At 39.4% G+C, this 62,559-nt stretch overlaps 3 protein-coding genes and 2 pseudogenes across 4 annotated transcripts; all 5 read left to right on the plus strand.

Moving 5' to 3' along the window:
- The first annotated feature begins 2,140 nt into the window (after positions 1-2,140).
- Positions 2,141-10,364, plus strand: LOC139474294 (uncharacterized). 2 transcript variants are annotated; one of them, XM_071257246.1, is made up of 6 exons: positions 2,141-2,274; positions 3,860-4,210; positions 4,699-5,061; positions 6,492-6,656; positions 7,113-7,225; positions 8,936-10,364. In XM_071257246.1, exons 1-6 carry the CDS (start codon positions 2,220-2,222, stop codon positions 9,329-9,331), a joined length of 1,443 nt encoding a protein of 480 aa, XP_071113347.1. In that variant the 5' UTR covers positions 2,141-2,219; the 3' UTR covers positions 9,332-10,364. The 2 variants fall into 2 exon arrangements, with proteins under 2 accessions (XP_071113347.1, XP_071113348.1); XM_071257247.1 differs by having other exon boundaries at positions 7,113-7,229; positions 8,936-9,016.
- A 5,665-nt stretch (positions 10,365-16,029) lies between these two features.
- Positions 16,030-21,923, plus strand: LOC139475367 (uncharacterized; annotated as a pseudogene).
- Positions 21,924-23,759: 1,836 nt separating this feature from the next.
- On the plus strand, positions 23,760-29,126 carry LOC139475368 (uncharacterized). The gene is made up of 5 exons (XM_071258589.1): positions 23,760-23,769; positions 24,899-25,249; positions 26,782-27,138; positions 28,195-28,301; positions 28,956-29,126. Exons 1-5 carry the CDS (start codon positions 23,760-23,762, stop codon positions 29,124-29,126), a joined length of 996 nt encoding a protein of 331 aa, XP_071114690.1.
- Positions 29,127-29,931: 805 nt separating this feature from the next.
- LOC139475369 (uncharacterized) lies at positions 29,932-38,708 on the plus strand (annotated as a pseudogene).
- Positions 38,709-53,996: 15,288 nt separating this feature from the next.
- Positions 53,997-60,548, plus strand: LOC139473660 (uncharacterized). The gene is made up of 7 exons (XM_071256352.1): positions 53,997-54,051; positions 54,322-54,723; positions 55,781-56,119; positions 56,509-56,763; positions 57,148-57,236; positions 57,453-57,515; positions 60,384-60,548. The coding sequence occupies exons 1-7, from the start codon at positions 53,997-53,999 to the stop codon at positions 60,546-60,548; spliced, it is 1,368 nt and encodes a 455-aa protein (XP_071112453.1).
- Positions 60,549-62,559: the final 2,011 nt, after the last annotated feature.

Genomic DNA, 62,559 nt, shown 5'->3' on the forward strand with positions numbered 1-62,559 from the left:
TGTCAATTCGTTGTACAGGTAGACCTAGCTACCGCGACAGATCGGAAGGACATTGATGGACTGCCTACTTACCTCTAAGGCCCAGAGCCTGAGGTAACTAAACAGACTGCACCAGTGCAAGGACTGCTGATATCGATATTCTCGCAATGGTCGCCCAGACAAACAGAAAATATGCGCGCTTCTTCAAATGATCGTGTTCCAAAGGATCTTTGGAGGTTCGACGATCCCAGAATACAGAATAAACCGAGTGGTGGTCGGACAACACTTCCTGCAGTTCGAGTAGCTGGACAACCAACAGTTCCTGTACTACACAGTGTGCTGCCATCATCAAGGGCAGCATCGCTTAATGGTCATGTTTTTAACGACACAGTTGCGGGAGATTTGGAACAGGGTGAACATATGCAGCCAGAAAGGAAAAGTAAAAAAAAGAAGAGGAAGAAAGACAAAATTAATGAAGATGACTGCAGTGCTACAGAAGGTGAAACTAGGAAAAAGAAGAAGAAAAAGAGCGCAACCGATCATGTTGCAGATGAAGAATTGTGAAATTGTTTTATTTTGTCAACAGAAGAAGCCAATGGTTTTGTGGTTGTGTTATGATTTTAACGACAGTTCGACAGTCCCTTTGACACTAACGGGAATTAAATGGTATTGCTCTTAATTCGTACATGTGAAGCAAAATATGTCGTTTAAACCGTGTATTATTATTGCATTTTCATTAAAAGAATGTTAAACACAAAATCCCGGACAAACTTTTTCAGTTATTTGCCTGGAAATGCAATTTAAGCTGGTACTATAATTTAAATTACATTTTAATTCAAAACTTAAATTCGAAACACATCTGAGTAAAAGCAGTGAAAAGGATTTTTAAAACAAATTTTATTCATAAAAGTGTGACAATGATAAGAGTTGCTCGAGTTTTGATAATGTTGTCGCATGCAAAATCAAGGCGTGGTCGAATAAATATTGTACATGTCATGATCAGTATTTATCTTTTTATAATATTATTATACATTTCGTCACAGAACAAACCAGTCTGCAGTAAACCCAATACACCAGTCTATGTGGGAAGGCCACTTGATGTCTGAAATAATTCTAATATGTGTTGGAATTTAAACAATAGATATATTTTGATATTCATTCAAAGGTCTTTATATATATACATATATTTTTTTTTTGTGAGAGTTTTACGGGAGTTGAAACAAATGAGCTAGGTTTTCTCCCATTTATTCAACTTCGATACATTGGAATTAATCTTTTCAAGTGAGATATGATTTATTTTCAGTTTCAAAGACCAGAGCCTGTATACAACACATCAGTACATAAACATTTTACTATATAACATAGAACACATGACATTATTATTGATGAAGGGACTTATGAAGCTTCCTTGTTTTCAATAAGTATTTTGATAGCTGTACAGTTGTAAAGTTACAATTAGAAAACATAAGATTTACAAAAACCTCAATTGAAAGTTTTATGGAATAATTAGAATGAATGTAGATTGGTCTTTTGTCAGTGAAGAATTTATATTCGTTTTTAATCCCTCTAACATTATATCGACATACAATATTTACATACTCTGTATTTTTGGTCGAGGCCTATATGGAACAACTACATGTATGGATAACTTGTGACGTATCCTATCAGGACCTTTATTTACGCATGGCATTTTTATGGTAGTATTTATTATAATACACTTTAGAGACTGACATGTAGTCATAACCCAATGTGTGCTGAACGATACGACTATATAGTCATATCTGGTGTCATGCACATTAATAAGCGCAATGCCCAATGTGGCATAAATAGTTGGCAAATAAATCTATGCAAATCATGTATTCGATATGTGAATGTAAACAACAGTTCCTTTGAATCCAGCCTTACATCATACGTTCACATGGTTGAATGCATTCGGATATCCTTTCAACTAACTATCTTGCATGCTAATTGACGAGACCAAAGTTCTCTACCAACATGCGGAGTTGCCCCCGTATATATACCTCGTTTGTTGGCTGCGTCATGCATATCTATACAACTATCAATACCGCGTATTGTGATCACATGATGTATTCAATATTGATTGTAAGACGTACGTTGATAGATCGACATTCGTGGGTAACCATGCGCTCATAAAGACGTATTCGGTCTCGCACATTTGGAGCGACAGACCTCCTCTGAAGGGTCTTCGGTTTCTGTTCCGGATAGATCTACGAATTATAATGAATACGTTTTGTCTTTGTATGGTGACCTTGTCTTCGTACTTACATTGTACAGGTATGGATTTCTTGATATTATCATATATTACACGGTGTAGTATAACGTTATCATTCGTCTTATTTGAACCGTTTGAACCATAACACATCTGTACATATATAACAAAATTTTCCAGCTGTATATGGTGTCCATGTTCCGACCTATTCCCTTACTTATTAACACATCAAACTTATACAATTGTAAAAGCAATGCCGTACTCACAACTCTCGCCCTTATCACTATGTATACCTTCGCCACAATAGCCACTCTTAAACACCACATTCACTGTATCGGCCGATATCAACACTTTCACAGTTAGTCACGATTCTTTCATTCAACATTTCTAGACTCGCTCATTTTGACTAATGAGATTTCCCATTTCGGTAAATAGTTATTTGTACTACATACTGTTACGTGTCGACCTCCAAATTGAACAATAAGTTGACCCATCAATTTATACGTAAAGGAAGTCAGTGTGAAACGAACAAGCAACAAACAAATGATACAAATCAACAATTGTAGTACCAAATTAACTATATTTACAAATCGATACAAAATACAGTACAGCAAATTACAATGGCAGTACTGAAGAGGGCGACAGTACAAAATTCAATGGCTGTATAATTACAATGGCAGTATAAGATATAATAGCTGTGGCAAAAGCAAAAATGCAAGGGATAATAATATTCACCAAGCATCAACAGTGGTCACGCTTTCGAAATAGGCCTAGGTTGAATATCCAGGGTGAAAACAATGATCTTCACACATCCGCTGGTCTTGGTGAAATGTGTGATGAGATTGAGTGAGTGAGTGAGTGAGTTGGGTTTAACGCCGCTTTTAACAGTATTTCAGTTATATCACGGCGTGTCAGCTTAATGTGGAAGGAAAGCCCGAATTGATACACAGGTCTCAGACTTTCACCCCTTCGGTGAAACCCACGAGCACAGGTATGGTGCTGACAAACCTGGAAACATAATCGGGGCGAACCCACAATCATAGGTTTCTGGCGTGCCCGAGGGACGCAACTCTGCACAGCGAATCGTGACGCCTTTGCCCCCGTGAGATGAGAGTCATGTTCATGCCCCTCACGTGTATATGGTCTAAATACCTTCTAGAAGGTTCTGTACCATACTGGAATAGTCTGGCTGTTCCAGAAGATTCCAGACCCGTGTTGGATTTATCGATAGATGTTTTAGAAGGTTCCAGATTAAACTTGACCTAAAAAGCATCAAAATCTGAACTTCCATACCACTGCTTACATTAGATAGTACTACGTTCTTGACAACTAACTATTGTCTAAACACGATGCTATGAACTTCCACAATGTAACACAATCAAAACACTTCTTTGAAAGGCATTTAGTAAGTGATACACATAAGGATCGTTTCGGGGTATATGCTTACTCCTTCATCGGGTGTCATTGTGTTCCTCATTATAAAGAAGTTGACATCCATATATTCTCTTCCTTAATCACAACACTGTATAACAATAAAGTACGCTGCTATACAACAATACTCTTCGAGGCCTCCTACAAGAAGTACATTTGCATCACTATCATGTTAGTTTGAGTTACAAATACAGCTCTAACGTTTACACTCTTTTTCAGTGTCGCTCGAGGCCGTTGGTTGTTATGGCAACACAGCGGACGATTTCCTAATCCCCAGATGTGATTCGGACAAAGTCATCGCGATAGATAACTTGTATGCTATTGCCAAGAAAGTGTCTTCCAACTGCCCCCAAGAGTATACAACCAGTGTACAGGCGAGCAGGCAAATGTGTTGCTCAAAGAACCTTGAGGACTGTGTGATGGACTACAGGGGCATCAGTGACTACCACGCCGCCTGTGCCGGTGCGTCCTCTTGTACCAAGAAGGTAGCATGGCAGGATACAACATGCAGTGGGACTGGATATCTGGAAAGATCAAATTACATGCTGATGAATTATCGTTGTATAGCAAGTAAGTTCAAATACATCAGAGCGTTTGAGTTAAACAATCCGAACATTATCAAATCTCTCTACACAAAATAAATCGAATTTGAGATGTTATCCGTCAAATTTCCAAACACGGAAAATAAATGTAAGCATATCATAATGTGTAGGTATATATTGATTGATGGATATGAATAGTTTGTTCCTCCTCTCTTCCAAACGTGTTGCCGGAATAACCGAAGTATCAAACAGTCATATGTCAATAAAAAGGTCATTGTAATGTCCCCGCCGTCATATACTGCTGAAATATAGCGAGGAGAGGCATCAACCTTGCTCATTCACTAAAATGTAATAGTTTGGTGCACATCAATCTGGTATGAGACAGGTTCACGGGCACGGTCAGCTGCAATGTGTTCAACTTTCTAAATGGTTTAACACTTAAGAATGAGATATATTGCGTACCCACTGCAGACACATACTTATACAACCATGCATTGTAAACGGCATTTATTCCAGCATCCGACATCATATCTATACCGTCAAATGCATCTAAGAACGGAAAGAATGTTACCATCCAGAATGAGGGATATCCGTCTTCAGGCATAAACCCAAACACTGACAGCACGTGCAGTGTCACATCGTCCTGTGATTCATCTATAGCTGTGACATCATTACATCTGGATTTTAAATACGACGCCGGTGGAGCCTGTCAGCAGTACATAGACATCATGGACGGTAGCTCTCGTAACAGAATAGACTGTCGCTACAACATGAACTACAGCTCTGGTACATTGTATACCAGCAGAGCACATTTCATAACAGTCAACTTAAGAAGTAACCTACCAACTAACAGTGGGCGCGTATGGATGCAATTTCATGGTAAGAAATAGAATCAGCTTAATATTTACACTAAATCTTTGATAGGGATAATCACTATTGAAATATACACTGGACATATATACCCCTGAAGATACGGGTGGGGAATAGGCCTTCGGAAACCCATGCTTTATATAAGAGGCGACTATATGCCTTTCGTAAGTAGGCGACTAACAGCATCGGATGGTCAGGCTCGGTGACTTGGTTGACGCATATCATCGTACCCCATTGCATAGATCGATGCTCATGATATCAGTCAGTGGAATGTCAGGTCCAGACTCGATTATTTACAACCCACCAGAGTTGTATGGTTCATTGCCTGTAGAATAATCAGGGTACTTGTATATGTTACCCTTGAGATAAAGTATCATTCATTTCCACTTCGACCCGCAACATATTTCAATACCACGTTAGGCCATCTGTATTATTTGACTCATCGCCCGTCGGTCCTAATTTACCATCCCGCTCACATCTTCCTGAGGAAAGAGTGTTCACCATCCTATATCAAAGGCAAGTTTCCACCCTTGCCATTTCAAGCCTACTTTTCGTGGCTCAATCTTGGCGCAACCCCTGTAGAGCATGAGTTGTGTCCCTTGTGAAGAAGACGCAATATCCTATCATATCGCTGTTCTTATGTCGAAAACGACCTGGTCGATCAGATAATGAAAAGATTCTAGATTCATTGCTGACGAACAAATACAATGACGGATTACCACCATGAGCCACTTATTACTGACGCATTTCTCTCGTTCAGTACTGGAGGCATACAAACAGTATCAAGTAACATTGCACATCGCGGTAGCATGAAAAGCTCAGCAGGTTTCACCTAAACACGCACGGCCATAAGCATTCACTCGTTCGAGTTAAAAGACAATGAAGTTAGCTCTAAAGTATATGAACGTTCTTGGGCGAGTTAATTAAAAGGTTTGAACCACTTCGAAAATATTTGACTTGACATAACTGGGGAACAATTCGGCCCCAAGTCGTCAGGCGATTGTTAAAGCCATAGCAGCCGCCACGTTATCGGAATCCGGATGTGGACTGTAAAACGTTCTCTCATTGGACAATTAATATGCGCGATACTCCTCTCAAATATTAGCACAGAAAAGTAGGCTTGAAATGGCAAGGGATAAAACTAGACTTTGATAAAGAAATTATAATCAGAGAAGTAAAATATATGCTTACTGATTGCTATTCTTTCGATTTCAAACCCTGTTTATCTTGTCTTTAAAACTCTCAGTCAATTTATCGGTTGTATTCTCAACCAAAGACATGTTTTTCTTTCATTATTTTTATTTACTTCTCAACGCCCCTCTGAAGCATGGAGCACAGACAAAACAATATTTTGGTTATTTCTGTGGGCAATTCTGTAAATTGGAAGTTGGAACGTAACTAGCAGTCAATGTCAATGTATAAATGTCAATGATATACAGCCACGCACTATCAAGCCAGCATAGAGGTGCAATGTGGGACGTCAATGCTAACAGTTGCCCCGACTGTCCCAACGTGTCCAGAAACCACTACAACTTCATCTCCGACATCAACAATTGGTAACCCCAAAAACCGTGGCAGGCACAGGGATGATGACGACCAGTCAGGTAGGTAGCAAATGTATTGCCAAGCGTTTGAATTACATAATGCGATTTGTTTAAATGTTCGTGGTTATCCTCCACCAAATTATGGCTCAGGTTTCTGTATATTAGAAAACAATCAATAAGTATTTGGAACATGTCACATTCGTCATACACTGGTATCGATCTGATTACAGGTATCGATCTGTGGAACATTTGAGAAGTTATTTGTCAAATGATGGTCATGGTTATTAATGACCGGTCACGCATTCAAAATACAACTTCAAACATGTACTTGATATTTTAATATCAGAACTACTTGTTTAATTTGGAACGAAGGAATGTTGTACTTAAGATGTTCATGTTAAACAACATGTAAGGCGTCTCTATTAACAATGTAACCTGTAAATAACATAATTGGAGATCTTTAATTATACATTATCTAATAATATTAATTACTTGATCATTGTTTCACATTTCCAGATGGCTTGAGCCCAGGGGGAACAGTCGGCCTCACCATAGGCGTTGTGCTGCTCGTCCTCCTCTTGCTGATACTTCTATGTATTTGCTGTAAAAAGAAGCAGAAGAAAAACGAGGCATGTAAATCTAAAAATTCCTTATTTACTATCGATGAGGAAATGTTGTGCAGTAATGTTTATCATCTAAACTGTTTCTTTGTGCGCTCAGGGGAACGTTATATCTGTTTCGACAGACCTTGGTAAACAAATCTATCGGAAATTCGAGCAAAACTTGTTTTGATCGTTTTATTTATTACGCTTACGATTATTTCAATTGACATTTTGCTATTTAACAGTTCTTGTGATTTCTGGATGGATCAGGGTTCCTCCATCTAATGTTCTGGCGAGGGGATTAGGGGGTGGGGGAATGGGATGGTAGATAGAGGCAGTTTTGTTCTGTCCCTGCTTCAAAACACGCAGTTGTGTCCTGAGACCGGAAACATATTTTATCAGGACATCCAGGTTATCCAGAAAACAATTCTCTATTCTAGTAAAATATTGTGATAAAATATATTTTGAATCAATTATATTTTGAAAACAACCAGAATACTAAACTAAATATGAGTTTTAAGACATTGCCACACAGGGTGGATGTATGGAGGACACTAACAGAGATGTATGCGTATGTTTACTAAGTGCAGTATACCCATTCCGGAAATAGCATGTGGATTTGCAAGTACGTGTGTTGACTGTGTGCCTGTTGTGGGTAATGCATTACACAAACACTGTCGCTCGTTACCACTCCTGACATTTCTTCACGATACATGGCCAGTAGGTTCATACTCGTAATATTTCACCAATTGAAAGTTATGACGTATATGTGTAATCAGATTCAGTAGTTCTATAAATCCATATCTCATTGCATGAGGTACAACATTCAATGTATTCGCCCATGAATCGTGATTCACGGGGAGTATGAACATTGTGTACGGATTGTGTGCGTGTTTGAAAGAAAAGACTGCCCTGCGACGCACAGTATGTCTTCTGAACATAAAGAATGAATAAATGTCTTTATTACTACCAGCCATTCAACTTACAGAAAACGTATTCTAAACCGGTCGTCAATACAACTATTATGCTGTATTGCCCAAACACTGCAGAAGGGTAGTTATATCAACAGGGTTGGTCAAATAATTATCGTGAATAGTTCACGATATCGGGGACGCTCAATAGTCGTTAACACAATATATTTGGGACGAATATAGGACGTGATTTAAGGTTCAGAAATTGGAAAAAGCAGCAAAATAGTATTGGTGATTTAATGAACCAACGCAATCTTTGGCGATCGTCTTTTAGGTAAACAAACGTCTTTTTTTCTGTACACGCTGTACATAACGTATAAAACGTGTCCACACATCTCAAGACTAGAAACGAACGTTATCATGATATCATTACATTTTATTAATCCTATTAATCAAAAAGAGGTGTTTTGTGAGTTTTGAACAATAATTCAGTAAAGTCACAGAGACACAGACCGTAGACATTTGGCATTTTTGTGACACTCGGGCGAACGATGTAAACTGCTGACATGCCTAGCATCATATTGAGGGCAAATGGTCACCTGCGCGTCCTTCGGCAATGGAGATCTGTCTAATAGAGATGTAAATGCAAGTATTTCGAAAGATATAAATCTATTTTTCAACCCTCGTTTTACTCTTATTCGAATCTCTCCGTTTTGGAGATCCTTTTATGTTATGTAGTGTAAGTTTATACATTCCAACTCTACCATCTTTTGTTTGGTTTCTTCAGGTATTTCTCGCAAGCCAAAATTCCATTTTTCCGTTACAGTTGAAAGTAGGCAAAAGCCTCGACGATTTTCCTGATTCTGAGTTTGCTGAAGCCCTCGGTATCCCAGGAACATATACCGGCAGCACAGCCCCTGCCGGCTCCTTGCTTCACACAAAGCCACGGCGACTGACGCCAATAGAGGCTCCAGGAGAAGGGCATGTGAGGACAGCATGGAGCACCATCAGCTCCATGACACCAACCCTGTCGGTGATAAAACACATGTCATCGGCTTCTGGTAAAACAGATGACAGCAAGTCAACCCAACCTTATCATATGAAGACTAATGTGTTTGAAATAACGAGAGAGATACTGGAACAAAACGGGAAGGTGCCGTCTCACGACATCAATCAAAATATGAAGAAATGGAAAGAGGCAAGCGGAGTTCATGGCAATTAATTATCAAAGCATAGAGCAATGGGATTCCTGGGCTTTGATTACAATTGCCCTCGAAATTCGTCTATGGCATTTACAGCATCCATTTTATTGATGCTGTACATTTAGGACTCCGTAGAATTATTCCAGAAAAATAACACTCATTAAACGTTAATCTCAGTGGTGTAATCACTGTGTAATTAGTGGATCCATACAGTGGATATTCATTGTGCCAAATTAATACAGAATGGACATAATACAGTGAAACTCCTGAATCTAATGCGGCACCCTAAAATCATTATAGTTTCTTTGTTAAATGATCAGTGGGTGGTCATCACATTCATAGATATATATAATGCATTCATGTCCCTTACTATCACACCCATTGACAGATAACCGGAATAGCTGACACTATCAGTAACGTTCACCCTGGTGTATGAGCAGCATATCCTTTTGCCTAAACAATGATATATCTCTTGTAATGTCCTGAAATATATCTTCCGTGATAGCAATGATATATCGGGGATGACCACGACTGCTTACATTGTAAGAGTAAACAAGTCAATAGCCGTTTGAAGAGAGGCGGTGCGATTAGCTGATCATCCGTTCCTTGTCACCAGGTTGACGTTTTGCAATCGGCAGTTAATGTTGCCCTTAATGTCTGAATATCATGATCACACTTTTAAACATGAAGTATCGCTTCCTATCTAACCATATCTTTGTCATATTATATGCACGCGTTTCCCTACAACGAATGTTGGCGAACGCGACATGTAAAGGTCTTTTGCAACATTGTAAAGTTCGTCCATATATCTTGTGAATTTTGACAGCAAAAAAATATTTAGTAGCTGAGATATATAACTGAGAGGTGAGACAGAATCTTCATGAAACTATGAAAGGCACTGACAAATTATGTCATCAACTACAGATATTCAAAAGAAAAAAATGGAAATCACTGAAACCCACTTTGTTATTTGTAAGGGTGGATTGGTGCATGGAGTATTAATGAGATTGTATTGATGAATGTTGTATATTTGTTGCTAGTTATCATCATGGTTACCTGTACATTTAATTATGTTAAATAAAGCATAGATATTATTGTGGCTTTTTAAAATTTTGAATATGAAATAATTTCAGACCCAGGAGAACATATACATATTCAACAGTACTTACTTATATCAAGCTTCGTGGATATCGATACTCTGATGTCATTCAGTAATGGTCAAACAGACAGCCAATTCCCTTCCACTACTTTACCTATCTGAAATAGAAATAAAAGAAACTTGTGAAACCACCTCATCTATTTCATATTCAGATAGTGATAATAGATTCCTCACATGAAAGTGCTATAAGAAGGTGACATCAACTGTTCAAAAGTCGACTTTCTCTTTATGTCGAGCAATATTCCAGGCACTCCAGTTTCAGCTCCATCGCACAATTGTTTTAGATACAATCGAGCATGCTCTTTCTACGAACATTTCACACTCTTGCATAAACGCTATTTGATCAGGGTTTCAACTTCCAAGGCATTAGTAAAGCTTCCAAGGTTTTATGGCAGACATATGGGGGACATTTCCAAATTTGACGCATCAGTGTTCGATGCAATGTCCTATTTAAGAATGAACTTCAACCCTGGTGAACCTGTTACCGACATAACTAGGTTCAAACCCACAACCATCCGAGAGAACGGATCCTTGGAGTACAAAACAACGCTATCAGGTTCCGGGGATTGTATCATTGTAGCACACATGATATTGCAATGTTAAATACAATTAATAGCAGAAACACATTCTTATAGATTTTTGTCATGTACTAATGTGTTTTCTGGTGCAACCCATCCCCGTGAAGATCCGGGTTAGAATTTATCTTAAGCAACCCATTAACTAACGGGATCTGGAGGTCCTGCTCGCTGACTTGGTTGGTGAATGGCATCGTATCCAAAATGCGAAGATCAATACTCATAATGTCAATCACTGGATTGTCTGGCCCAGACTCCATCATTTAAGTATGTAGCTGACATAGGTTTTTAACATATAGCTGGAATATTGCTATGTGCGGCATTAAACAAAACACGAAATCAACAATGTAATACCAGACGTTTCACTCCAGTATGGAAGACAAAAACCGGGGCATGACAGCATGAGGACGAATCACAACGTGGAGGTACGATGCCACACATACAGCCAGCACGCACACCGTAACCACGTTCATCTGCTCGCGTTCAACCGGCTCTAGTGACAATATGGTTTGGGGCGTGATAGATCAGGACTCCCAACACGTGTATTTGTAAAATTGATTGATACGAGCTACATTCAGGGAAATAATATTTAGACGTTAACTCAATCACCTATTAGCATTGTGACAAATATTAAACCAAACTGCTGTATGTTAGCGTTGTATCAGAAACCCTGGTAGCGGTGTCCTAAATGATTAGCAACAAATCCACGTGCAGCTTATCAGGTGATTTACCTTATCAATCAAAATAACATGGCAACTGCCTTGCACATTATTAATTGCAAGCTTACTAATAGATCGAGTTGACGTCTACTAGAAAGTCGTTCCACGCTCAGAGAGATTTATATCCCTTGTGAACGGTGTGAGGTTACCTCTCTGGATATATGTGGCAATGATTACACGTGTATTTTGCCTATGTGTGGCGGTGGCCTTGTCTGTATACCCACATAATACAGGTATGTGTGTCATGTTTCGTAAATCTACACATAAAAATGTTAATTATAATTGCATGCAATTGTATGTCATTTTACTTATGCGTGATATCTAATAATACAGGTGCGAAGTGTTAAATGCCAACTATTAGGTGTTTCAGATGCATGTTCGTGGACTATTGCCAGATACATACATTAAAGCGTGGTAACTAAACGCATTATGTATGACATGGGACGTGCGTGAATATTTGTTTCTTGATCCCAACACACCGAAGATTTTACCATTCAATAATTAAATCCTACCATATGCAACATGTACGGGAATTCACTGCCGTCGTGTACCCATTATACAGTACATGTACACTTGATAAAGTACATACAGGCGAAAAAAAGCGATGGTAGTACTTTCACCATAATCACGCAAAATAGTCAGCTGCCATTGAAACAAACCCTTTATTGTTACAGAGACGACTCTGGATCATTCACCGGATGTTTTTGGGCTTAATATTATGTCATTGTCGTTGGCACATCTCTCCAACCACATCGCCTATCACCGTGAAATGATTTTGGAAATTGTCCAAATTCTCAATCCTTGTCGTATACATGTAAGATGACTTGATTTGGAATCTCACCGAATGTACTATGTACATATATTTATATTTGCTATCGATATCTGGTCCAACTTACTTACTGTCACGATAATGCTGCCTGTAATTCAACTTTCACTCTCTAAATGACTCACCACATTCCCATTGGATTACACAACCATACTTAAAATGATCACACTTACTCTTCTACTCAATGGCATACTGCCACCTGTAAAGAGCAACAAATATGGCATACATCGATATAATCATTACACCACATTACTGGTATCATCATTACACCACATTCCTAGTATCATCATTACACCACATTCCTGGTATCGTCATTACACCACATTCCTGGTATCACCATTACACCACACTCCTAGTATCATCATTACGCCACATTCCTAGTATCATCATTACACCACACTCCTAGTATCGTCATTACACCACATTAGTGGTATCACCATTACACCACATTCTTAGTATCATCATTACACCACACTCCTAGTATCGTCATTACACCGCATTCCTGGTATCGTCATTACACCACATTACTGGTATCACCATTACACCACATTCCTAGTATCATCATTACACCACACTCCTAGTATCTTCATTACACCACATTCCTAGTATCACTATTACACCACATTTCTAGTGGTGTCACTATACCACATGATTATGTTACATTCCTTGAAGTGTCACTTTACCACATGATTATTCCAGATTCCTGGTATCGATATTACACAACATTCCTTGTATCGTCATTACACCACATTCCTAGTATCGTCATTACACCACATTTCTAGTATCATCATTACACCACATTTTTATTATCATCAGTACACCACATTCCTTGTATCGTCATTACACCACATTCCTAGTATCGTCATTACACCACATTCCTAGTATCGTCATTATACCACATTTTTAGTATCATCATTACACCACATTCCTAGTATCATCATTACACCACATTCCTGGTATCGTCATAACACCACATTCCTAGTATCATCATTACACCACACACCTAGTATCATTATTATACCACATTCCTAGTATCATCATTACATCACATTCCTAGTATCTTCATTACACCACATTCCTGGTATCGTCATTACACCACATTTCTAGTATCGTCATTACACCACATTCCTAGTATCGTCATTACACCACATTCCTAGTATCATCATTACGCGACATTCCTAGTATCATCATAACACCACATTCCTGGTATCGTCATAACACCACATTCCTAGTATCTTCATTACATCACATTCCTGGTATCGTCATTACACCACATTCCTGGTATCGTCATAACACCACATTCCTAGTATCTTCATAACACCACATTCCTGGTATCGTCATAACACCACTTTCCTAGTATCTTCATTACATCACATTCCTGGTATCGTCATTACACCACATTCCTTGTATCGTCATTACAGCACATTCCTAGTATCGTCATTACACAACATTCCTAGTATCCTCATTACACCACTTTTTTAGTATCATCATTACACCACATCCCTCGTACCATCATCACACAATATTTATAGTATGAAAATTATACATCCCAAATATCATAATAATACCACTATATTGTATGAAAATTACATTTCTACCTGTAGTGGTGTTGCACAACATTTTTAGGAGTGTCACTATACCACATGATTATGTCACATTTCTAGGAGGTCACTATACCACATGATTATGTCACATTTCTAGGAGTGTCACTATACCACATGATTATGTCACATTTCTAGAAATGTCATTCTACCACATTATTATGACACATTTCTAGTAGTGTCACTTTACCACATGATTATGTCACATTTCTAGGAGCGTCTCAATACCACATGGTCATGTCACATTTCTAGTAATGTCACTATACCACATAATTATGTGACATTACGAGTAGTGTGACTATAGCACATGATTATGTCACATTCCTAGTAGTGTCACTATAGCACATGATTATGTCACATTTCTAGAAGTGTCACTATACCACATGATTATGTCACGTTTCTAGTAGTGTCACTATACCAAATGATATGATTATGAAACATTTCTAGTAGTGTCACTATACCACATGATTATGTCACATTTCTAGTAGTGTCACTATACCACATGATTATGTCACATTTCTTGTAGTGTCGCTATACCCCATGACTATGTCACATTACTAGTTGTGTCACTTTACCACATGATTATGTCACAGTACTTGTAGTGGAGTTTTATTAGAATTACACCATGATCCCTGTAGTGGAATTACACCATAGTAGTAATAGTGACATTACACCACATTCCTAGTAGTGGAAGTAAACCACATTTTCCTAGTAGGAACATTAACCACAATGTCAGTAGTGGAATTACACCACATTCCTGGTCGTGGCATTACGCTACATTCCTGGTCGTGGCATTTCGCTACATTCCTGGTCGTGGCGTTACGCTACATTCCTGGTCGTGGCATTACGTTACATTCCTGGTCGTGGCATTACACCACATTCCTAGCACAGGCATAACACCACATTCCTAGCAGAGGCATTACATCACATTCCTAGCAGAGGCATAACACCATAATCCCACTATTTGCTTTACACCACATTGAGACATTTCACCACATTCCACATTAATGCCCTTTTACAATATTCCTATCAGTGGCACATCACCCCATTCCTCTTGATGTCATTTTACCACATTCGCATGCAGTAGTGGCATTACGCCACATTCCCAGCTTTGCCATTTCATCACATTGCTATTAAAGGCATTACACCACATTCATAATAATGCCATTCATGACATTCCTAGTAACGGCTTTACACTACATTCCCTGTATTGTCATTTCACCACATTCCTCGTACCGGCAGTACATCACATTAAAAAAGTGGCATTTCACCCACATTCCTTGTAGTAGCATTTCACAACATTCCCACGAGTTACAAGAATTGTGAAATTGTTATGAAAGAACTGATCACCATATTACCAAAAATATAGTACAAGACTTAGTGCAACAATGCACCGATGCAATAACTTCACCCTGTCACCGACATACCCTACCCATCACATCCACAATATGACCAGTACCCTTACACTGTCCCACACAGGCTACACTGGCACTATTGCCTGTCTCTATATACCTGCACACAATCGCCAGTACACTACATGTACATGTTTGACTACTAAGTCAAAGCCTATCTGTAAATACTTTATTCAATTTCAGTATCACTTGAGGCAATAGGAAATCAACCTGCTCAAATATGGTTTTAGGAGAATGTGGGAGGTTTCCTTTACAACTCACTTACATGACTAAAGTAATTAACTATTGGTGCAAACTCTTACATCTTCAACCCCACAAATTACCTTCCCAATGCTATTTAATGCTTAAATCTTTAGATGATGTTGGGCGGGTAACTTGGGCAACTAAAGTTAGAAATATTTTATTCCAATTTGGGTTTGCTTTTGTATGGCTCTATCAAGAGGTGGGTGACTATAAAGCTTTTATTCTCCATTTTAAGCAAAGGCTCAAAAATAATTTACAGCAATTCTGGAATGCTTCTGTAAACTCTTCTCCAAGATGTGATCTGTATAAGCATTTAAAATCCATGTTAAATGTTGAAAGGTACTTGCCATGTCCACTCCCTACCCATTTAAGAATTGTTTTTACTAAATTCAGATGTTCAAATTTTAAAATAGCTTTAGAAACTGGCAGATATAGTAAAACAGACCGTTCACTCAGATTCTGTAACTATTGTAGAAGTATGGGAGTTAATGTCATTGAGGATGAATTCCATGTACTCTTTAATTGTAATTTATATTCTGCCCTAAGACAAAAAATACCCTGTTAATCTTCCTATGCCTACTCATTACAGTAATTCTCATGTAATAAATATTCTTAGTAATTATTATGAGTAAACATTATTCCTAGTTTGTAAATTCTTATATTATGCTCACAAAATAATTAATGATAAATTCTGTGTCCTGTAAATGTCATGCTCACATGTCTGTAATTTGGGCCATTGGCCTTTTACTGAATAAACATGTCTGTCTGCATTACACAACATTCCCACGAGTTACAAGAATTGTGAAATTGTTATGAAAGAACTTATTTCCACATTACCAAAAATATAGTACAAGACTTAGTGCAATAACTTCCCCCTGTCACCGACATACCCTACCCATCACATCCACAATATGACCAGTACACTAACACTGTCCCACACAGGCTACACTGGCACTATTGCCAGTCTCTTTATACCTGCACACAATCGCCAGGACACTACATGTACATGTTTGACTACTAAGTCAAAGCCTATCTGTAAATACTTTATTCAATTTCAGTATCACTTGAGGCAATAGGATGCCGCGGCACCACAGTGACACTACGATGTGATTCAAACAGTGTAATATACATATACAACATATATGCTCTTGCCAAGAAAACGACTACAAACTGCCCAACAAGTGGCACAGTTGGCAACGGAGGGCCAAAGTGAACTCACAGTTCTGAAGACTGTAAGATGTCCTACACAGGTGAAAGTGTCACCACGTACCACGAGCGATGTTCAGGGAGGCACATATGTGAGGGCCCGATTACATCCCAAGCTACAACATGCAGTAGGAAAGATTTCTCGTCTCAATCAAACTACATGTTGTTTAAATATCAGTGTATAGCAAGTGAGTACCAATAGAGTAGAAAATTTAATACCTCGCATGTGTGTCGGCGATAGGAAATACATGTATTTAAAACAAGTTCAATATGACAACACTGGAATTTTGTAACAGGTGTACATATAACTACATTTATAGCCGCAATTGACGACCTGTCATAAACTTTCGGAAGCTTCCATACAAAAAATATCTAATGGCGTATGCCAATATGGCCAAAATACTACAATGCTATTCCTACATAACTGTGACAAAAACAATATAATTCAGCAAAATCATATCCGTGTCTCGACTTCTGACGCTAATGTCAAATTCTAGCCAACCTCTCTCAGGATATATGTTAAATTGTAAGGTATTTGCGTGATCAAAATTCATTGTGTATTTGCGTTTATCTGTGTTGCTAATTGCAGTCTCGGACATCACATCATTTTCGGAACATAAACAAATAAGAGGAAAGGCTGTTTCCATCTGGAATGTTGGGTATCCGGATTCAGGAATAGTCAACAACGCCGACAACGTATGCAGCGTCACATCATCCAATAGTACCTCCATAGTTGTATCAGCGTTAGACCTGAATCTTACACATAACGCCTCAGGACGTTGTCAGCAGCAAATGGTCATCGTGGACGGTCCAATTCACAGATTCACTATTCACAGAGTTGACTGCAACAATAACAGTTACTACAAGGCTAGTACCTTGTACACTAGCAGGTCTTATTTCGTAAGAGTCCACTTAATTATAGACAATAACTTACCAACCAAGGCCGGGCGCTTCTGGGTTCAGTTTCACGGTAAGAAATACCAAGTACTTAAATTGTTGAGTGGTCGCACTGATGGTAATGCTGTTTTCACGAAATGTCATCACTTATGCCTTGTATATCTAAACATTAAATCCATTTGGAAATGATAAAATTCAAAAATTGGATAATCCGGTGCATGTAGAACACTTCAACGATTACTGCCTGTCCGGAAGTGTTCAGGGTATAACGGGTTCTTTCCGTTGACATATCCAGAGACACGTGAAGATCCGGGTTAGAATATATGTTCAGTTACCCATGCTTGCCGTAAAAGGTGACTATGCTTGCTTTGTGGCGTCATAGAATTCATTGTCCGTGTCAGTTGGTGACGTAACTATATACCCGGTATGATTTATATACAGCTTGAAACACAACGCCATCATAGAAATAGGATGTGGGACATCAGCCAGCACAACAGCCCCGCACGCGCCAGTGTGTCCCGAAACAACAACAACGACAACGACACCAACGTCTCCAACATTGCTGCAATGTGGTACACCCGTGGCCGTCCATCAATCGGCAGATGGTATCATGCATTAATACACACGCAACACAGGAATGACATACTTAAGAACTACTTTAATTTGCTAAATCATTCCCAAGGTACAAAGGTATTTCGACGGATCAAACGCGCCCTACACCTACACTTGCACCATTCCTTCTGTAAAGGAATATAATCGTTAAGTGTAACAGGTGAACAGTACGCATGTTTACAGGATTCCCTTAACGTGTTACTAGTGAGGAATATGATTTCATGAATGTTCGAAATAGTTCGCCATACAATCATTGTGATATGCCGTGTGTTCAAATTGGGATGATACACAGTTTACTTTCTTCATAGTTTGTATTGAGGAGATTTGATAGCAAATGATTGAATAGTATGTTAATGTTGAATTCAAGACATTGTCAGAGTGTGCAAGTCTAGTTGAAATATTGATGTACCTAAACAGAAACTATTATATATGACATTTCATACGCCATTGCCTTACAGACACCTTGAACCCTGGAGTAATAGCTGGTGTCGTTATAAGCGTGTTGGTCTGTGTCATGCTGTTGCTAATAGCAACACGGATTGTGTGTAGAAGGGTCCTGAAGAAGAACAAGGTTCGTACATGTATTCCTCTGAGATGTACTAAGATCAAGAGATAGGACAGTACTTGAGTGAGACGTCTGCACAATGACAAGATGGCCAGGTGTAGCCTAGAAACGCTACTGTGTGCTACTTGTATTGGGTGTAAAGGTACAGTGCTATCGTATCTGTAACAATATACCAGACGCACGGATTATGGACTACAGTCCGTTTGGCTCCAAATCAGATCGATGAATTGCAAAAAAAGGAAATCAGAATGGGGAATAGTTTATTAAATTTCATTACGGTACACGACAATGAATACCCTGTACCCAACAATATCTGCAGTTTGTTATTTCTATACCCATCACTGTAGAAGGTTGTTTAAGAGACTTTTACTTTGTTATGTGTACAAGTGGACATCTTGAAAAAAGAGGGCAAAACGGCAGTAGGAACAGTGCAAACACTCACGTGCTACACAAAGGTACAGGGAATTAAAACATACGAGGGGTCGTCTCATGATAATTTTATTCGCAATATGACTCGTTTATGTCAAGGCCGGCGTCGTCGGAATTACTTGTGACACTGATGATGGTCACAACTATAGGTGGGACTGTTGCTTGCTTGAAGTCCATCACATGACCAGTATCTTGACTCTATCTCGTTTTTAATTACGACTTTGGTAACGCAACGCTGCCATGTTTCCACTGTTGAGGGATTCATTTACTGGCCTTTCAACATCCCACAATTTAAACGTTGTGTTTAATCGTCCAACGTCACCTTTGACGATACCCCATATTAACTCTATTGGGTTCAGATCGCAGTTGTAAGGGTGAGGTCGTAATACGGCGTAACCTTGACCTTTGATGTAGTTGTCAACAATATACACGGGCTCGGCTTTGTTAGATTTGGCGATTTCATAGAGTTGTGGTTTTGTAGCCCTGGAAGGTAAGGTCATATTCATCCGTTGCAGCTATGTCACCATATCTCCTTTAGGCTATAGGACGTCTGGATCCTGCATACTGTCATACGGTGCATTGTCCGTGACGATGAAGGATTTGGCAGGCAAAGCAGGAACCAATTTTTTGTTACCCACCTTGCCGTTCATTTCTGTGTGGTTTTCCCTGTTGTCCTTGGCCTTGGCTCAAAAGGGAGAAAACACTGACTAGCACAGCCAGCACTGTGAGCGATAAATCGTTCACCCTCTCTCATTGGTAACTATCTCCTGGACGCCTTACCCACCGGGTAACCAATGACTGCTGACTGTGTGAGAGGCATTTCCCCATGTCTCATCCATAAAAAAACAGGCTCATATCCTTCTTCACGTTTCTGCTTGGTCTTTCGAAGATAATGATTTCGGAGACGAAAGATGTCAAACTGTTCACATAGCAGCCCTTTTGTCACCACTTATCTTTTTGCATCTGTAGATAAGGATAGGGTTTTAGCTGAGACTAAGGAGTAATCTCAGGTGACTATATTCGAGCTTAGGGCTCTCCTCTAACAGTAGAGACATAATCTATGTATTAAACTGCTCCAAATGTGGGAAACAATATGTAGGTGAAACAATACGACATTTCTGCATTATACTCAAAGAATATGTTTCCGATATCAACCTGTCAAAACCTGTCGCGAAACACTTTAATTCTGTAGGACACTCAACCAGAGACCTACACTATCAAATCATACAACAGCTAAAACGATTAAACGATTGTAACGATTAAATCATGTCCAGTTTTAATGTATTTCTTCAAGAGTTTTAGTGACATGTACTTATTCTCTGAATGCAGTTTAACAATTGCTCGCCTGGCTTGATTTTCTTTCTGAAACCTGTCTAATTTATCGACCTTACATGGTTTTGATATGTTCTCCGTCTGACTGCAAGAATCCCGTCGACGGACAACATTTCGCAGCTTGTGAGGAGACATACAAAGAGCTTTAGAAGCTCGTTTCAAGTATTTATTAATGGCATAAAATGGTCTTTCTGCTTCATATTAAAAGAAATCAAACACCTTAAAAATCATCTATTTTACATCACCTGATTGGCGCATTTTGCAATTCATTGTTCTCATTTGGAGCCAGACTCTAATTTAAGGGACACTCTGGCATTATTGCTACCAAGAGAATAGTTATAATCATTTGTTTATCAAAAGATAGCGGGCGAGAGTTTCAACTCATAATTAAATAGTAGATAGTATGCCAGCAACATAAAATATATTCGCTGTTTATATTTACCATGAATGAAAACAGCGAAGGTAGAGGAGATCTCCGTCGGTGAACATGTTGCCACCAAAAAGTACTGATTAAAGCGACGTTAATAAATCTCACCAACATGTCTTAAACATACGTACCGTATACGCAGTATCCTTCATGTTATTGTGTTATTACTGTTCTAAAGACGTATACTTGTTCCTGCAGATGAAAGTTGCAAACAAGGACGGGGGTTTACTCGATTCTGAGTTTGCTGTTCATGTAGCCCTTGGTATCACCAGCACAGCCCCTGCCGCCTCCCTGTATCCTAGTAAGCCACGACGACTGACACCAGTAGGGCTTCCACAGAAAGGGTTAACGTCAGGGGGCACAGGAAATGTCCCATGGAGCACCATCAGTTCAATGGCTCCAACTGCATCTATTGTCAAACACATGTCTTCAGCAGTTGGTAAAACAAATAACCACATCAAATCACCACAGCCTGCATCTATTAAGACTAACGTGTTTGTTATAACGAGAGAGGTCATGGGTCAACAGGGCAAGGTGACCTCAAACAACTTCAAACACAATCTGGAAAAATGGAGAAAAACGTCAAAACAAATTGAATGTTCATGTTGACGTTAAGGTTGAGCACTGCGAGCCCAGAGTTGATCCTAAAGTTAGTGTACGTGGTTTAGTGGCTAGGGCTCCCAATTGCAGAGGATGTTCGCTTCCACTGCTGACAGGAAGTGCTGGTTGACGTATCAAATCCAGAATAAGCCAGGTTATAACCATGCACAATGCTTATACTGTCAAACCCATACCTAGGCCTGTCACAGGCGGCCAATAACCCCATTGTGTAAATCCGATGCTTTAAATAAGTCTAAAACTAACGGTGCGTTGTATTTCTATCGTCAGGAGTTCATTGTGTGAAATTATGTTTGTTTCAGAAGATAATGAATGGAAAAACGGCAAGTTGTAAAAGGTGATGATTGTTTGTTAAATGAAACTATTACACAGCAGAAATTCCAAGCATTCAAATGTACAAAATATAACCACTATACTTATCCCATGTTTCTCTTAACCGTTCGCAGACACAGTTTAACATTAATTCAGGTATACGTAGTTATCTTTTTACAGTTGAGGCATGTACTTAGGGACACCTACAATGTAATTGGGCTACCTATTTGCTTTTCACCTAAAATCGCTAACGGCGACTTAACACAGTTTCATATTAACAGAATCATATGATCAGCAGAGCCTACATGTATGTATATTCAATCATATGACTATGACTACATTGTATGTGTTTACAGAGTATGGTGTGATTTACCACAGCAGCAACACTACCTGACAAGTATATAGCTCTGCGTTGTTAGTTGCGGTAAAACATGTCAGCTACGCTTCTAGTCTTTTTTGCAATCACATGATGACTTTAGTATTGGTTGACAAAAAGAAAGCAGTGGCTATATATATTTGCTTACAAAGAAATGTATTTCACTTCACTTCGAGACAAGATCAGTGTTCAGTTACAATTGTGGTAATGAATTCATTTTGCTTTTATGTTGCCTTGCCGCTATATTTACACAATGCAGGTACGTGCACTACTTTATCTGATTTTTTACATGTCTGTAAAATTACCTCACGTTATGTGATGTATAAAATCGTTAAATGAATTGGCTTTGAGAAAATATTTAATTGATGTTATTGCTGGCGAAGCGCTTAAACATTGATGTTATATGTGGACAAAAGATACATTTGTAATCGGGTTGTGTATACATCTGTCTGCATCTGTAGTGTCTTAACGAAATGGTTACAGAATCATGAGAGTGACATCCTGGTGCACATTTAACGTTACAACATTCTGGAGTTTAACCATCATTTGGTACATGGCAGATGTTTCCAGACGTAAACTTGATTTTATATTACTCGTATAACGATAATAATCATATTGATCTCAGATATATATTATCAGAGGAAAATAATATAAAGCACTATTTGAGAAGTAACGCACGACAAGGTGATATAACCCCTGACACTTGGTTTAGATATTTTAAGAATTTATTAAATCCAGATTTTAACAGAGATGTAAATGAATTTGATAAATCAGTTCAGGAATTTTTAGATTCCCATTCATGTCAACATTGTAATTATATGCCTTTTACTGACCAGCTCTTATCAGGTGAAATTACTGGAAATGAAATTAAACAAGATTTAAATGGGTTAAAAGTGGGTAAAGGATGGTATACCCCCTGAATATCTGAAAAGTATAAAAAAAAATCATAAACCCTTATCTTAGGCAGCTTTTTAATAAAATTCTAGATACTGGTGTTTTTCCAGATTCCTGGAATATAGGAATGATTATTTTTCTACATAAATCTGGAAACATATCTGATCCAAGCAACTATCGAGGTATTTCTCTCTTAAACGTGACTGGCAAATTGTTTTCTGTTGTAATTGAAAACGTATTAGAACATGGTTAGATGTGAATGACCTGTTATCAGAATCCCAAGCTGGATTTAGACCCAACTATTCTCCATCAGACAATATATTTATTCTTCAATCTTTGTGTACAAAATATCTTATTAAACCCAAAGGCCGTTTTTATTGTGCCTTTATCGATTTCAAAAAGGCTTTTGACTATGTGGAAACAATTTATGAACAATTCTTGATATGAATATGATGTGTCAATTGGAAATCAGACAGGTGCATGTATATAGCCATCATATTATTGCACAATAAACTTAAATCTAGGACGTAAAAATAGTCTCGTGCAGTTTTTCAGTTTGCATCATTTTGCAAGGTTTAAAAATGTGCATTCGTCGCCAAATTAGGGCAGAGTGAGAAGTCACATTGGGTAGAAAGCTACCTTCATTTGCATTTCAAAATGCACGTCAGCATTATTTAAAGACGAAAAAACACGACGTGACACAAAATGTCGTCGGCGGATATAACTCTGTGAAACACACGTAGACGGGTGTAGTGCCAATATTTTAAGCAGCATCAATCTGGGATTCGAATCCACGATTAGCGGCTCCTTACGGCACCTTCCGGCACCTTCCGGCGCCATATCATATATATCTCAACCAAACTAGTTCTTTATAGAGTACGATACGCATTGGGTTCATAGGTAAGCAGTTGACAGACGAAGCAGTACTGCAACAATATAAAATCTCCACATCGTTTGCGCGAGAGATCACCAGTTTAGATGAGGTAAATGTACGGAACGAGTGCGTGAAGAAAGTGTTAGGATGCTGGACATTGTAGCCCCGGTGCGGATTTTAATTAACCCACTAGCATTTACATGTGGCACTGTATCTAGATATTCTCTATGGAATTATTCGAACACTGTAATATAATATATTGTATATCACCACTAATTTTACATCTTCGTTCAACAAGCACTTGGTACATATCCAAGAGACTTTTATTCTCCCGGAATCCTTACTATGGAGGTTACTACATAACGGGCTACGACACATATCAAGAATAAAACTAGATGCAGACCTTTGCAGTTTCTAACTCAAACAACAAACAGTCAAAACTGTTTTTTCGGGTACCAATTTCAAACATTATATGTTCTGTCCCAAGCTGTTTGAAGTGCGTCATTTCAGATTCGTTTAAGGCAACCGGATGCTATGGTTCTCACCAGTTGCTAAACCTATCATGCTCAAGCCACGAGGTCATCGCCCTGGACAACATATGGGCAAATGCAAAAAACAAGTCCACTAACTGTACTGAAGGTGACGCAGTTGCCCTCCCGCCGACAGACCCTTGCTGTAAGGCCAATGCTCAAGATTGCAAGATGGACTACACAGGTGCAAGTGTCCCTGAATACCACAAGGCTTGTTCGGGGGTCTCTACGTGCGAAAAGGAGAGTTCATGGCAGGACACAAATGAAGTATGTGGTTCGGATTTTCTAACGTCATCAAACTATATGGACATTGAGTATCACTGTATAGCAAGTAAGTCTAAATACAAAGGATATGTTACTACCATAATTATACCTGTACGTGGGTATATGTACCACTGTTTACGTAAATATCTATTTTGCAATATATAGAGGTTATCAAGCGAGTGTGTTTGGGGATGGTAAATATCCTGCATTAGGAATAAACATTGTATTTAGCGAGCCTTGGCGAGCTAAATACATAGTGTTTATTCCTAATACAGGATATTTACCATCCCCAAGCACGCAAGCGTGACAACCTCTTTATCATATAATGTCATTCTTTAATTCTGTGCTTCAAAATCGCTTTCCCTCTCTCACAAACATTACCGAAACATTGCGAGTTTTCCTGGAATGCGCGCATTAATATATATTACGTCATAGGGTAAGTGATGTGTCAGTCGGACAGTGACAGTAGCCAATATAGTTCCAACTGAAATCTGCTTCTTATACAGTGGCGAAGCAACATATACGCAAAACAACAATTGTTTTTGTTTGCCTTTCGCGGCAATCCATCGGTCTGTCCGCTAGAGTAACTGCCCTTTGTCAAAGGGTAGCTACTCTAACCCTAGTCTATGAAACGTCACGGCCACGGTCAGACGTTGTTGACAGTCGGTCTGTCATAACGTTAAGAAGTGTAGTCAGATGTACACACAGATCCAACTATTTTAATTTGTGGAGAAGGTTTCAAGCCGCAGAGGTCTACAAGCACAGATATGGCTACTGATCCCGCTTGGCTAGGCCTCGTGCCCTCGCAAAATTGTTTCGAAATTTATATCTCCAAAGTTGCCAAAACTTATAAAATGCCATAGCTTCGTCACAGTTAGACACTTATTTTCAGTATATTAGACTGTTCTTTTGATAATGATAGCAATTATCCCTGTAGTTTATCCAGATTCCCGATGGTTAATTCTGACTCGATCGCCAAATGACGAGGGCGACGCCATGTTTGTTTATAAACAGTGAAAGTAGTCCCTACTTGACCTTTGATATTTGCATCTTTATCCGCATATGACCCCAACGGATATCGTTTTTATCCGTTGGCTTTATCCTGCCGAGAAACCTACCCATTATATGATAAATAGATATATAGGTACAAATAACGTATTTGGTATATGTGAGTGGGTATTGTTTTACGCCGCTTTTAGCAATATTCCAGCATTATCACGGCGGGGGACACCAGAAATGGTCTCACACATTGTACCCATTTCGGGAATCGAACCAGGGTCTTCGGCGTGACGAGCGAACGCTTTAACCACTAGGCTACCCGACCGCCCCATTTTGGTATATGTGCTATTCATTGTGATCATTCCGTGCAGGGTATGCTTATCATTATTCCAGGGGCGGTGGGGCAGCCAAGTGGTAAAAGTGTTCGCTCGTCACTCCGAACACCCAGATTCGATGTGTCACATGGGAGGACGCCTCTTTCTTGTCTCCCTCGCCGTGTTATTGCTGGGATATTGCTAAAAGCGGCGTAAAACCATATCCTCTCACTCACTTACTGTAATTTAGTTCAGATGTTTAAAAGTCAAGTTTATTGTATTGCAGCCAGTGGTATTGTACACATTCCGTCACATAACATGACCAACGGGTCGACAGTTTCAATCCAAAATGTGGGATATCCGACATCAGGGCCACTTGGCAGTGCCGGGATGTGCAGCATCACCGCGTCGCACAGTTCAAACATAGCTGTGTCATTACTGCATCTGAATTTTACACGTGACAAATATAACACCTGTCAGCAGTACATTGACATATTGGATGCTAGTTCTTGTGAAAGAATAGATTGTCGAAACAATACCAACTACAATTCTGGTACCATTTACACAAGCAGGAATCATTTCATAAGCCTTAACTGGACGAATCAGCACACCAACTCCGGGCGATTATGGATTCAATTTACAGGTTAAGTACACACTGCTAAAATAAGGTACATGTATAACGGAGTGTCATAAACTATTTGTGGAAGGGTAAACAACATCCCTAACTTCAAGCCATGCGAACTCTACTGAGTCTCCTAAACACCCATGCATTGATGTATGTTTCTGTGGGCTTTACAGTTTTGTCTGGTATATGTGATGATACGCATATGGGTAGATTTGTATCGGCCTTGTAGATGTACATTTCATCGGCAATGACGGAGTGCATGAAACATTGCTACTAGCTTAAAAATGTATTATGGGTGTAATTCTTAGGGAGGGTGAGTGTGTGAGTTAAGTTCAACGCCGATTTGAACATTATTTCAGTTAAATCATATTTACGACCTGGTCAATGTTTAGGTGAGAACCCGAACTGATGCAGGTCTTAGACATTTGACTTTGGTGAACCCCACGACCACGGGTATCATGCCAAGAATGATAATCTGGAAGGACAGGGATTCGAACCCACGATAGTAGATTTTGGGCACTGCCAATTGATTCAAGTCTATTCTTAAATCTCTAGCTAAATATTATATGTAATCTATATTTTTATACAGCAACAAACTACCAGGCTAATTTAGAGCTACGATGCCGATCCTCAGCAACTGTGGAAGAGCCGGGTGTGTCAACGTTTCCAGGTACGAGTATGGCGATTATTATAATTGCGGTGACAGTCTCGAATGTCCCCGAATATGTGGACACAACTACAACACTGATCACGTCGCTATAGACATGGTATGCTTCCGTGTTTCGTCGAATACTTCTTAACAAATGCAATGAATATGACACGTTATGTTATATGCTTTGTAAGTATCATTACATACTATGTCACAGTCTCTCGTACTTAATTAGTTAAGTTAATTGTCATCTTATCCTGTATTCTGTATACCTCTTGGATTCAAAGCACCGTTCAGTCTCATTTCACCCAAATGAGACAGAACTTACTTACGGATTTCAACTTACTTGTCATTTGTTCCTCATAAGTCAACTCTGTCCTAAATGAGTTTAGAATGCCACCTAAGGCATCACTCTTCCTCTTCAGGTGTCATGAGTCTGGCGGAGGCAGCTGGTACAGGTATAGGCGTCGTGGTGTGCGTCATGCTACTTCTCACAATGATGTATGTTCTGTATAGCAAGAAGCATCAGCTGGTAAGTATCACCTCCGTGCATATTTGGAATTGTAAAGCTTCTTAAACGACAACAATGTCCTCATACAACCCAGCCAGTAAATAAGGAGAAAGACGGAAAATTCCGTATACGTCATCAAAACAACACTTAGTCTTGATGTAAACTGTTCGTATTATTGAGGATGACCGGTCATATTAAACTGATATCGACGAGTGGATATTCTTCGTTAGTAGTTATAACACAAAGGAAGAAATCAGGAAAAACACCTACCATAGCAAAGAATACATGACATTGTATTACATCATTATACTTGCAATGTATGTTAATCTACGATGCTTATACAAATACGTGCTGCAAGGAGGCAGTCATTTTTCTAAATCGGTATGTTGTTTATACCAATAACTTTAGACACTGGCAACAATCTTGAACGCAACTTCATACCGCGATATCTTATTTTCTTTACATTGCAAACATTGTTTGAAACCCTGGTCTTAAAGCCTAATGGAACAGCCAAATTGTCCATGATATCTTCCATCAAGAACATCTTGTTATCCTACCATGTCCCCCATTCAGTGCGCGCAACGAACAGCTGAAAGATTATTGATGTGTGGTTGTAAGCACATACTCCATACCTTTCACTTGTTGCTATTACAATGCTTATGCTGGTGATTACAGATGAAAATTGCCAACCACGGTGGAGATGGCCCAGATTCCGAGTTTGCTGATGCCCTTGGTGTAACAGGAACAGATATGAGCAACACAGCTCCAGCTTCTGTCATTCCGCCAAATCCACGGCGACTAGCACCAATAGAGGTTCCAGGCACTGGATCGTACATGCATCTTTGATAACCAGTTCAGAACTGCTATGACCAGTCTTTCTTCTCAGACACATGTTGCAGACAGGTTTCAATAGTAAAGCAACTCAACCAAGGTTTATAGATTAATTTATAAAGTGATATACTTTAAGCGAACGTATTAACCACGAGGCTACCCCACCGCCCAGAACAGGTATAGAAATGTATATGCTTACCGTCCTCGCTAAAGTCCTTCGTTTATATCTCCAATGATGCCTATCCTTGTGTTAAAGTCCTCGGCTACACCCAAGTCAGACACTGATATTCAGTATCGCACACTATCATTTAGTGATAACAATTATTCCAGTAATTTGTCCGATTGTCAACCTTGACTTCATAGCCGATAGACAAAGGGAACGCCATGTTAGTAAACATGTACCTCCCTCACATTTAATTTGTATATTTATCTGTAAATGACCCCGACGGATGGCGTTCGTATCTGTTGGCATTATCATGCCAGGAAATCTCTTTATGTAAAATAACGTGTTTTGTCAATAGATTCAACTGTTTCTTGGCATCATACAATGGCTGGGCAAAAAGTTCCAAACCTAACAAACAAAACCAACAATTGTGAAAGTGTTTTTCATTTCATTTTTCAACATAATCTCCCTGCTTTACAATACACTTCTTTTTTTCGATAGTGAAGCTTCTCAATTCAAGCCAATTTCTCAAGCTACCCTGCAAAAACCCATTCACGGCAGCTTTGAGGTCATCGTTGTCGCCATTGCGTTTTCCACGAAGGTGTTCTTACAGTTTAGGAGACAGGTGGAAATCACTTGGTGCCAGGTCTGGCGAGTATGGAGGGTAAGGAAGCTCCAGCAGTCAGTATTCCTCGCCGCCTTTCTTTGACAGAATCTTTCAGGCGGTGACGCAAATCAGCGTAGTCGCACCGGAAATCGTCTTTTGACTTTCAAAGTAATCAACAAGGATCACACCCTTTGCATCCCAAAATACAGTGGTCATAACTTTCTTAATTTGATCTTGAAGAGTTGAATTTATTTTGTGCCGCAGAGTGTATGGTGCCATTCCATGGATTGACGTGTTGACTCGGGATCACAGTGGTAAACCCATGTGTCATCACCCGTTACTAATCTCTTTTTGAATTTGATAAAATCCTCCTAAATTATCTCTAAATGTTCTTTGGCAATTTCAGTTCTTTCTTTCTTGAGATCAGAATTTGGCAACCGACGAGCAGATATCTTTTTCGTCTGTAAATGTTCATGAATAATCTTTCGATGGATCCATGGCTTAGACCTGTGTCTTCCTCAAGTTCAGCAATGGTAATACGTCTACCTCAGAGTATTAGATGAATCCTTGATTGAATCTTCATTGATGGAAGATGAGGGACGTCCAGACCTCGGGTCATCATCAAGGCTAGTTCCCCAAGCTTTAAAATGAGCTGCCCAACGTTTAACAGCGGAAGGGCTAGGGCACTTATCCCCGTACGCTTTTGACATGCGGTGATATATTTCTTGGGAGGTATTTTTCTCTAAAGTCAAAAACTTGATGACTGCCCTGTACTTGTTCCTCTCCATTTCTGTGTTCATTTGGTTCAAATGGGCGTCACTAATATACAAACGGCCTCAACAGACCAAATACACTTGTAATCCACAACAAACAATGTACTATATAGACTACAGTAAACTACGGTTATAACGAGCTAAAGGGACTACTAATTTTAGTTCGTTATAACCTTAATTCGTTATAAGCATATATACAGTATAACAACAGCAAATAGTCGGGACTAAAATGTTAGTTCGTTATATCCGTTAATTCGTTATAAGCGAGTTCGTTTTAACCATGGTTTACTGTAGTTCACTTTGTTATGGCCCATAGTTAAAAAGTACAGAGGCTTAGAACTTTTTGACCGGCCCTAGTATGATATATCTGCTCAGTATTTACCACCGTCTCGAGATGTGTACATTATTCGCGTACCAAATGTTGTCACTGTCATATACTATTCGGTGCTAGTGGTGATCTCTTTGTATTAAATACGTTGACTCGTGTACTCTCTTCCGTTTGAGCATAATGCACACAAATTCCATCTACGAGAGGTATAAAATTTCAGTAATTTGTCTGAGTCGCTCGTAATATAGCGAGTACTCTCGAGGCCAATCTTCACCGGAAGTGTGATTTAAGATTACCTCCCTTTATTGTTATTGATAAACACAAGAAAATCTTGAACGTTACATAAGTTCGGGATAGGAAAACTTTTAGTAGGGTAACTGTACCAATATAAGACATTCGACGGTCACAGATTCTAGACATTCGTGAGTGCACTGGATTATATTATAGCGCCTGCTACTTATTGCTGCTGCCACTTATTTGCTTCTGCATTGCCTTTTTGTGATTGTAAACCTCAAACTGTGTGTTTCAATAAATTGTTGATTATTCACTGATCTTGTGTGGTTATTTACTGATGTCACAAGTTGGTTAACCTCTACATTTCCATTTGGAAATCACCCTGTATAACATGATGATTCTGTTTCTCATGGTTCACATTGTAATAGATGACTGTTCATGTTCATAGATGATCGACATTCAAATTACAGTGCAACGTGAAATCCTTAAACTTAAATCCCTTAATTACTAAATTGATATGAGTGACACTGCTATTTCAAATACTTTAACATTTAACACAACTATGTACAATCCATAACGTGTATTTGGGAAGATTGGTAGGAGTGGAGGAGGGGGTGGGGGGTGGAAATGGTTGGGGCATAGGCAATGTTGGAAGGTCAAAACATTGACGCTGAAACATGATGGTTCTTACAATTACTATTACATGCAATTTGGGTTTTCACAAGGACGCGTGTGACTAGTGTTGAAACAAGTCCGAAGGAGCTTGACGTTTACTTTATGAATTACTTTATGAAATATTCCTATTGCATTTTCGTTATTCAGTCTTATATATCAACAGAACCTTCCTATTGGCTTCCTAACAAGGCTGCATAACTTAAACGTAAAGACTCGCAATCAGGAAGTTTCCATATGTGTCACACCCTTTGGCTGCCCACAGTCGGGTATTTAAAGTACCCCCACTGACGTATGGGCTTCCTGAGCAGAAGGGGGGAGAAGGTAATCGAACTTAAAAACGATCTTGATATTTGAATAAATGAATATCATTGTACTTCATTTTATGAGACCATGCAACACATTCTGTAAAACATATGAACTAATACTGTATGTTTTAAGGTGAAAATATTCAGTGTCGTTATGTCATAAGAATATGAAACAAAATGAACTACCATCATAAAAAGGTAGATTTACCACTTACGAGGTGACACTATTTTCTATCACACTGTACGCCACGTTAGTACAACTCAGGATTCCTCGTGAGAGGCATGACTACGTAAAAAGAGGACATTGTACTGAGTGTTCAGTGTTATAGTGTGACGTGGTTCCTATGTAATTATCACCGGCGGTTATTGCTTATGAGAACTAGATCACAAACGTGGCTTGATAGATATGTACATGTGCGTGTAAAGTGTGGATTCTAAAATTGACTTGATTCAATAGTTAGAAAAAAACCTGAAAATTCTGCCAAGCCAAGTTCTCCGTGTTTTTCAATTGGCGAGTAGCAGATACCACAGGGACTGTATTTCAGCACTGGCATCAGCAGCCATGGTGTGATCTCCCGAGCTGACGTCAGCATAGTACAATGTACACCATAGTTTCAGTTATTACAATTTGCTTCAGCTTGTAATACAATTAATCACAGTTATATTACAATTCTCCGCAAATTAAACCGCGAGACCGCACCAGTCGCAAAGTTAAAGGCGATGGTTTACAGTGACATTAATATCCTTTTGCCACACAATTGATATTGAAAACAATGTACTTCCTTATCCGACTTTGATCATGCATTAGAAATGATGCCTATTGGCGTTTCAAATCAATCGTGAACCCTATACAAAATGACGCCTTACAGTTATTTTCATAACACATTTATTATATTTAGACACGGTTTGAATAAATTGATAATTAATAAGGCAGTTAATTAGTTTTTAAGAGACACAGAATACACACCAGATACGTTTGATACTTTAATTTGCACAATGTAGGTGTCAAATGTATTATCGTTTCTTGTTTTCGTGTCAGACCATATCTGATTTCAGTCTTTTGTATCGCCATCGTTTGTTAGGGAACGTATTTTACAGTTGAACTAAGCTCTGCATATACACCACACGATGGCGTTGCTTAACAACAGCGAAGGGTTCCCTCCCACAGCGTCAAACAAAAAGAAGTTGAAACAGTGGGGACGTCAAAATAGGTCAAAACAAATGAAGGACACATACAGGACATATACAAATGTTACTTTTGTGTGTACGTACACTATATTCTTTGAGGGAATCATTGATTCTGCAATCAAACCCGTATATTGTGGCGTATAGATGATAGTGATAAACGGTGACTGTATATACAGTTGTCACCTACCACGTTTCCCTCTGTATCATTTGTTCATGTGTGACATTGTCACCGGGTCGTTATTTTTCTCGTGTCAAGGCCTAGTGACCTCTCCGCTCCCCTGCTTTTCCGACACCCCTCCGACAAAGTCCGGCGGTCGTCATTGGGCAGTTTCATTACTTTCCGTGTTAGGGAAGTAGTAGCCCAACTATTTCATTCTCGTGTGATCTGATGGCACTCTCAAACCAGGTATTGACTTCATGTATGTTATCTCTTATATGTTCACTACCTTATTCGTGTATAGAAAAAGTTTTTGTAACTATGACTTTCAAATATAAGGTGAATTTGTATGTACACTCAGATATGCCTCATGTATTTATGATCATTTCACGTATATTACGGTACGTCAGCATTATAAAAAAACACGAAGTGACACAAAATGTCGTCAACATTTAAAGTTTTGTTCAATACACGAACTCGAGTATGTCGCCCACAATGTAAGGATCATCTATCTGGGATTCGAACCCATGATCAGCGGCTCCTGGATCGTCGAAGGGACGCAACTATGCATAGCGCATTGAGACTTCATAGACTGTTCCGTTTACCTAAATTAGTTTCTTATTGGTAAGCATATGTTTTATAATATGTGTGTAAGTTTTTGACGCAAGATGAGATGAAATAGAGTTTAACATCGCGTTTCAGATAAATGCACTTATATACGATAAGTACGATGTGTTAACGTCTTTTGGACGCGGCCGGGGAATCGAATCACCAACCTTCCGCTCTTCGACGCTCTATCCACTAGACCACGGATGCAGTGTTTGACCTAAGAAGCAGTGCTACTACAATTTAGAATGTCCGCATCGCTAGCTCTGGTGATGCCAACACAAGCAGTTGATGGAATGAATGAATGATGTTTTAAGATGATAGCAGCAAGGTTACACATATGGACCTCCCGATTATAATTTTAATCGACCCACTAGCATCTGCATGTAACCCTGTATAATAGATTATCTGAATTAATTATTTAATAATTCGTTCGTTCGTTCGTTCGTTCGTTCGTTCATTTATTCATTCATTCATAATTTGATTCATTCATTAATTCATCTGGCAACAAACATAGGGTAATTGTGCTGATGAGACATATTCTCCGGGAATCCCAAGTATGGATGAGTTTGGAGTTAAACTACATAACGGGCTATGACAAATGGTTCAACACATATCCTGAAAACGGATTTTCGGCGTCATTTCGTCCGAACAGTGTTTTATAGTTAAATAGTATTACCTTGTATGATACTCTCGTGTATATAGTCTTGAAACTGTAGGATTGTTATAAAGGTGTAATGATTATGACTTTACATTTCTACACAGACTATTAAATACTAGCTCAGCGTTCGTAGTACACAAGTTGTGTCCATACCCAGATTACCCAGATTACTGATAGGTATAGAAATACATCTCCGTAGGAATTAAGAAACACGAAAATAATTCCCTTCACTGAAATTGGACCCATTGCTAGTTAAAGTCACAGACACAACGCACCGGTCACAATTTCACAGGAAAACTAGTTGCAGACTATTGCAGACTATATACGCAACTCAAGCAACCAAACAATCAACACTGTTTCAATTACGTAGACACTGTGTCTAAACCTGTTTCAAGTGCGTCATTGTAAAACGTGTATGATACTTTTCAGACTCACGTAACGCATCCAGATGCTATGGTGCTACGCTACATCTATCATGCAACACCGACAACGAGGTCATCGCCCTAGACAACATATACGCAATTGCGAAAAAAAGTCTTCTAACTGCCCTCCAGGTGGTTCAGCAGTTAACCACACATTGGCACAATCTTGCTGTGAAACCTTTGTTAATGATTGCAAGATAAACTACACGGGGTTAAGTGTTTCCGATTACCACAAGGCATGTTCAGAGTCATCTCATTGCCAAAAGCCGGCTGCATGGCAGACTACAGCGTCATGTGGCTCGGATTTTCTATCACCATCAACTTATATGGAAATCGAGTACCACTGTGTAGAAAGTAAGTATGAGTACAAAGTACAGTTTACAGCCATATACATGTTTGTGAGTATATGAAACGTAGAACATAAGGTTTGTGTAACACTGTCTACATCATGGCTCCTTTTGCCAGTTGGACAATGTTAACAGTAGTACAAATAACGGATTTGGTACGTGTGATGTCAATTGTGATCATTACTTTCTGTATTGTTACGATCACGTTTTCAAAAGACACCTAATCGTACGTGTATTGTATTGCAGACAGCACTGTACGCATTCCGTCACATAACATGACCAACTGGGCGACAGTTTCAATCCAAAATGAGGTATATCCGTCATCAGGACCACTTGGCACTGCCGATTTGCGCAGCGTCACAGCGTCGCACAGCTCAGCCATTGCTGTGTCATTACTACATCTAAATATTACCTGTCAGCAGCACATTGACATATTGGATGGTAGCTCTTGTGAAAGAATTGATTGTGGACACAATACCAACTATATTATAGTTCTGGAACCGTGTACACCAGCATCAACCATATCATACATGTGCGTGTAAATTTCTCTGTTTCCGCGCGGTTTCGGATTCAATTCAATGGTAAGAAATCAAGTACGTGAACACTCCAGTTGATCTGCTGGTTGTATGAAGTGAAACTCAATCATAATCATCCGAATGTATTAAACCTTGCGACTGCACTATAAAATGTGTTTCGATCCAAATACAAACCTTAACGCCGTTTTCGTTCCATGATTTAAGCACGTTTAGAGGCCTAATCGGTTTAAAATTGCAAACATGTTTACAATATTTATACAACATGTACACGGTATTTAGATTGATGACTGTCATTTATCATCCAAAACTGGCTCCCACAGGAGATATCGCTTGGATTAGATCAAGCGATATCTACACTGTAGATATCGCAGCAATGAGATTACATCACAATGCTTTGCAGACCATTGAGACGTCACCGGTTACCATGACGTCACAATCAATTGACATCACTAATGGCTCTGCTACTGGAGCTGTAAGCAGTACTTGTTACACTGAAAACACTGCTAATTATTGTCTACAAATTGAAAAAGTTGGAAGAATGATGTTTGATGATAAATAAAATCTCCCCCTCGTGTCTTTTGATGTCAAATATATCAACACTCGTTGATAAAAGTGGCAAAAATCCTCGGCAAGCCTATGAATTTTTCCACTTTTATCAACTCGTGTTGATATATTTGATATCAAAAGACACGAGGGCGAGACTCTCTTTGTCTGGTAATATTGCCAAGAATTATCTAGCCTAGAATGGTGATGGTGTGGAAGAAAAATGGACCATAGATGTATTACAATACAAACACCAAGGGTTTTAAAGTTCAAATAAATACTTATTTACAACCATTGAGTTTTATATGCTGCTGCATTTATAAAAATGAAAACAATATTTAGTTAAGTGAACAGAATATAAGATAAGAATAGTTGAAGCGATCGATCTCCTCAACTAAAGAAAATACTGGAACAATATCACAAAGTTATGATAAAATTTCCAAGGCTCGTCATAACTTTGATATACCGATTTATGCCATAGCATATCTGCTGTTAACAAAGTTACGTACGTTCTGTTAAGCCGCCAAAGAAAACTTATTCTGGAATGCACACACCTATGTATATCGGATGTTTAACCATAATAAGATTTTAGACACAATGCTTGACATGTATAGGGCATACATAGGCCTCCTCGTGTACATATTGAGTGTTCAGTGGGTATGTAGCTAGATCTTAACCTATCGCATGTGCTTTCAAGCTTAACATGTTTAAACACACAAAACGTTTCAACATTTTAGGTGTTAATGTTTCCGAGTACCACAAAACCTTTCAGCATTTTAAAAACACAATTCACTGCACACAGATGCCTGCGGCTAAACGTGTCTAGCAGCATGTATGTAATACACAATTTAGCAATAAAAATAATATATAGCTGTAGGGTAGCTCTGATTTTGTCGATCTAAATCCTAATTGTATCATATTGTCATACAGCGTCAAACTCTCATGCGAGCGTAGAACTTCTATGTGGATTGTCAAATGTGTTATTGTTTTTTGTTGTTGTTTTTTGCTGTGAGTGTCATTAAACAATGACAAGAAACAGGAAAAGGTTTCTGAACATATCAATGGCTGTATGCATGTCATGGTTGTTGCGTTATCTATATGACGCATGACGATATTCCGAACGGTAGGACATGGTGTCAACGAAAAGGAACGAGACCCTTCCTGTGGAGGAGATTTTCAATACAGGTCCATACTTCCATGTAACTTACACAACTACATAAAAAACATACATGGACCTTTTCACGCTTGTAGTGTCTTTATTTATATTTTAAACAGAATGGAAGAACATTTCTTACCCTTTGGGTTTATCAGCTGGACAAACTGATATATTGTAAAATTGCCTAGGTTGCGGTGTTCACGAAACATGTCAACTCTCCCTTTCTCCATTGGTATCTGTAACAAGCTTCTTTACATATAAATGATAATAAAAGGTTGATGTCTCGGGTCGAAAAACCAGCGAAAAAAGTCGCGGTCTAGCGATCATACCGTTCCCGCGCTTTAATTGTTCACTATTCGGCAAGGTCCGGCAGTCATCGTTGTCCAGTGTTTTTGCATTCCTTCTTAGAAAATTAGTTACCCGTACATTTTATTATCTAGTGATTAAATGTCACACTTTTATCATGTATTGATTGGATATGTGTAATTTCATATATGTTTGCTAATTTATACGTGTATTGGCAAAGTTCTTGTACCTTGAGTTAAGGGTCTTCTCCCATTAGTAAGACAGCTCAGTTGTGAGACACCTTAAAACAACAATGTCATACCTGGTTGCACATGTTAATCAGGTAATTAACCCCTATCATGAAAAAATGGACTTGTCTTATTATAGACAAAAGAAATGACTCAAGATGCTTGATACCCTCTTTTACTTTATTTCATTCAATATTTTAATTCATCCATCCCTTAAATCCATTGTTTTAACATATTCTCCACTTAGAGTTCAGTTATAGTTAATATCACAGTTCACATCACAGTTCACATCGAGGTTGTCACACTGACACAACCTTAATCCATCTTCAGAAGTTTGCCAACAGCATCCAAGAACTGGAGTAGTGTCTTGACACCCTGGGATAGCTGATCCTTCAGTCTGTAAAGTCGACTGTCAATCTCCTTGTACACACGCTTTCTTGCTGGCTGGGGGCGGTCGGGTAGCCTTGTGGTTAAAGCGTTCGCTGGTCATGCCGAACACCCGTGTTCGATTCCCGACATGGGTACTATGTGTGAAGCCCATTTCTGCTGTCCCCCGCCGTGATATTGCTGGAATATTGCTAAAAACGGCGTAAAACCGAACTCACTCACTCACTCATTCTTGCTGGTGGAGCTGCACCTAGGTCTAACTGAGATAGCTTGGTCTTCTCAGATTTCTCAATCTTCTTGATGATCTCGATGACCCTGTAGAGATTAGGATGACGATGATTCAGCGATGCATTGGGGCGACTGTGGAAACCCTCCAGGTAGTTGTTGGTCCTTGGGCCGAATTTCTGATGATGGTCCCACAGTGAAAGAGGGAATCTGGCTTCATAATCCACCCAGTTTGTGACTATGTAGTCGTTGAATTCGTCAGCATTCGGTACATCGGGAGACTGATTCATGGAGTCAATCCATACATCCTGAACCTGTTGAAGAGGCAGCAGAGGCAAGGCAGCAACTCGTCGGATCCACTGTTCCACAAGGGGGTTATTTCTGTATCCAACATGGGTCTCTCTCCAGGGTGCTGCAATGTCGACTTCAGCTCTGGTTTTAAGGAGTTTCGGGATGGTGTGACTGCGGTGTCTGTACATGGCGCTGCCGACCTAGCTGAAGGAGGGAAATATAGCTGCAGCCTTCGGATCATGTCTCAAGACCTCGTCGTTGTAGAGGGCTGGCATAGAAGTGGTTGGTTCTTCTCTTGCTCTCTTCCTTAAGCTGCCAAGGAACTGGATTCTGCTGGTGTCTTCTGGTGGGTGTTTGTGTACAGTGAAACTTTTTGAGTAAGCTCCTATTAGCTCCTAACTCATTTATTTCCTGAGAATTTTCAAACAGAATTACTGGCCTACTCTTATTAATTAATCCGCTAATCATGGGCTGTGACCATTGTTAAGTGGGTAGACTGGCTGTGTTTGTTTAATTAATCCCACCTTCTCCACTGTCTTACAATGGGTGTCTCACTAATGGGATGTCTTACTAATGGGATGTAACCGAGTTAAGTCTCATATATTTATGATCACTTTGGCCACCTCAATAATTGTACATTTCTGGTTGAACATCTTTACTGGTACCATTGGATACGAGCTATGTTCAGCGCTTTTCTTTGGTACTTACGTCTTCCGTATTGATTTAGTTGTTAGTTTGCTATTCGGGTTTTCCCTATGTTAAGCAACACACTTGGCTAAGCTGTCCATGCTATTGCATCCCTACCAGGAAAGGTTGGCCTCTCCGACTCCCGCGCACACGTATAAAACCCTTGTTAAAATCATGTGCCTTTGCCTCCAGTCGTTGTTAGATCGTTTACAGGTCGTCTTGGTACTGGGCGGTCATTAGAAACACAAGTTTCGTTCGTAAGTAATTGCGGGGCTGTGTTAATCTGGTACTGACTTTCTCTGCTTGCATTGAGCTAAACTTATTAGGGTTTTTCATACTCCGTTTTTTCTAGTACTCCGTGGATAACCAACCTTACGTGTGTGTCTAGCTTAGGTCAAGTACCTTATAGTTTTGGGACGTTTAGATTTTCCATGTCCAATCAAATTGATGGTTTTTAGTCTGTAAGACTAGTTTGACATTCTGACGTATTCCGTCAATGTAAGAACTGTTTGTGGATATACAACAGGACACCATGACGCCACCACCTCAAATGGGTGAAACTCTTGGATGCATTCTAGAGCCCATCGTTCACATCTACGTCGATACATCCACATCCGCCCACAGTAATGGAACAAGTTGAAGCTGCTCTCGTCGTTGAACGTTACTCTGGACCAATCACGTCGTTGCCAACGCCGCACAGTTCGAGACCACTGTCATCTATTTTACCGATATTAACGGATCAAGGCCATTGGGTTGAAGGCCCAGTACAATGTGTATCTTCTGATGCGGAATCACGGTCCCGTCAACCGAGAGGACGATGTTGAACGGAAGACAATCGTCCTCTGTTGGGTGGTCAAACGTGGTCTAGCACATCGCCGCCTGACCATTGTGTGCTCAGCTGCAGGTCTTTTGGCATCGTTGAAGTTTTCCGGTTTGAAGTTTTGCAATATGGACCTGCATGGCTCCCATGACTCCCATGGGTCTCTCTCTCTCTCTCTCTCTCTCTCTCTCTCTCTCTCTCTCTCTCTCTCTCTCTCTCCTGAACCCTTTATGCATTTTCATTCCATACTATCATAAAAAATACATCTTTAATACCAAATACCATTAATTAAAATGGTTTCGGTTGTGTTTGAGCGATCTTTATAAGTCTGAATAGACTTCCCTTTAGCCAATGTATCGAAACCTTTTCGCAATCTAACAATGTATATTCTGTTTTCATCGTCAGATCGTAAGCAACGTTGTTTCATTATCTTGCATGCCATGGTCTCTAAATAGCCCTTATCAAGATCTTGTTTTAACGTTGTCAGCTCTGTAATTGAGTTCATTTGTCAGCCGAACTGACATACACGAGGACAAACGTGTACAAGGTAAAAAGGTTGTCCCCAGATACGAATACGGGTTTGAGAATTAAAGTTTGTTTTCCTTAATAAAGGAAGCACTTTCAGCATACCGCATATTACAACAAAACACCTTTACATTTTCAAAAGGGCAATTGAACAATGGTAATGGAATTGTAATAGATAAGTGTGTGATTGGTCGATAGTAAACTTACGATCGGGGAGTAACGTAGAAAGCATAAATAATAGTTGATGATTGTAAACTTGATTAATCCAAGACATTATGATTTGCGACGTTTATGATTCGAATAATATAGCATTTAGTCTGACACACATATATAGTATATATCACTGTTTGACGTCAGTGAAATCACATGACGGTATTCAGAGTATCCTTGGGAAGGGGAAGCATTGGGAATGTGTGATGAGTTATGGCAGTCCTATGACTCGACCAATGTCATATAACACGCAATTAGAGTACGAACAGGGAGTAGCACGACCAGCTCTTGATTTCTAAACATTGTTTGTGCAATACACGTGTCATCTGAAACTGTACAAGGTAAAGACTCGTATCTCTCGCAACCAGGAAGTATGTTTCCAAATGCGCCCAACCGCTTGTTTGACCGAGATATTTGCCGTCCCCAACTGACGTGTGAGGGGTGATACCAGGATTCCTGCGCAGAAGGGGGGTAGCAGGTTATCAAACATAGAAACAATCTTATTTAAATAAGAAGGACCATAGTACCTCATGTTTACGTTACACAGGGACACACAACACATTCACAAAACAGCGAATGCACCGTCTTGGTACATGGCGACATTTGCATTCAATTTATACTTCGTAATTCGTGTTATAAAATGGGGAACTACAAAACACTGTCAGCTTATTCTAACATACTGAAAAGGTAAATGTTTGTCAATTTCGATAGCTTTACCCGTTATGATTCTAAACATTCGAAACCAGCTGAACAAGCATCATAATCAGGCACTTTAACCTCAAATACCACCATTCCACAGGGCGACGCTCTCATGCGCTCAGTCATCCAGACAATGCGACCGCGATGCAACCTCCTGGCTACCAAAAGATTTGTCAATGGTAATAATGTTTCAGGGGTCTCTGAAAGGTTTCACTGAGGTCGCTACAAGATATCAGAGCGGTCGCAAAACCCATTCGGTCGCACAACATGCACAAAAGACTGGCTGCGACCGATTTGGTCGCACGGAGGTTTCACTGGTCTCCTCGAGGTCCCCAAGTGGTGTTATGTAAAGCGCAGATTGGTTTCAACTGTGCGGCGATCGGTTTCGTCTACACAAGGGTTTTGACTCTTTCGCAACCCATTGGCGACCTATCGGTGATTGATCAGTGATGAGGGCATTCATGTCAAATTGTGGCATGTTATCTCAGTGGGCTAGCACTATAAATCGGCATCAGTCCGGACTAGTACAAGCAGCCACACACACACGTGCATGCAAGTCGTAATATAAGTGCAGTAATCTTGAACGCGACGTTAAACCCAATTTCACCTCACCTCCTATGCAATTATCACCGGCGGATTTTGATTGTGTGAACTAGATCACAAACCTGGCTTGATAGATAAGTACTTGTGATAAGTACTAACTGACTTGATTCAATATATGCAAAAACAGACATTTCTACCAACCTACGTTCTCCGTGTATTTCAATTGTTGTCGAGTAGCGAGGATTGTATTTCAGCATTGATTAACCCCACCTGACCCCAGCAAACGTAGTTTCTTTCAACGGAAGCTGTAACGGCAATAATGATAGGATAACGTCAAAAGTTTAATCACCTATTATTTTTGTAGATGAGGTGAAATGAAATGTGGTTTAACGTCGCTTTCAAGATTATTAATTTTGCACTTACGGATCTAGTAACGCGCGTACATGAGTGCGTGTGTATGTGTGCTCGTACTTGCCAGGATTATTTTCGATGTTATAGCGCCAGCCCACTGAGATTGTTTTGTTTTTGACCCTAATTATAATGAGTTATATTATACGTTTGATAGTATCGACCATAAAAGACCGCCTTTAGGATGATAAAAATCAGTGTTTATAAAATGAATTAGTCGAAACCGCACCTTGGCAAGTGAAGTGAGTTGGGAGTAGTGTTTCAGATCTGCGTTTCATTGTAACGTGAGAGTGGGGTACGGAGATACACCCCTTCCCCACCCACTCATCAAACCCCCACCTCCTCCTAACTCGCCCACCAACCAACATCCCGCACCTTCATATACATTGAACGTTGTCTCAGAATTATGCTTAGACACATGCATGTTGGCTACGCTAATTATTTGTATCATGCACAATACTATTAATCATGTCGTTGTCACATTGTTGTATCGAACGCCTTCAGATCACTCACTGGCGATATCGCCCCTCACTGGTCGTTATACGGCTATAGATAGTTGACATACACCATGACAGATTAAGGATTGGCAAATGGTTTTACAGCTTATAATTTACTTCAAGTAACACGGAGACCTCCCAAGTCATGCTTTATTCATATCGATCAGATCACTGCCGGGTAATTAAAGTAAATATTTAGTGATACTTTATTGTGGCGGCAGATTTATAGCACAGATGAAGTGTTTTACGTACTGTTTTAAAGTAACCGATGGGTTTGGATTGGAGCCTCCAACAAAAATTACACGATCATTTTGTTCAATGTTGTATGGCTCAGTCAACGTTTACCAATAAAATTAGTATGTATTTTGTCTTAGCTTATGTTAAATCAAATTAGTTTCGAAAACTTATACGATATTTATATCTGTTCAATACATCGTTCGCACTAGAAAATATACATAAGTCGGTCAACATGTAACAGGCAATTCACTGGCGTGCAGTGTAAAAAGGGAGAAAACTCTTTTCTTACAAATGTGACCTAGATATAACAGACAGACGTCAGGTACATAAAATCATCATTGATAATAACACATCTACCCTGCCGTCTCACAGTATGGCTCAAACAAGCGAGCCTGCATACCTGCATACCTGCATACCATGGTCTGCACGCGTACAAATGTAATGTTCACTAAAGTCTAACGTAAGGCTGAGTCTCAATAACACGCACATATTATTATGGTATTGTGATTACCGTAGAACAATATTTATTATGGTACTGAGATAAATGTTTAGTTTTTTACTTTTTGCCGTTTCAAATGTTTTATATGTCCACTATTAGTTTGTTGTAAAAATTCGTATCAGATTAATGACATTTATTCTGTTTATTATCATTTTGCTCGTCAAGAGGTTCAGCGACAACGGTCGCGTTCATGCCAAACATGAGTAATGGGTTAAAACACAATGTCAGGATAATACTACACAGCAAGTGGGACTATGGATCGCGCGATGTATTGTCACTGCGCTACCCCCCAACACCACTAGTAGATGTCCTGACACCAAGGTTGGGGAGAGGTAAGATGTGACTATGTGCCTGTGAACCAACACACACGGATATATGAAGATGTACGCCACTCTATAAGACAAGTCGTTCTCTATACCTGAATATATGCAAGTTGTTAACCCTTATTACTTTGTATATGAAGGTTTCTATTTTTTGAGTGATACACCAACATTGGCTTTCATCACCGATAGACAAGGCTCCACCAAAGTTGATAGCCTATACTCATTAACAAACACGTGTTAATCGCTAACTAGTTGCACTGCGCAGTCTTATCCCCAAAGGCCTCTAGTGGTAGAGCGTCCGCCCGGATAGCGGAATGTCCGGGGTTCGATCCCCGTTCGCGTCATACCAAAAGACGGTACTTGTCGTTACCCTGTCTGGTGTTTGGCATTGAGGGACTAAAACAAGGAGGAGTCGGCTCGGAGTCAGTAAAATGTGTCTGAGGTGGGTATTCATGTTGAATTGCGGCATGGTATCTCAGTTAGCTAGCATACATAAATCGGCATTAGTCCGGACTTGTACAAGCAGCCACACGCACGCACGCACGCACGCACGCACGCACGCACACACACACACAAAAAAAAACACACACACACACAGAGACGTGCATGCAATTCGATCGCTATATAAGTGCAATAATCTTTTCACCTCACCTCACCTTATCCCCAAAACTTTGTATCAGATTAATGACATCAATTAATTTTTATAAACGTCAAGAGGTTCAGCGACAACAGTCACGTAAATGCCTAGCATGAGTTACGCGTTAACACGCAATGTAATATAGGGAGAATAATATAAAGCAAGTAGAACTATGGATAGCTCGATGTATTGTCACTGCACGTCACCCCCCTCCCCGTCACCCCCCCCCCCCCCCCCCCCAAGACACACCCCCCCAACCCACTTTCTAATACAACTCGTACTCTTTACCTGGATATATACAAGCTTTTATTCCTTATTTCCTTTGTATATGTAGCTTTTTATTATGCGAGTGAAACACCCACATTGGCTTCTATAACCGATAGACAAGGCTCCACCAACGTGTCAAATGGTTTTGAATTATTAATCAGGAAACCCTATACTCATGTTAATTACATGTCAATTACTTTCTACACCAATACATTATTATTGTTGCATCGAGTTAATCTGCAGGTAACATGGGCAATGAAAAGTGATTCACTTGAAAAGGAATACGGGGCACAAATGTCCAGAGTGGTCCCCATATAAAATGAGTCTTCTCTGGATTATGGATTGACGTAGTAGTTGCTGTCACGTGCAAACACATGCACACGCTTGTAACAATGATACACGTTGTACTAGTGCAATCTACGATAAAGTGTGTTTTTAAATTAATTGTTACTACTTTTTATTTTTTATTATTTTTTTAAATGTGTTTACATTTGTTTGTTTTTAAGTTTGTTATTAGTTTGATACTTTTTTAACATTTTTTATGAGGAAGTTTGATTTTGCAAACCACAGTCTTAATCTGCACATGTCCTGGCCTACAGAAAAACGAAGTACATTTCGGTGACTCTGATCACGAAGTCCTTGATTTGCTGTCTGAAGACAATAATTATTCGTCATTATAGACCAACTGGGTTTACAATGGAGTCACTTCCTTGTTGGTGACACTCGCCTAGTTTGCAGACTCGTGTCGTCAACTCGGCAAATCCTTGTCTCCCCTGACGAGGACCAGTAAATAACGTGCATGCGCACATGCTCACATTAAACTTCCTGGTAAATCATAGCAACACACAACATGTTTAGTCACTGTCAGATATCTTATCTCTATACCCAAACAGAACATGTACGTTTGTGTTGCGAAGCGTCAAATAAATATATATAAACTATGGAACTTTCCGTGTGTATAGCCCGCTAAGTGTCAATGTGATATAACAATAGAACTTTCACACGTACTGTATTAGTTTGTAATGCGTCAGGTACACCCATTGTTTTCTGTGCATCCAAGTAGTGTCCTACACCTTGTCATACCCTGTTCTCTATCTGTCACATGTGCCAACAAACCATTTAACAACTGTTGACTTAGATACCTGTGTGATGACAGGTTACAATGAATCACATATAATTATTTCATTGTGACAGGGTTAAACTGAATCCAAAGTCGATGAGTTATATCGTGTATTTTTGTATTAGATCGTTCGTATCACATGAGATATGAAACAAACTATTATTAAGTTGTATACAAGGGCCGGACAAATAATCGTTGTTTTTCTCTCCAGATATTAAACAGCACATACAAGTAATGCTATCGAGAACATGGGGTGTAAGGCTAGCCTGTCAGTTGATGAATTATCTTGTGACGTTGAGATTCGGTTTGATGTCCCGTGCAACGTGAACCAGTAATCGGGCGCATGTATACGTACAGCGTCAATATAATGCTGGAATAGTTCCCTATCCATTCACTGACACAAAAACAAAACGCTGTTCGACAAACAGTTTTAACAACGAATATAACGCTGATATACTGAATAAATCTCCTGTGACATTGAATAAGATTTAATGCAAAGTTATGCTTTACAAAATAAATCTAAAACAATTTCGGTTTGCAATAGATAAAAGACTCCTGTAAGTGTTCAAATGGTTTAATGTGCCATATTGACTTCAGAAAATTCGTGATTTCATAAAAAAAACCACCAACATGCCAAAATGTCAATTTACAAATCAATAGCGTGTGTGTCCACCTCTGGTTGCGATGCAAGCAACACATCTTCGTCTCAAGGAATGGACCAGGCGTCGCACAATGTCCTGTGGGATATCTGTCCATATCTGCTGGAGCATGTTTCGAAGTTCCTGGAGTGTCCGTGGAACACGTTGTTGACGTCGAAGGCGCCGATCCATCTCATCCCACATGTGCTCGATTGGTGAGAGATCAGGGGAGCGAGCCGGCCAGGGGATGACATTCAACGACGCAACAACGATAGAACAGCAGGGCCGATGAACTCGTCGCGGTAGAGCTGTCCATTGCGATGTCCCTCTACCACTATCAAACGGGTCCTCTATCTTGCTGTAATCCCACCCCATGCCATAACTCTGCCGCCCCTGAACCAATCTTCTTCCATGACACAATGATTGACGTAACGTTCACCTCGACGTCGGTACACTCGAATCCGTCCACCGCTGTGGCTGAGGTGAAAACGAGACTCGTCAGTGAATAGAACTTGTCCCCGCTGCATGGCTGTCCAGCGTAGACGCTGTCTTCACCACTGTAGACGTGCTTGACGGTGAATTCCTGTCAAAATTGGACGTCTGGTGGGTCTTCTGGCGACAATCCCTGCATATCTGAGGCGACGACGTACGATTTGTGAAGATATTTGTCGAAGGCCAGCGATGCTTCTTGCAGTCACTGTTGCTGGCTGGAATCGATTTCGTAGGTTTGTTGTTCGAATCCAGTTGCCTTGTCGATTATTGGTTACGCGTAGCCTGCCACTCCGAGGATGGTCTCTGACTGCATTCGTCTGTTGCCAGCGTTGTCATAAACACCAAATGGTGCTTCACGTTGACTCGACCCTGCTCCAAGCATACCAATGGCTCGCAGACGCTCATTTTCGGACAGGCGTGGCATTTCGTAATGTTGAATAATTGCGTAATTTTGTTGTTGTCAGCACGATGCTAAACAATGCATATGGAATCCCGTTAACGCACATGTTTTTATACCCATTCTTGGGTAGTGAAATGCATGGGGGCTTGCATAAAAATCAACTTTTGCATGGAATGCATGCTTTTTCTGTAGCAGTTGCCCTTTTGTGACTTGATTCCATACATGAACTACACTATTGAAACTTTTGTTGTTGAGTACAGAATGTTCAGTTCAGTGTGGCAAAAACAAGACAATGTATGTTGTGTACAACCTCAAGCAAACGTAAGTGTATGGTACGTTAAGTTAAATATGTGTGTATATTTTGAGTGCTAGTTTATGTCATTTTAACCAGGTTCGATTATGCTGACGCTTGGTAATTACGTAAAGTGTATGCAAGTAGGAACAACTTCGGAAACTTCGGAATCTCCCCGTATGATTTTCGGCGTTGGGATAAGCCATTGGGGTGGTTTCGTCTCATCTTACCTCCCTTACACTGAACATTTGATTTTATGAAACACATGAAAACACACACACACGCACGCACGCACACACACACGCACACAGACAGACAGACACACACACAGACAGACACGTGCACACACACATTTGACTTTAAGGTGAATATATATGAATATATCTGTATGTTTGAAGGGAAACATATAACAGTGCGCCTATAAACTGTTATAAAAAGTCAAATCATCATTCCTAAATTGGACGAACACGTATTCGGCGTCAAGCCTAAATCTGAAAAATAACCGTCAAGAAGCATTCTGTGGACAATGCAAACAATACAAACTGACAATCATTGATCATTATTATATACTCTATTTGTAATTCATTATTTGCTCAATCTGATGAACTTTTACATCGAAGTCAATTGAAAGTTTCAGTTCTAAGATCCAAGGAGGAATGGTGTGGTATAATGAATAAAAGTAAAATATAAAGAACATGTTTAAACCTTAAGGTCATGGCCCCTCTTGGACCAAGCTGAGTGTGGATTGACTGGATCTATTGAAAATTCCCTTACCAATTCAGGAGTGGGTTCTTCCAGACCAAGATTGTCCATTTTGCCAAACCCATATAAGCATAGAAAATCCACATCGCCTGAGAACTTTTACCTATCTTAAAGGTGTAAATGAGGCGAAGTAGGTGAACATCAATGTAGTTTGTCGACGACTGGGAAGCATAAAACTAATTAAGTCCCATAAAAAAAACAATTAGTTTCGCAAATATTTCGAAATTATGCGTAGTGCGCGTGTAGCTTTGCAGAAATTGGACAAAATTCACCTGAAGTTTCTGCTTAGTCTCCCCGGGAATTTTGCGACATAATGTCAATAAATGACTTTGACGTTATAGTGTACGCACAATACATCAATGAATTCAGTGTAGCAGCACACATTTTTACAGAGAGAACGTTAGAAAGGCGCTGTATAGAAAACAAATACGCTTTGTATATCGTATTGATATGTGATGTGATCTGGCAGACTTGTATTGATATTTGTTTCAGGCACTGTGCTTGCAGTTTTATAGAATATAGTAAATATATATAAGTCCCCCAGTGTCGGTTGTTATCTGTTACCTCACACAATTCGGGCCGATGGCAATTTAAACAAAAACTCTTTGTCAACTTATTAAACGAAGTACATACATATAGGTACAGGTGGAAATGACATCACAATATACACTGGGGCATCGGTTGAGCGTAGCGGTCAATGTGTTGACTCACACCGAAGACCTTGGTTTCATTACTGAGAATTGTATAATGTATCTAATAAATACCTAGAATCCTTGTGGCCAAGTGCATGTAGATTCAGTTAGGGTTATGTAGAGGTTTTGTATTAAGGAAAATACTGCACATTTAACATGGACTGTTTCTATCGTCATCGTTGATTTCGTCCCTCGTGGTTTAATATGAATCTAGGCATCTTAATTCTAAATGAAGTTAACGTACAATTTAAAGGCATACGATCCACGATCATGCCATTTCCCTTTACTCAAAGTACACTGCAACCGCTACAGCTGCTTGTTGTGACGTGACCACAAACCTCTGATTAACTTATCTGAGCTAATCGAACTGTGTATATTGTCATAACGTAATTATTTTTTTCCAATTATCAGTTACCTCATCCCTTTGCTTTGGCAATAACTCAGCATACTTGCATGGCGTTTGTATACACGTTAACGTTATGGCAGTTATTAGTTATTAATTGTTGAGCAATCTAACGTGAAAGGACGGTGATCTGTGTACATCGAGTCTGGAGTGGACAAACCAGGTATGGCTTAAAATGACACACACCCTGCCAACCAGGTTACACATTATATCCACCAATGCTGGTGAAGTCGCTCTTATTGCACCTGATGAGCACTCTTTACAACGGATGCTAGATAGTGTAGACCACTGGTGTTCAAGTTGCATCCTTTTTTCAATGTTAAGAAAATTAAGGTTGTGCATTATCGTCCTACTGCCGTTAAAAGATCGGAATTTAACTTTGTTATTGATTGTGATCAGGTTGAACTAACGCATGCCTTTATATATTTGAGCGTCTGGATACATGAAAACCTCGATTTGAATTTCACCGCTGATAAAAAAAACCCAGCTGAATCTTTTTTTAAAATGTAAATTTAAATCAGTTGGTGGTTTTGCTTATAATGTATACAATACTTTGTATGTCGTGGGGAAATGGGCTGGTTATCTTCATTTACCAAACGGGGGGCACGGGTGGCCCTGTCGTCTAAGGCTCCGCGATTCGCTGTGCAGAGTTGCGTCCCTTGGTCACACCAGAAACCTATGATTGTGGGTTCGAATCCCGGTTCGCCCCGATTATGTTTCTAGGTTTGTCAGCACCATACCCGTGCTCGTGGGTTTCACCAAAGTGGTAAACGTCTGAGACCTGCATCACTTCGGGCTTTCCTCCCACATTAAGCTGACGCCGCGATATAACTGGAATACTGTTAAAAGTGGGGTTAAACCAAACTCACTCACTCATTTACCAAACACAGAATTTTAAAGTTACGTCTTTGGCGCAGACTTTATGCTGCTGATCATGATCTATGAAGAATGTTGAGCGCTATTGGCAGGTGGTCCGTTAATTACCGTAAGTCCCAGAATAACAAAGAGTTTGCCTGGCAGCGTTCATTTACCAGTTTTTGATCTAAACAATATTTCTTTTTCCGATTTTTATCTTGCTAAAGATGCTATTTTGCCTCAGATTACCATGACTGGTTTACACGTCTTTGGAATGATAATGGCCAAGCATTGATAATATATTACGTAGCTATAGATTATTTAAAGATATATTGACTGGTGAACCTTATGTTAATTTTGTTTTAACTAAATCTCAGCGTAGCATTATGAGTATTGGCACTCCGCCATTGGAAATACGAGTAGGGAGATGTGCTCGCCCAAAGACTCCTCTTCAAGACAGTGACGTTGTGGAAGACGAAGTACATTTTCCAACTGACTATAGTTTCTAATCAGGCCTGAGGTACGACATGTGAAAATCAGCATCCCATCATCATCATGCATATTTGCAGATATCCCCAGTCGACAAGACCCTACTCCTGGTCTGCGATTGGTCTGTTAATCCACTAGCCGCACTACTTACCCAAATGTTTCAGAGAAGAAAACAAAAGCTTTCGCAATATCCCACCTTATTGTAAAGAACCACGGGAATCTTTGTTTTAATCTGTATATGTATCTTCTTATTTTACATATGCTGAGTGAGTGAGTGAGTGAGTGCTTGGGTGGGTAAATGAGTGAGTGAGTGAGAGTGAGTGAGTGAGTGAGGTAGTGAGTGAGTGAGTTGATCTACTCGTGCTCTGTTTCATATTTGGTGACTTTATTTCCACATCGAACTGCGGCGCCTTAGACGACTGGGCCACCTTGGTGTTACCCTCTTGATCGTGCTTGAAATGTGCTAAAACCTGGTTGGTCGATATTCAAGAGTTCTTTTTCGTACCCGTCTCGTGATACTTGAATAACAATCGATGCAAAGTCAATAATCAACAAAGAGAGATTGATATTCATTGTTGCCTCATTGGATTAGACGACCGGTCCCTTTGTGCTAATGACGTGAAGAAAGAGTTCCTGGATACCATTGAAGTCTGGAGCTAACGGAATTCAGGAAGTTTACAGTTAAAAAAAGAACGCAAAATACTTACAGTTGTAGACTATAGATAGTTGCACTCACTAAAATGCAGATAACTATATAAAGGGGTTGTGGTCTGTACTAAGAAGACTTTTACGGAGCCTTTGGACTGCATGGTAGGTACTTGGAAACTTGTATCACATAACGACTATTTAATAATGATTGTATACGAACCTCCTCTAAAGATGTGCGCGCTGCTTTACAATGATTATTATTAGGAATTTGAATTATGTAAAAAAGTAATCATAATGTTTTAGGTTGTTGTTTTAATAACATGGTCTTATGTAATAATTAGTTTGATAATTGGTCTCATTGCTGGTTATGTAGTAGATCATCAATATTAATAATAACCGTATGTGTATGTATATAAAAAGATTGACTTGTAAGCGCCACATGAGCATATTGACGTTGATATATGTTTAACAATTAGTTATTTGTTAGTCAAAACTAGCTTTCACCACTGATAACGTCAATGTTGATGACAAAAACAATATGACTGTTATTTTATGGGTTATGGACTGATCACTTCGTATTCCCGAATTCGGAAAACTTGACATTCGACATGGTGACATGAATATCATATAACAGCTAGTTGATTTATTTCTGCAACTCCTTATAAGGAGGGTTGGTGTGAAATTAAAGTGTATACTTTTGTTGTTAAACGCCGCACACATTGATATGACGATGAGATGTAGATAATCGAATCTTGACAAGGCAATGCATGGCCAGTGACCGATACTGTGAGCGTCGTCCCACGTCTTAGGGGCAGGATACAAACAATCAACCAAACCACCGATGTCGCCTCTAACGACACATATAGGTTTCGGGAGATGTCTTCTAACCCGGAATCCCTACGGATAAATGTAGTCATACATTGTCAGGTCTCGCAGCTGTTGGAACGTATGTAGGGATAGAACATTACCGATAAAATAGGTAGGAACGATTTTAAAAGCTTTATTTTTGCCAAATTGTCGTGTGATATCCATGTGTAATTGATTTCAGTATATCTAAGATTGAATGTCACCTGCACATTTAAAGCATATAATGTTGATCTCTCAACTAAATATATTTTATTTGCACATACAGTATACTTTAACGTCTCTTTATCTTGCAAACTGGAAAAGGGACGCTCATATCGTCCATCGGAAACAATGACGATAACACAAATCACAACAAACAACACCGGAAAGATTGAGTGAGTAGTGAGTAAGTTGGGTTTAACTCCGCTTTTAACAGTATGCCAGTTATATCACGAGGTGTCAGCTTAATGTGGGAGGAAAGCCCGAAGTGATGCAGGTCTCAGACGTTTACCACTTTGGTGAAACCCACGAGCACGGGTATGGTGCTGACAAACCTAGAAACATAATCGGGGCGAACTGGGATTCGAACAATCATAGGTTTCAGGCGAGCCCAAGGGACGCAACTCTGCACAGCGAATCGCGGAGCCTTAGACGACAGGACCACCCGTGCCCCCACATATGAAGTAATGGCATAGATTCTTAAGGTATCACGTCCACGCTCCAGGTGTCATCGCAGCGGGGGGATCATACGGAATAAAGATGGTGTCAAAGACGTGGTTGTGGCTCCTCTACACCTTCACCCTCCAAGTCGTCTGTAAGTATTAACATTCAAATCAACAAGTACATACATAGAAGGGGATAAGTAGTGATGTGTTCGCTCTCTTGTTATATCTTTCTGTTTTCTGTTTGATGCAGCACATACCAAAATCTACACAGACTAGAAAACATCGTGAAGTCAGTCTCTGAATTCGAGGGAACATGAACATGTGCCTAATCATATTATCATAAAAATAAATTAACATATAATTAAAAACGATTGCGTTTTATGATAATATGTTATGTTATTTCTTCTTCCACAATACAGATATCGTCGGGAGTGAAATGCCTATAAAGGTAGTATGTTATAACAAGCAGCTCACCACCGATCCACAATGTGATGCTACTCATGAAAAGATGTATCCGAAAACGTTCACAATCGGCCGCCTTCAAAACCATACGTGTTCCAGTAAGATTCATTCGCCTTCGATAATACAAGATGAATACATACAATGTTGTCACATGAAGGATGGAGACACAGGTGAGACGTATCATCTTCCAGCTGAAGCATACAACTTTTCTCAACATAACATAATGTACAGGGAGTTTGTGACACAATGCATAGGACAAGCTAAGTGTCAGTTACGCGGGACTGGCCTTGTACAAGACACGACACTACAAGACGGTGACTTAGCGGATTACGTTGCTTTTGAATATGAGTGTGTAGAGGGTAAGTAAAGTTACCTAGATTGTTCCGTTCAGGAGTATACGCATGATCAGTACATGATTAAAATCATAATCAGTGTGCGCTTGGTGGCACCAACCTAATCCCTTGCCGAGGCAAGTTCGACAGGCTACAAGGCAAGGAAACGACCAGCCTTGCTGTCCGCTGCAGTAGGTGAAGCAAAGTGGACACATATTTTAATGTTTAGTGTTTCTATTGCCATTACCTATCTCGGTGTGAACAATAGTTACATAACAAAGTGCGTATGACATGTCAGCCTTGATATCTAGTTGATACCTCACGACAGTGTTCATGTGTTTGATTACCTCTCAATGATTGTTACGTTCTCGCGGCTGTTTCTTGCAGATCCTGTCACCGCACACGAGAGTGCTCGTCCAAAGACTTACTTTTACTTCATGTACATTAATGCATATGACTGTCACAGAAATAAGACCAATATGAGTCTATATGAATTTCAGTGTTCTAGCCATGACAGCTGCCCCGTGTCCACTGGAAAATTCAATATCGTGTGATCACATTTTATAATTTAATTCACGTCTATAATGATCGGGTTTCAGACACCAATTCACACATGTATATTTAAGACCTAAAAAGAACTCATCAAAGAACAGAGATGAGATCAAGTTTTTATTGAAGATGTTATCTAAGTGATGATATCTAAGCAGACCATAATTACAAAGAGGTTAATGATGAATTTTTGCTTATTGCGAACAGTTATATGGAACAGCGGACGTGTGGAAATTGAATTTGTATGTCTAGCACATGGTTAGAAGCCGCAGCTAGCTAAGACTTTCATCATCATCGACATTGTCATAGTACAATGATTCGCATATTTCTGATGTCAAGAATTCCTTTTCCAATCCCCTACACCGTTTCACGTGACATATGTCATGTTTAATGGAGACCTCAACAAAGTTGATGAATCTTTTGTACAAATAAACAGAGTATAATTAGATCGTCACGTCAGTGACTGTTTCAACAGCGTGTACTAAACGCATGGTAGTATATAAAACTGTACAAATGAGTTATGTATCATTTTCAGAGAAACAAATTTTGCCTTTCACGGGGGATTCCACTCTAAACGACTCACAGATTTTCTTACTCCACGACCAAGCAGCTCAATCAGTTAAAAACTCTTACTGTGTTGCTTACACATGTCAGTCAAGTATCACAGTTACCCTTGTTGGGAACACTGTGAGCTCATCTTCTTGCAACCTCGTCATGTCTGAGGAAGGCCGCACTTCCATCGCTTTCAGCTGTCAAGACAACACTACCAGCAACACATTATTTCAAAGCAAAAGCAACAAGATAGGAATCTCCCTGAACATGACTGCAAACATCGTGACAAGTGCTACAGAAATGTTGTGGATTCGTGTGAAAGGTAATTTCCTTTCGTCGTGTAATCGGGAGTAACAACTGGTCTTAGTCTCAATTATGAACGGCTGCATATACTCTGAATGTATCATTACATGCTTAACAATAGTATGCTCTGTATGTTCTGTTCTGGGTGTGTAATTATTCACATATGTTGATATGGTTTCAAATTTTCATGTTGATAGGTGGTGTGAGCGATCGTGATAACTTAATACGTCAGTGTTACAAGAAACACAGAACATACAAAAGTATCTACCTGTACCCTATTACAGTATTAACTTCGAACATTGACTAAAACCTACATACATGTATTCATCTTGATAATTATATCAAGTGGGATACAGAACTCTTAACATAAGGCTGAGTCGAAGCACATGTATTTTTGTCATTTATCAGCTTCTAATGGAGGACTTGTGACTGTGGCATGTGGACCCAAAGTTCCAACAACCGTTACACAACATTGTCCTAAGATTACGACGACAACCCCCTCTGTCCCATCCGTGAGGCCAGCTATCCCAGACACACCAGACATGCCAACTATCAGCGCAATACAAGTGAGAACCGGAACAGTGACAACGACCAAATCAACAACAGTTGGGGCAACAGCGGGAACAGCGGCAGCAGCAGCAACGACAACACCGGCTGTTATACGTAAATAGGATCTATCATACATCTACCTGTTTGCTAAAGATCTGATACCTTTAGTATATGAGTAATTAAGGGATACAAGATTTAACGCCAGAAAAGATCACGGCGTCTTTTTATGACTTGGATGAAATAAACGTGCATGAGTACTGTGCTCGCTACAAATTAACTACCATATACAATGAGGATAATTCTTGGAATGGAATCTCAACGTATGAGATAAATAGTATCAATAGTTTACCTGATAATAACATGGTTACTGTTGCATCATCACGATTAACTTTCTAAATGAAATATTATGTGAACTAAATATGAGTATTAAGTAAAACAGTGACGGGTACAAAGCGATAGTCTTGTTTCAGTTTTCCTATGGATAACATATCTTTTCAGCAATCGTCAGAACATTTATCGGAGGACTGGCTGCAGGGATTTGTCTATCCGCCCTTACTTTTGTCATACACAAGAAGTGCAAAACAAAGGTGATCTCTACTTTAAGACATATCGTGTATTTCTACAACATTAAGATCAAGTGATGTACAACTAAGGAAAGGCTCAGTTCATCTCGTCTTAAGTCAAATTGTCGCATATGAAATGCGAATTTTAGACATGTTCTCACTAGAAATGTTTCTATCCTTCAGTATTATAAATGTATATGTATCGTAGTAGCGACGTGTATGTGGATTTCGCTGTTTCAGAACAGAGTTGGTGATCAGCGTGCCGAAGATATAAACGTGGGCGTGGTCGTTGATACCTTGCCGGTTGGTTTCATATACACACACATATTGGTGACGTATACGGAGAATATTACTCTCATTCTGGTTAGATACCATAGGAAGTTCACGAGTTTCGCAAAAATGGTGTCGAACGAGAATGAGTTTGGTATTTTATTTATTACCCACGTTAGATATGTATTCAAGTGCACATACGTTACAGCTTTCTTTCGTTAACAGACCAAACTGAAACCGGTCGCAAATCTGGGTGAATATTGATATATGCCCAAATTCATCGATACTCAAATTACGTTTTAAAGATTTCTGTAACTTAATGTAGATCTAATTCAAACGCATTGTTGTTAGTACACAAGACAGCTGTAAGAAAACTTAAAAAGTCAATTAGCGTCGTGCTTTGAGTCTCGGACCCACACGCAGTCCTTCGCACCGTCGAGTCCCGGCTGTGTATTGGAAATTGTTTGGTTTCCTGGATATATCAGCTGAATTTATATCCCGTCCGTATCATTTTGGAAGAGGGAAATCGGAGTGCTCGCCAAAGACGTTTATGTGAACTGTACGACCCTATACTGAAGACGTGAAAATCAACAAACTCAAGTCTGCTTACATGTCAGTGACAGCTTCGAATGAAGGGCAATTTTGCAAAGTCACCATCAGAACAAGAAAAGACAACCGTGATCTACCCATGGCGTTTTACTCAAGAGATAAATATGGAATGTTATTGTTCACTTTTGAGATGTTTTAGGCCACAAAAACAGAAGTCGGGCACATTTCGAGTTCTCGAATGATTGGTATTGGAACTGTTCACTTTGAGTGATCGCGCAGTCTTGTATTTTCATTCATGAACAAACACCTTCGGAAGCAATGTAACAAAACACGCTTCAAATGGTGACACTGCTATTAGAAACCGGATTTACGTGTGTTTGGATGGCAGCATATCAAATTTTATACAATGTTTTAAGCAAAGATGTAAAGACATAGATATTCAGATCTAGAATTGGCCTGCTAAAATTATTTCTTCATCATTTCTAAACCTTTATTCTACATATAAGTCTGTACTCGAACCAGAGAAATATATTATGGAGTTATGTCCAAACAAGGATCTTATCCGCATATCATTAAAATTCCGATGTTTGAGCCATAAGTTGGGTGGGTATTCAACACTTTCGTTACAATGACAAAGTCTATACTCATTTACTTAAGTTCAAGAAATGTTGTCATAATATAATTGAAGATGAACACCATTTCCTTTTAGTTTGTCCATTTTATATGGAAAACAGAAAGCTCTACATCCCAAGCTACTGTTACCAGTATCCATCACGAGCAAAATTTAATCAACTAGTAGCAACAAAAATGTTAAGCTAATTAAAAATGTTGCTATATATTTGAAAAGAAATGTGCCTGTATAATTTATCATAAATATTGTATTGAGACTGTTGTCCCACTTGTCCATGTGCAAAGATTTATCTCATGTATTGTACTCTTAGCCATGCGGCCTTTGGTCCCCAAAAATTATTCTTCCTCTTCTTCTTCTTCTACAAATGACCCAACCGGGGCATCCAACGTAAGTCTAGATATCTGTCCAGATAATTTAAACTAACTGCATTTCACCACGCTTAACATTTTACGTTTAATCAAATAAAAGGTCGCGAAAGTGGTCAGATGCGTCACGCTCAGGAACCCTCGACCTATCTGTAATCGTACATTGCACATGGATATAGCTGATACAGAATGAAAGGCGAACTTGATGCATGTGACGATCTTGTTTGGTTTAATAAAGTATGTGTAAATGTCTTTCATGAGATTCCTTCAGTTCTGCTTTCTTGATGTAAAAGTGAATGACTTCTCGTATTCTTTTGAATGAAAAACATAGTTCCGGTGTGACAGAGGTAACGGCTATCCAAACAAAACGAATAAAACGAGGTCAACCTTGTACGACATACATGTGACGTACGAATTCAGAATCTTACAACCTGTATCTTCACCATGTGGGTAATAAGGTTGCAAGATAAATATGATTATTACTTGCCCGTGAAGAGATCACCCGTTTAATAAACATACAGCTTTATTACACATTGTGTAATACCAAAACGCGTGCTTATGTACTCTCGGAACACGTTTCACGAACAAATATTGAAAGCTCTCAACATCCCTTGGCTTATTCAACGACATTGCGTGTGGAGTTGATAGATCACTGAGAAGAGCTTATGCACACTCGATGACCCCAGCAACCTTGTTGCTAGGCTGACGTCACATGGCATTGTTTCGCCGATGGATCTTGCATCAAAATACCACAAATTACGTCATCGGGTATTGTGACGTTATTGAAAACTTTGAAGGTGCAAGGCCCGTTCCACAAGGCGATCGTATTGTAGCGCAACGACAGTCGTTGGTCTAAGTTAAAGTATATAGTTTGTGAGTTGCGATAGTCTTAGCCCTACGATAATTTTGTGAATTCTAAAGGTAGACCCGTTGTATGGTATGAAATTCATACTTTTCAACTATTGACGTGTTTGAAGTATTATTCGGTTAAACTCAATTGGACTATGTCGTGGATCATGTAGGTGTCAGCCTATTCATACTCAACAGTATAATTCAAAAAACGTTATAAATTGCAAGTAATAAATAAAATACTAAACTCGCTCCCGTGTAAAACCAATTTTATGAAACTCGTGAATAGTTGTGATATCTAACTCGCTTTCGCTCGTCAGATACCACAACTATTCACTCGTTTCATAAAATTGGTATTACACGGGAGCTCGTTTAGTATTCTATATGTATTTCAATAATGATATTCATAACTTTAAGAACGAACAACATTTAGTCAACAAGGATAATTATAACATGAAGGTATTCATTACTATTATCAACTACATGTATGTCCCATGGTCATTTCAGAAAACACTTGGTCATCCACCTGCCTGGGCTGGTTCTGTCGAAGGAGCAAGTGTGCCTCATTATTCTCAGCTGGATAACAAGATGCCCCTGCCTGCGCCATTCGGTGCTGCGTCACATCAAACTCCGCATTCAGCTAACTCATTACCTCCTATCAGACACATATAAAGTATTGCCATATAAGTATATATGTGTTGCCGTTAGCATTGTTAGGGCGGACTTATTCTAACAGCTACAGGGGGATAGAATAGGCCCGGACGGTTTCATCCTCACGAATGTTTCGTTTTTTAATGAGCAACACGTGTCAACGGGGGCGCAGTCAATTTCATGGCCAAAGAGTGCGTGTACGCCCTTTCTATCTATAAATATGTTTGCCCACATTGCGTGCACCCCATTCTTGTCTCAAACGAGTTTGGTGATTTCCAGTAGTTTAAATTTGAAGGAATAGCTAAATACACAGCTGATTATGTGGAGTTCGTGATATATACAGTAATTCTTTTTGACACAAGTCGTATGTAATTCTGACGACAATAAATATAAACATGACATATACATATATGTTATAACTCTAGTTGTTTTTACACATATATACGTCGAGTCAGTAACGCAGTATTACCAAAGTCACGCCCACAATTGAAGTTATACTTGGACAGGCACATTAGAAAGCTCCATTCTGGAACTGCGAAATAAAAAATGCATACAGTATGAAGATTAGTAATACTTGTAATTGATAATCCGACCGTTTAACATCCAGTACAATTTAAAAACAACAACATTCCGTCACACATGGGCCCTTCACAACTTGTTGCTATTTACATGTTTGGTGTCTTTTCATACCCCAACCAATATGCAAGTCTTTGTGTTCATTAACAGCTCTGGCCAATAGATTATTTATTCGTTAATAGTAAATATTGTGATTGTCGCCTGACCTCTAGTAGATAGGAGTATGGATAAGGCCCATATATGGATGCACAAATGTAGAGTACGACTATGACAGGGGGTAGAGTGTCGTTACGTTTCACACAAATGTAGACTCGGATTGTCTAACATGCTTCGCTAAAAGATCAAAGGCGCCGACTGTAATTTTTCCAGCGATAAAGTACACTTTTTAAGTTACGTCATAAGGAGCTAACGTAATGACGCTGCTAAAATTACCTCCTCCATGATCTAACATATCCTTGGTAACCATCGTTCTTTCATTACATCTTTCATTGCATCTTTAAAGTTAGTTATAAAGTTTGCTCTACTCCCACGTGTAGTGTAATAAAGTATAGTTTTGCCCCCAACTATTGTAGCATCAGAGCACTCGGACTCAATCGTCCTCGTGTTTCAACTATAATAGCTCAGGACAAAACTATGTTCATACATTTATACAGAAATATAAGGACTGTGATAGGGTTGTTGAATATGTGTGATAGGGATGTTGATTATGTACAGTTTTATGTGTGCTCATATAAATATGTGGTGTATAGTTTTATATGTTGATCAGTATGTTATCTGCACTTAGACTTGACTTGAAGTGAGGGGCTTTTAGGTGAGTGAACAGCTTGTTATGTAATCAAGTGTACAGCTTGTGAACTGAGTGATTAAAGTGAGTAGCTTTTGGAATGAAAGGGTTTAGCTTATCGGCACAGCATATAAACATTTGAGGTTGTTGTAGAAATTCAGTGATGTTCGTGATTTGAAATAGCCTCGTTTGTTCCTCAAGTTTTACCGAGAATGATATCTCTGTTACCTGTTTGCGTATGTAGCCGGGTGGTGGTGCTAACTCTGAATCAGCCACAGAAGTACCACCCTCCCACCTCTCAAAATCCCCTCTTATTCATTATATAAATATAATGCTTTCATCTATTATCACCATCACTTCATGCTGTGTTCATTATCTGTTGTCCTTGTCTGCAGTTGAATGTCAACCAAATAACATCAACCTTGATACCCTTTTGCAGCCTCTGTGATTTCTCCAGCTTCACCTTGACTTCCCCTATCTATTTTCATATATGTCCACCACTTCACGCCACTGTTAAGCATCTTGACTTCCTTTAATACCTGTCAGATGCTACCTTTCTTCTGATTGGCCCTTTGATCCACTTCTTTAAATTTTCTTTCTCACCTGTCCTCGTGCATTCTGCATAAACTCTTCATGGAGGGAGGACTCATCTTTCCAGGTGAGAAACATTTC

The sequence above is a fragment of the Haliotis cracherodii genome, unplaced genomic scaffold (genome assembly GCF_022045235.1).
Source record: "Haliotis cracherodii isolate W230 unplaced genomic scaffold, xgHalCrac1.p SCAF_3, whole genome shotgun sequence".
Classification (NCBI taxonomy): Eukaryota; Metazoa; Mollusca; class Gastropoda; order Lepetellida; family Haliotidae; genus Haliotis; species Haliotis cracherodii.

What these genes read in the sequence shown, in the direction of transcription:
- LOC139474294 (XM_071257246.1), top strand. Translation starts at nt 2,220, where the DNA reads ATGAATACGTTTTGTCTTTGTATGGTGACCTTGTCTTCGTACTTACAT. An exon ending in GAATTATCGTTGTATAGCAA is followed by an intron (nt 4,211 to 4,698) that starts GTAAGTTCAAAT and finishes CATTTATTCCAG; the next exon opens with CATCCGACATCATATCTATA. An exon ending in CGTATGGATGCAATTTCATG is followed by an intron (nt 5,062 to 6,491) that starts GTAAGAAATAGA and finishes AATGATATACAG; the next exon opens with CCACGCACTATCAAGCCAGC.
- LOC139475368 (XM_071258589.1), top strand. An exon ending in ATTATGGATTCAATTTACAG is followed by an intron (nt 27,139 to 28,194) that starts GTTAAGTACACA and finishes CTTCCTCTTCAG; the next exon opens with GTGTCATGAGTCTGGCGGAG. An exon ending in ATAGCAAGAAGCATCAGCTG is followed by an intron (nt 28,302 to 28,955) that starts GTAAGTATCACC and finishes TGGTGATTACAG; the next exon opens with ATGAAAATTGCCAACCACGG.
- LOC139473660 (XM_071256352.1), top strand. Translation starts at nt 53,997, where the DNA reads ATGGTGTCAAAGACGTGGTTGTGGCTCCTCTACACCTTCACCCTCCAA. An exon ending in TGAATATGAGTGTGTAGAGG is followed by an intron (nt 54,724 to 55,780) that starts GTAAGTAAAGTT and finishes TATCATTTTCAG; the next exon opens with AGAAACAAATTTTGCCTTTC. An exon ending in GTTGTGGATTCGTGTGAAAG is followed by an intron (nt 56,120 to 56,508) that starts GTAATTTCCTTT and finishes GTCATTTATCAG; the next exon opens with CTTCTAATGGAGGACTTGTG.